The following is a 71,291-nucleotide window of genomic DNA, read 5'->3' on the forward strand; positions in this document are numbered from 1 at the left end:
TTTAAAATATGTATAAATTAATCCGGGCAGTGGTGGCGCACGTCTTTAATCCTAGCACTTGGAAGGCAGTGCCAGGCAGATCTTTGTGAGTTGGAGGCCAGCCTGGTCTATAGAGCGAGATCCAGGACAGGTACCAAAACTACACAGAGAAACCTTATCTTGAAAAAAAAAAAAAAAAAAATATATATATATATATATATATATATATATATATGTGTGTGTGTGTGTGTGTGTGTGTGTGTGTGTGTGTATGTTAATTACCTCAAATATTTTGTTAGAGTAACAGTGCTACACCAGCCCAGAACCACATTTGATTACAGAGAGCCTCCAAGAGAAGACTCATACATTCCATTTATTCCTTCAGGAGACAGTAAAGGAGTTTCTCTCTTAAAACTCCTTCCCATCCAGACAAGGATAAGACTTCCAACATATTCTAAAAGAAGTGAACTGCAGAGGCCTGGAAAATCTGCTTCCATGGAAATATTTTTTGTCTCTTTATACTACAGATTGTTTTATTTTATTGTTCTGGGCAAAGGTGGTTTATATTTATTGAAAGTCAGAGAAAAAGAAAAGTCCAAGAATTATCAAAGAGTAGCCAAAGTGATTTATGCATGATCTTTGAGTGCAACACATGTGTTTATGCATAATTGAAAACTCAGAAGGAAGCATGCTTATACAATTTGTGTGCAACTTTAAAATTTAATAACTCTGGATGAATACAGGATGGAAACAGCCCCTGGCACCTGAAACCATCATCTGAGACCTGACGCCCAGCCCAGCCTTCTGTCTGGACATCACAGTCATACTTCACACAGCCTGGCTTGGTTTGGATTTCTGTGTGATTGAGAAAGGCCTTCCGTTGTTGCTAAGCGACTTTGCAAATTTCATTTATAACCCTGGCCCTACAATTACCCAGTGTCCTTCCTATGAATTAATTACCACAAACTGCCCTCCAATTATTGACTTTCAGAGTTATTAAAGCAGATGGCAGAGGACAATGTCCATACCACTGGCCTCCACACTGCCGCTTCTAACCTCAGAGGGACAGACGTGCAAACTGGCCTGACCTTAGTTCCAAGCATGCCTCAAATGTGTAAAAAAATTAAAATAAAAGGATTTCACTGCCCTCCTTTTGGAAGTACTGTTGGTGGTACCGAGGCTGGTGTGGGGGTGAGTGAAAGAACACGAGGCTTGGAGAGAAACCCACTCAGACCCGCTCCCCGGCGGCGGTGGTGAGTGGAGTGAGTGTGGATGTAAAGGGCTTTGCTGACAGTGAGGTAGGAGGAACTGAAAGGGTGGAGGGATGAACGTGTGGGAGGCCACAAGAGCAACACAGCTCCTGTGCGGCCACTGCCTCGGGCCGCGGAAGGACCACGGGACAAAGGCAATGGCTACATTTTGCCAGGTCCATGTTTGCAGGGTTGCAGACACCCTCCTCCGTGTGTCCCCCAAAGCCATCATGGACAGACTTCACCTCTTTCCACCTTCTCCCTTCAGAGTCCAGTCCCTGAAGAACAAAGCCGAGTGTCTGGCAATGGTGCGGGGTGGCTCACGGCTACCCTCACCCACCCTGTCAGTCTTTCCCAGCCCCAGAGCAGCAGGGCAGCTGGAACAAACGTACTTACACTGCACCTCGTCAAGCCAGAGGAAAAGCTACTGGGAAGGAGCTGTGGAGAAGGCCTGGCCAGCCCCACACCTAGGGGACACTCCTGGGGAAATAAATTAGCCATTTCTATCGCACATCTACCAGCAGCTCAGCTCGGCCGGGGTCTAAATCTCCTCTTCACCCAATGACTCCGCAGGGCCAGGCTCCCCAAAGGCCATTTCCTGGGCCAGGCTCCGCTCCAGGTCCTCCAGCTCGTGGCGCACCTCCCCTAGGAAGCCATCTTCATACTCATCCGGGGCCCCCCTGGGCAGCAGACTCTCCTCATTTTGGTCATGGCTCTCAGCGAAGGCTGGCTTGCACACGTACACCAGACTGTGGCTGGGGAAGAGGGTTGAGATTTGGTCAACGTTCTCTCTGTTATCCTAGAGAGCAAAGCTAGGCTTGGAGCATGTCAGCTGCAGGGAAAGCCTTGGGCTGTACTCTCTGTGGGCCTCCTGGCGTCACTAACTCACTACTTCCTGTCAAGGTGCTTCCTGTTAACATCTTCCTGAAGAGTCAGCCCGGAGAATGTCCTCAAGGGGGAGTCACAGGCCTGCTCTTCTGGGACTAACTATTGGCTTGTCTGCCTAGGTGCAGACCCTCGTGATGGAGTTTGGGAAGTTCACTGCCACACCGAGTCCCCTCAACCCTCTGCCCGTTTGGGTTCCAAGAAGGAAGCACAATGTAACCCCACATCTGCTGCACACATTGTAACCCTGGGCCTCTGTAGGAGAGGGGGGGGGTGGAGTTCTGTCCGTCTTCCCTGTGACCCTGGATTCTGGTAGAACAGAAGGCTGAGTAGAGGGTGTGGGAAGGACAGAAGGATGTAGGAAACAGCCCTGTTAGGCCTGAAGCTTCAGTTTCCTGAGCCTCTAACACTACAGGCACTGTCCACATTGGTGGTTCACCCCTCTTTCCTGTCAGCATCTTCTCCCACTGTGACCGTGTGGTCTGGGCTCCTTCCCTCCACACCCTCCCCCTAGGGCACCTACTTGGGAAACTTCAGTCACCATCTAACAGAGCCCCAGTCTACGCATCTGATGCTGACTGGACCCCTCCTCCATCCTAGTGACCTGGGGACACCTCCAGTCACACCTACCCTATACTGAATCCACATCTATCTCCTCATTAGCCCAACTTGCTTCTCAGTCCCTCTGGATGACATTTGCCTCCTCTCAGCCCCCAGGACAGTCAGCAGAAGGGACCTCACCTGTGAGGCTGGCAGAGGAGTCCACTGGCACAGGGGCATCGGTCCAAGGCACCTTCAGGCTCTAGCTCCCAGGTGATGAGGTCCAGCAGCTGGCTGGCAGGGTCATGGCAGAGTTCCCCTTCCACAGGCAGGAATGTGCACACAGGGAACAGCAGGCCTGGAGCCGGCCGAGAGTCACCGTGAAGACAGGCACAGAAACAGGTGCCCGCTTGCTCTCCCCCCTCAGCCCCATGTGAGGTTAGACCAGAAGAATAGGAATAGTAGCCCATACTCGGATGAACCAAGTACTGAGAACTGGAGCCGTGACAGGGGTCTGCCTGAAGAGAGGAGCTGGGTTTGGGGGTGGGGGCAAACCACCAAGGGAAATGAAGAATGGAACCAAGGCCCTGAAGCAGGGGCAGTAAGGGCCTGGGGCAGTGTAGTGGGAAGAGCCCAGGGGGCAGTGATAAAGAGGACAGAGGATCTGGGTGGACAAGGCCTTCGAGGTGGGACATGACAGAAGCTAAGCAACCTCTAGAATGTTGTCCTCCAAGCAAATGATCGAAGTGGCAGGGACAGGGAGGAGCAGTGGGGTTGGGAAAGGGACCTGGGGAGGCAGCTGACAGTTTTCAGATACTCCTGGCAAATGAGCGAGCCTGCACAAGCCTTTGGGGAGAGTTGCTAGGAACTCAAAAGAGAATCCACACAAAGAACCCCCGGGCCAATGCGCCTTTGTGGGATGCGGCAGGGGCTTCTGGAATCCCACCCATCTAGGGATGCTCCTCCTGCCCTGTACTCATGCATCCTAAAAGAACTTAATTTGCATAGTCAATAACTGGGGAAAACCAAAGCAGGCACTTATCTCCCTACTCTAGGAAGAGGCTGTGTGGGGCTGGAACACAGTGAAAGCCTTAAAGACCCTGCTGCAGGGAGACAAGACCAGGAAAAGGGCATTTGGGGGCCCAGCAGACCCTCCTGAGAGATTGGGACAGATTTCCCCAGCAGCCATCAGGGAGCCCACACACCTCTTTGGAAGGCACAGCACAGGCCAGGCTGGCAATCCCTCTGGTTGTCACAGATGGTCCCATTGCTACCTTTGGTGGCCTTTCTGGTGCAGGAACCCCAGACACACAGCTGGTCTCCACAGCACTCACTGTCCCGGGTACACAGCTGCAGAGGAATGAGAAAAACACAAGGCCCAGAGGCTCACCAGCCTAGAAGCCTGGGCACCTGGCACGGTGCTCCAGCCTGCTCGGCCCAATCCAAGATGGCTCACATTGGTGGAAATTGAAGGAGGCAGCTTGAAAATGTGGCTATTGGCGCAAGAAGGGTCAAAACATGAGGAAAATGGCACCCGACAAGGAGAATGTCTAAGTCTGTTCTGCCCAGGTCAAAGATTTTACAAACAGAACCTGTGTATCTTTGGTGCCTCTGTCCCATAACTATCTTTCACTCTTTTGTTTGTTTGTTTGTTCTTTTTATTGTTTGTTTTTTGAGACAAGGTCTCTCTGGGTAGCCCTGGCTGTCCTGGAACTCACACTGTAGACCAGGCTGGCCTCGAACTCAGAGATCCGCCTATCTCTGTCTCCCAAATGCTGGGATTAAAGGCACACACCACCACTGCCCAGTTTATCTTTCACCCTCTTAACTAGGCCCAGTAGAAAGGAAGCTCAGGCCACAGGTGGAGGCAGCAGCATTCTAACAAACCACTAAGTCAATCAGAGCCGGGAAGACAGTCTGGGGAAGCATGGGGGGGGGCAGGGACCCAGAGACCCACAGGGAATGGTAATTAAAGGGCAACAGAGGGTCTCCAGGACTGTGCCCTGTGATGTGAGAGGCCTGGGAGGACAGCAGCAACAGCCTCACCATGATGGAGCTGAGCAAGGTCACAGGAACCCTTTATCTTCTAAACTTACTGTGCTTTTTTTTTTTTTTTCTGTCAAAATAAGGAAAAATGTCAAGAGTTCATGAGTCCATGGCTTTGTCCAAAAGGCCTGCTGGGTGGAACAGAGGGTTTCCTTTGCTTGGGCTCATGTTTCTCTCACAACCAGCACTGGGGAGAGTCCTCCAGCCTGCTCCCGGGCTCCTCCCTCTGCACATTTATTAAGCAGACTGGAAGCCCAGGGACTTAGGGAATAGCCCAGGAGGAAAGGGGTAGCCCTTCTCCTTGTCTGGGAACTACATGTGTGCACTGTGTCTGCGGCTGTTCACTACCCCAGAGGAAGGGACCAGTACAGGGCCTCCCATTCTCTCCTCCCACCCCATCTTGGCTACCCACGAGCCACACAATGTGACCAGAGATCATGGGGTGGAGTGGCTGCAGGTCTGCTAGACATCCTGATTCCTCCAGAAATCAGCCCCTCTGGGACTCCTCCCCATCACTAAAAGGCTCTTGCAAGCAACCACGCTGAGAACCCCTGGGACTTAGACTCGTCCCCTCCTGGCACAGCAATGGAGACTACTGGTGTCCTTACCATCTGCTGATCCCGGCATGGCTGGCAGGTGTACTTGAAGCTGGAGAACTGGCAGTACCTGGTGGGCCCACAGTCCTCATCAATGATACATTCCTGGGAGGGGGCAGGGAATGTTGTCAGTAAAATGCAGAGGTGTAGATCTGCAGTGCCCTGGAAGGGCAGACTCCAGGTTCATCCCTGTCTTGGGTGAAGCACAAGACCAGAAGTGTCTGCTGGCTCCAGCCACACCCAAGCCTGGCCCAGCTGGTGCTTGTCACCTATGCCTCACCCGCAGTCCACGTGGGGTCTATCTTCTCAAGACCCCAGGAGTCTTGAGCCTCCCACATCCATCACACAATCACCATCTGTGTTCAGCGTCCCCCACACCCAGGGCAGGGAGCATGGGGACTCAAAGTTGCTCATACACAGAACAGATGGTTTTAATAAAAGGTGCTAATGAGTTCCAGGCTCTGTGTGACTGTGCAGGAAGAGCTGGAGGCCAGGCCCAACACAGTCCTTACTGCCTAGGAAGATACCAGAGACCACCTCCCTTGGCACTGGCCCTAAGGCCACAGGCCTGCCCACAGAGGGCTCCTGGCTTCTAAGGAACAGTCAAGAAGCAAGACAAGCTTAAAAGTGGGAGTCAGATGGCTGGAACCCCCCCCCCCAGCCCAGGGGCTTTAGGGCTGCCAGCTCCACTTAGCTAGGAACATCTGTCCATCTGAGAGTCAGACCCACAGTGAATCTCAGCCATAGAAAAGGGGGACTGAGGAAGAAAAGGCAAGGACATCATTCATCACCCCCTTCCCTGGGACAGAACCTTCCCAGCACGTGGCAGCTGGAGGTTACTTCTTCTGTGTTGGGAAATGGTGGCACAGAGTGGTCATGGCATCCTGCAGGAGACGCTGCTAAGGCAGGGTAGAGGGATTGTTTCTACCACAGCCCTTGAGTGGAGGGGTTCAGAGCCCCAAATACAGTAATCAGAGGCGGGGAGCTCTTGAGCCCTGGCAAACATTCTAGAAAAACCTCTGTAAAGACTGGGACCTGCCTCACCCCATCTCAGGGCATCCTCCATCCTGAGACCCAGTGTGGAGCCTTATATGCCAAGGCCTGGGGGGTCAGGCGTGCGCAGTGCCTGGGATGGGCCTCAGCTCTACTCTGTGAGTTGAGGCAGCTGTACCAGTGGGTACAGAGGGTATCTGGGGGCCTGCGGCCCTGAACATGTGCAAGCTGGGTCTCAGAAGACGGGCCCTGGCTCTCTTAACTATTATTGAACGCTATTCCTGAGAAGTAGCTGTTGTCCTTGACCCAGGTCTGAATGTGTCCTGGCGAACCCTTCAGGTCTGAGGAGATAGGTGTTTGGTTCAGGGGAGCTACAGGCCTGGCACTAAGCTAAGGCCCCACCAGGGGGAGCTTGCACGGTGCTCTGCTCACCAATCAAGGCTCCCTGGCCAGGAACACAGAGTCACTACAACATCATCCCCCAGTCCTTTCTGAAGGGTGACAGAGGAGAGGCCTGAGTCAGGATACCTGTTTGACACAGACATGTCGCTCTCACACACCAAACAAGCTCTGGGCTCACCAGGGGCTCACACCAGAAAATCATCTACCGCAATTCCTCAACAAAACGCCAAAGGAGATCCCACCACCTGACACCCTGAAAACGACCTAACCTCACTCTCCTGCACATGGCCCAGGGATCCCGTTCATCTAGCTCAGAAGCTGCAGGTCCCTTCCCCTCACCCACCAGTGTGCTGGGCTCTGGAGGGAGCTGACAGGTCTCACCCAGAGCAGCAGGTCCGCACCTTTGTTCCCCTGACATGTTTGGCTCAGCACACCAGAAATATCAGAGGGGCCACCATTCTGACTTCTACCAGGAAGAAAACAGACTACCTTAAGTCAAGGGGCTGAACCTGCATCTGCTGGACCCAGGACCCTAAAGTGGCAAGAGAGGTCTATGAGGATGTGAGTTGACACTGTATCCCTAGGGGATTGCATCCGGCATGTTCCCTGCCCCCCCCCACACACACCCTCACAAGTATAGACTTCACAGATGCTCAAGTCCCTTACATAAAAGGACACAGAATTTGCATCTAACCCACACAATCCTACTTACATGCTTTATCATCTCTGGATGTAATGCCCAATGCAACGTGTACACTGTGGAATCATGCTTATGTTGTGCTGTCTAGGGGACAATAACAAAGGGGAGTGTATGTATGTTCAGTACAAATGCTATTTAAGATAGGTTGCCTTCCTGGCACCTCGTTACATCCTCCCAAACACAGGCTCCTGGGATGCTCCTGATATTTCTTCCAAGAGAACGGAGTGGGAGGGTGACATTTGGGAAGGAAGGAGGACCATCAGGCACCGAGGACAGAGATGACTGTGAGGAGGTCTCTGCCCTTCCTTATAAATTCATAATTCAACCAGCGGAGGGAACAAAGAAAAAGAAGGAAGGCCAAGCAGAGGTTCCCTCCGCAGCAGGTGCAGGTCTCGTATAAGGAAGAGGCCAGGTCCTCTAACCTGAGTGAACAGAGAAGGAAGGGCTGGAATGGCTGAGAAATCCTGCTTCTCTTTCCTGGGCTACACCTGAGCCCACTCCACAGGGTCCTGCGTACCCAGCTGCGCCCAGGCCACCAGAGGTGCTGAGCAGGGTGAGAGGTCAGGGTGCTAGAAGGGCCGGGTGGCTCAGCTGCTTCCGGGTCTATGGCTGGCTGTGACTCTCGGGGCAGTGCTTTGATTTCCAGGGGCTGCTGACCTCACGGGCCTCCTGTCTCTTAGACTCTAGACCTGAAGGCAGACTGCCACTCAAAACAGAGGCGGAAGACCAAGGTCAGAGTGAGGAGCCCTGGGCCTATCATGCTGCCCAGCAGGAGGATGAGATAAGAAGCTGTGCACCTACCCTGCAGGCTGTGGGGGTAGGGGGTGGCTCCAGAGCCATCTCGACACCACACAGGGCTCTGGCAGAGCAAGCAAGGCCCTAAGTGCTCACAGCATAGCACAGGCTACCTCTAATACCCTCAACATGGTTAAGACTCCTGTGAGCTGAAGTTCTCAGAGGAAAAAAAAGAAAACAAAAACGAAACAACCATACTGGTGATGGAGGTTCTTCTGGGTAGATTCTCTGACTAGACCCTAAGTGATTGTGGGGAGTCAGAATGTTAAGGGTACAGAGCCAAATTGTTCTGGGCTATTTTGGGTCCTGTAGCTATCTGTTCATTCCCACTACTGTATTTGACCCTCCCTATGGATTTTAGGCAAATCTTTTTGTAATATACTAAATGACCCTTAACCTCTATTAACCCACAAGCTAAGACTGTCATCAGATAATAACCGAGGCCTACAGCAGATAGTTCCCCAATCTGCTGTAACTCACCTATCTGCTGGACCTCCCAATGTATTTTTAAATTTGATTTATGACTGTTTTGTTTTGTTTTGTTTTTTTTGTTTTCTGCTACTGGAAAAAAAATAACCTTCATGAAACCGTTACCACATTAGAACACAGAATTTATAGCAATCTGAATCCATGATCCTGGGGCCATGGTCACTCATATGTGGCTCCCAAATAAACTTTTACTCTCTTTGAGGTGATAGCTGTTTTGTTGTTATTTGTTTGTTTTCTTTTTTGGTACCAACATTCCCATCTCAGTTTTAAGGCCTTGAAAGGTCGGCCCAGGGTCACCCAGCTTGCCATAAGTGTCTCCTCCGTTCTGTGTACATCTCAGCGTGGGCCTCCCTTCAGCCACACTGAGCCCAGCAGCATCTGCCTGCCCCAGGGCTGAGACAGAAAACCAACACCAGAGGCTCTGGGTGCCTGGATGACAGGGGCAGCATGAGGCTTCCGGGCTTCTGTGCAGCTGGAGCCATGCCTTGTCTGTCTGTCCTGCTCCTCCCTCAGCCTGACAGACATCCCAGAAGCTGGTCATGGGCTGCATCCATTCCAAGGAGGCCTTCTTTGCTATCGGGAGCTATATTTAGGAAACCAGGCTCGACATTGGAACTGAAAACAGTGTGGTCTGGGCCAGGATCACCTGGAAACTGTCCCAGTGCCTTGATGAAACCCTGGAAGAGTGGAAAGTGGCACAGGAATCACTCGGCATCTCTATAAGCTCCCAGTTTATCAGCAAAGAGGTCCTAGGAAGCAAAGGTCAAAGCCTGGGAGTAGGAGGGCAGCAATGGTTTCTTGCAGCTTCCACGGCAGCCGTTTGGAGCCAGGGGCAGACGCACACAGTTTGGGCTCCATTTTGCAGAGAGGAAAAGTGAGCCTCAGAGCCTCTGGTGGGAGGCAAAGATTTGAACACAAGTCCCTCAGACTCTCAGGGGATCACTCTGTCCGCTGCTCTTAATAGTTTCAAAATGCCCCATTTGAGGTTGGCAAGATGGTTCAGCCCGTCAAAGTGCTCACCCCACAAGGCTGGTGACCTAAAGCTCTATCCTCAGGCTCTGTGCAAAGGTGAAGGAGAAAAACGAACTCCACAAAGTTGTCCTCTGACCGACACACCCGTGCCATGACCACCCACACACTCTGCCCCCACAATAACTTAGCCACCGATTACTTCAGAACATGTCCTAGAGAGAAGGTCCTTGCAGCTCAACTAATTCAAATGAGGCTGTGCTGGACTCCCTGGGACAAGCCTCACCTGTGTTAAAGATCTACAAAGTTGACTGCTGAGAACCTCCAGGTTGTAGGTGTTGGTATGTTGTATCCCTAAAGCTAATTATCTCTGACTGTCTTCAGCTCCCTTTAGCAGTCACTGATGGTCCACCTCCGTGTCTAAGCTAACATCCTTGTGATTATCAGCCTATACTAACAGACCGTGGCCTCTCACCTCTGCCCTCATCTCCAGAGCCCACAAGGCCAGGAACACCCCTGAAGTGTCAGGAAGACTCCATGGCCTCTCACCTCTGCCCTCATCTCCAGAGCCCACAAGGCCAGGAGCACCCCTGAAGTGTCAGGAAGACTCCAGCAACCTGCCTCACCTCACTTTGGGCTGGTGGACCGCATTCTAGTAAGTGAGTACTTTTTCTCTTGAATGACTGACAGTGTGCAGCTTACACCAGGACTCTGCCTATCACCACCGCTCACCTCCGGGCTTCATCCCAGGGCCCTCTGTTAGCAGACAAGGACACCAGAGAAGACCACAGAGATGCAGAAAGGGCCCAAGACTGGTCGGCTGAGCAAAGACAACCAGCAGGCAACAGAGGGAAGAAACGGTGCCCCACGGTCACCTCCCACTCACTACCCTCACACCAGCTGTCAGGCAGTCACCTCCCACTCACCACCCTCACACCACCTTCTCTCCCACACCAAGCAGAGAAGCCCTTCCTTACATACAAGGAAACTGAGGCAGTGAGAGCCTCAGTCTCTTGTCAAGGTCACAGGTAAGTGGCAGGGCTGTACTAGGACTTTGGAAACGAGGGCAGATGGGGGGGAGGCAGGGGGCAGGAAGTGGCCGAGTGAGGCAATGAGTGTTCTAGGCTGGCCTTGGTTTGAGGTGCCCAGGAGAATGGTGGTGGCCTCCGTTCTTCAGCTGATTTCCACATCAGCAAATTCTAAGGGGTGTGTGTGTGTGTGTGTGTGTGTGTGTGTGTGTGTGTGTGTGTGTGTGTATAAGCATGTGTATGTGCTACGTGGTATGCAGAGGCCTCCAGGTCAGCAGTGGCCCCCACTGCTAAGAATCCTTTTTTGGCCTCAGAATGAAGCCAGTTGCAGGAGCCTATAACAAAAACCTGCACATCTGTCTCCAACACAGTGAGGTGCCTGTAGCCTTTCCCAGAGGTGGGGCTGCAAGCTGTCCGTCAGCTCACGGCTTTGGGGCAACCTCACCCAGGGCTCTGGCCTGGCCCCTGCTGTAGAGACAGCCCTGTGGAAAAATCTGGGCAGGAGTTGGGGGCCGATGCCAGCCCTTATTATCCTGAAGTGCTAGCATCTGCAAAAGTCTGGGTGGGTGGCCTGCCAATTCTCCATCCCCTACATTTTACAACCCAAGGAGGAGGAGAGTGACAATCTATCCCCACCCCAGTGAGACTCACCCACCAACTTGACTTGGCTTGGGCACCCTGAGGTAAGGAGTACACCTCAGCCTATGCCTGGACTTCTCTCACAGCCTCCTTTCCATCAGCCACAGATCCTTAGGTGGGGAGGGCATGTCCTACAGAACAGCTGACAACCCGCGTCAGGACCTGGTCCCACTGCCTGGCCATGATGCCCCACGCCCCATGCCCCCAGGGCTTCCCAGTACATTCTTTGAGCCTGAGTTCTCCAGTTCAGCACTTCCTCCGGAGAACCGGGCCAAGATTTGCTCTAAATGGAGCTTCTTTCTGGTCCTCAATCTAGTCAACTGACTGCTGGCCCCTTTCCCTTTCTTCCTCCTCCCTCCCTCCCTCCTTCCCTCCATCTCCCTCCTCTCCTCCCTTCCTGTTTTCCTCTGGCCTTGATGTGAGCAGCCCTGTGCTATCATATATGTGTTCCTTGCGTTTCTTCACAGTCCCCCAAAACAACTCACCAGGAGCCGAAACACACTTCTTTCTTTAGAAGTGAATTTTTACGGTGACAACCAACTGATACCCTGGGACAAAGGGACAAATGACTCCAAGGAGAACCCCTCACACCCCTGGCCTCTCATGTCAGCACTCCCCCCCCACCGCCCCCCCACCGCCCCCCCCCACCGCTGCAGCCATGCGCCCCCACCCACAGCAAGCCCCCTCATCCTCCCTTACACCAGTGGAGCAGAGGTGAGCTGGGCCAGGCCTTCTCAGGCCCTCTCCCAAGCTTCTGCCTCTGCTCAGGGCAGGCCTGGGATTCAGTGCTATGAATTCCAGCCTGCAACACCCAGCGAAGCTCAGACCATGTGATCAGGTAGGTCCAGAGACCACCGAGAGCCAACTTCTTGCCGGGTTCCCAGTAACTAAATCCAGACCTGGGTCCGCAGGGAAGGTGTTGAGTACCAGAGAGAAACAGGAAGGACAGGCTTCTGCTCACCTGACCCTCCCAAAGGGGCTCTTTTGGGGCCAGTTCCTTCCAGGGATGGGGTTGGGGGAAGGGCTCTGACTGGGGTTCTCAGACTCAGGCATAAAAGCGGGTTTCCACACATGTAGCAGAGGGATTCTTCTGAGGCAGGGACTCAGGTATCCTAAGCTGGCCTCAGACTCACTAGTTAGCCAAGAACGACCTTGAACTTCTGATCCTCCTGCCTCCACATCCTAAAGGCTGGAGTTACAGAACTGCACCACTGTTAGAGGTCTCCAGACATGAATGGGCCCTCAGACCTTAGCACAACTGACACTATGATAGACGTACCATTCAGGCCTGAGAAGCCGGCAGACAGGCAGCACCACCCACCCAAAGAAGCACAAAGACCTAATCCATCCAAGTCCACAGTTCTGAGTAAGTCTCTAAACACACTAACCTTGCTTTTTGGCTTCTGTAGTTCTGCTTCTGGCTAACTGTTCTTGTTAACTGAGGTATGTCAAGCCAGGATGTGCTTTTTGTCCTTAAAAGCTAACCCTGAGAAATGCTCGGGACTGAGCTCTGGTCCGGAACACCCAGTGCCATCGCCAGACAGCTGACCACCCAGTATAGTAGCTGGCCAGCTGGTAAAGACTTTCTACTGTCTTGAACCTGTGTCCGAGTGGTCGTCTCTGGTGGATACCTCCCAATGTCACCATGCTTAGTTTATATAGTGCTGGGATAGAACACAGGGTGAAGACTCTGGCACCTCCCCTCAACTGACCTCCAGCCACCAGCCACCCCCTTACCCACAACTCCCTCCTGGAGCTGAGTCATCCTCAAAAAACACAAACCTAATTGTGCATATCCCTGATCATAATTGTTCTGAAAGTCGAGGGCTGAGGGCCCTAGAGAAGGCTTAGCGTTGGGCTAATTCAATCAGCACATAATTGGAGAAGACAGCCGCCTTCCCGGCCTCAATAACAGCCTGCATCTGCAATGTTGTGTAAGAAATTGATGTGACAAGGGAGACTGAAGTGGAAAAAAAAAAAAAAAAAAAACAAAACAAAAAAAAAACAAAAACAAAAAAAAAAACAGCACTCCCCTCAGTGACCAGGAAGGGGAGAACTGTGATTCTAGAGCTGAGGATCGTCTACACTAATGACTCCAAGTCCTAAAACCCACAAAGTGTGGGTCAACCATTTGACCTCCTGTGCCTTTAATCCCAGCTCACCCAGCTACCTGCAGAGGGACAGCCTTGCATCCTTATGAGGAACACCAGATGGAACCTTCACATTCCTGTCACTTGAAAGAGGTGCTCCTCACCTCTGCAAATTAAAGACCTGGCTTTCTGGTTGCATGTAAGGTCCGCGGTTACTTAACAAAAGGACTAGGGATGTCCAGGCTCTGGGTCTACCCAGCTCAGGGAATCTGGGCTCTAGCAACGTTCATGAAGGCAGAGCCCCTGCAAAGTTCCATCCTGAGGCCACCATCTACCTTCCCCACCTACCGTGGCCTGGGATCCAAACTCTGCTCTTGACACAGGTCACAAGGTCAGTTCCCAACCCGCTGTCCTACCTGATTTTCTGACCTCCCCAGGATCTAGACTTCAGCTCACACATCTAGAATCCTTCACCTACCTGATCTGCAGTTACCCTCAAAGAACAAAGAACACAGGTGTGGTGACACATGTCTGTAATCCCAGTACTGGAGGGGCTGGTCACTGAGGCAGGAGGACCACTGAGAGTTCCATGCCAAAAGAGGCAGAGTGAAACTCAAACAAAACAATACAAAGAACTCACTCTGTAGACCAGGATGGCCTTGAACTCACAGAGATCCACCTGCCTCTGCCTCCCAAGTGCTGGGATTAAAGGCGTGAGCCACCACTGCCCGGTCCAATAAAGTTCTTAATGTCTATGATATCAGCTCTTTGGGGGCCAAGACAGGAGGATACCATAATTTTGAGGCTATCCTTGGCTACATAGCCTATCTCAAAAAAACCCAAAACATAAAAACAGAAGTCTTGACCTTTTTTGTGATGTGGGCTCTCTGACAGCTGGCTGGACCCTGGGGACCCTTCTCAGAACACTGCAGGTAGATTGATAAGGGAGCAGATGAGATTAGAAGCAAAAATGACCCCACCTAACTAGAATTCACGGAGTTGCAGTGTTCTATGGCTTATTTGTATCCCGGATAGTGAAGTCCAGTGGCAGCTCTTCCTTTTGAAGTAGGGTTGAGCACAAGTGCTGTTTGAAAGTGATAACAAGCCCTGGAGAGGGGGAGGTCAGAGGATTGGGAGTTTTAAAGATTATCCTTGCTTCATAACTAGTTCAAGGCCAGCCTATGAAAAGGGAGTTTCACGTAATAGCACTGAGAAAGGACAAGGTACGTGTGATGGCATTGGTACCTGATTATACGTGACTGGTGGTCTCCATTTAAGTCAGTCAAGATTGGAGAAATCATTCAAAAGTTAGAGAGGCTGGGGAGATGGCTCAGTGGGGAAAGCGCTTGCCATGTGCCAACACGAGAACCCAAGTTTGATCTCCAGCATCCACATATAAAACTGGGCGTGGTGGGGCATGCCTGTAATGTCAGTGCTGGAGAGGCTGAGTCAGACAGATCCCTGGATCCAACCAGCCAAGCAGAACTGGTAAGCTTCAGGTTCAGTGAGAAACCCTGTCTTAGAAACAAACGAACAAAAGACACTTAAGTAAAAAGTGGGTGGAAACAGAGAAACGTTCTTTTTCTGAGTAGGTTAGGAGGGTGATGCTGGCGGGTACCCATGATTAAGAACCTCCATTTCTCTGTCATCATCCTTTAAAAACATATCATGGGGGAATGGCTCTACAGGTTAAAGGTGCTTGCTGCCAAGCCTGCTGACCCGAGTTCAATCCCCAGGACCCACATGATGGACAGAGGGAACAAACTTCTGTAAATTGTCCTCTGATTACACACACACTCTGGCATGCACCACCACATATACACATGCATAGAAAAAGAAGTAAATGTTTAAAAAACACACCACAAAGAATTTCCGCAGCTCCCTCGAAAAGAAAAGCAGGAAAAGATGAATAAAATTCAAAGCTACTCAGAACAAAAACGAAGTTGCTTAGCTCTGTACAGAAGAAACCCACCTCAGGCCTCTTGAGAGCTTCAAGGCCCATCCAGCTGTCCTCTCCACAATTATTTTTCCTCTCTCTGCCTCTGCCCACAAAATTCTTCCACAGCAGGGTGCAAAGGGGGCTTCTGGAATTTCTAGACTTTTCAACTTAAGCCATGCATGTTAATGAGCCTGGAAAAAGTTTTAATATGCCTCTGTGGTGGAAAAACATGCTTGACTTCATTTTGCTCAGAAGCGGCTGAGTCTCGGCTTCACCCTCGGTGTGTATATGTGCACACACGCTCAGGGATGGTACAGAACATGGGCACTTGCCTCCAAGGGGAAAGCCTCGTGCAGGCAGCCCAGGTATACCAAGGGCCTGCCCAAGCCCCAAATGCTTGATTTCCTTTACCACTTGGGTGGTTGGCTGGAGTGAGGGAAAACAGCCTGACACATAGTAGGTGCCCAGGAAAATGAGTTCTCTTTGCTGTTACGTTCTAAACCCCAGCAAGGTATAGGAGGCAGAGAGACTGTCCTACACAGAAGGCGCTGAACTGACTGTGGCCTTGGGCTTGGCCCTTCTACAAGATTTGTGTCCTCCCTGGGGAAGGAGGTCTCCAGAGACAGGGTCCCTGGAAACAAGAGAAGAAGGGAAGGCTGCTGGGAGAGGACCTGAGCCTACATCCTTCTGCTCCCAGGCTGGGGAAGGACAGGGTCTCTACCCATCTTAGCCCCAGGGATCCCCGGTGTGGGGCACTAGTTTGCCTCTGCCTTTGGACTTGAATGTCCCTCCGTTCTGAGCAGGATTCTCTCTGCCTCATGAACCCGACTCCTCTTCTTAGAGCTCCTAACTGATGGAATTGGAAAATCCAGGCTAATCTCCTGTGACAGTCCTTTCCACATTCCATGGTCGCAATGTGGTCAGTGGCCAGTGTCTCCTGACCCTGTACACCACTCTCTTAAAGTGCCCTGCCTCGGTGGCTGAAACTGTCCCTCTGCAGCAAGAGGAAAAGAAAGACAAACAGTGGCCGAGTCAGGGAAGTACTTGTTCTACAGGTACATGGACCTGAGTTTGGATCCTCGAGCTGTTAGGGCCAGAGACCGAAAGATTCCTGGGCTTCACTGGCCAATCTGTGGGCTCCCAGTTCAGTGACAAACCTGTCTCTAAATAAATAAATAAATAAATAAATAAATAAATAAATAAATAAATAAATAAATAGGCAGTGACTGAGGAAAACACCCAGTATTGACTCTGGCCTCTACATGCATGTCTACACATGTAGGCATGTGTGTGCACACACAGGAATACATACACATACACAAAGAACAAGAGAGAGATGTGAGAGACCACAGTTTGTCTTCTCCTCTGATCCACAGGACTTTGCTGTCCCTGGCGAGCTCTTGGTCACTGTGCATCCTGTCTCTGGTTGTCCTTTGTGAATTTGTCTTCTATTTCCCGCAGAGGGAGTTGGTGCCAACCAGTGAAGCTTGGTCTACATGACACACATTGCAATCAGGTGGCAGATGGGTTGAGAAACTCTTCCAAAATTACAGCTGCAAGTGCCCATGACTTTTTATATCAGAAATACATATTTTTTATTGAAATGGTCAAAATTTAGGTTTTTTTTTATTCTGGTCTCACCATTTAATCCTCTATTGTAGCCTTCAATATTCAACTTCACCAAACTCCAGTGTCCTCTCCCTAAAACAATACTGATGCCACAGTGTTACAAGGATTGGAAACCAGAATATGTACAGCCTGCTGGGAAACCACTCAGCAAACAGTGGATACTTAGAACACAGAGGGATGAGTCAGGCTGGAAAAACAGTCACTCGGAGTGGACAGTTTTCTAGTCAATAAAAACTCATTCACAAAGCTGGAGAGATGCTTTGTGGGTAAAGCGCTCGCAGCACAAGCGTGGGGGACTGAGTGTGACCCCCCAGCACCAGTATAAAAGCCAGGAGTGGTGGTGTGCACCTATAGTCCCAGAGCTGGAGAGGCAGTGACAGGTGGATCCTGAGGCTCTCCGGTCAGCCGGTCTAGCTGAACAAGCAAATTCCGCGTTCAGTGAGAGACCCTGTCTCAAAAAGTGAGGTGGAAAATGATAGAGAAAAGACACCTGATGTCAGTCTCTGGCCTCCATGTACACACAGGCACATGTGCCCCCCTCCTCTACCAACACACACACACACACACACACACACACATACATGTACACACACTACTTCATACACTTGTCTCCTTCAGTGTATTCTGCTTATACTTCCTAATTCTCTATTACATGTGTTCATTCACTACGGGGTGCTCACTCGATTCCAAGCACAGACCCAGACGTGACACATAACAAATAGAGCCCCCTGACTTCCTGGGACTCAAAACCTTCCAGAAAATACTCTCATTTGTACTTACAAATTTCTGTGCATACCAGCCAGAACTCCCCAAAAGTCTCCCTACTCAGTCTTCAACATCCCCCTCATTATCAGTCACTCCACCTTCCTTGCCACTAATCCTCAGTGCTATGACACCCCTAGATCCGCCCTCTGTAGCAGGAAACTCCAGGCTTATCAAAAACGTGAACTTACCTGAAATGAGGTTCCAGGTATGATCACTTTGTATTCGAAGAAAACTCACAGCCCCCTCCCCCAGCTCTTTCCCTCATCTATAAGTGGGATGTTTGCCCCCCAAGTGGGAGAAGTAAGTAAGTTACAAATAGAGTTCAGCTCCCTGTCAGCAGCTGCTTGTAGTGTTATCTTAACTCAAGTATTGAACTATCTGGGCTCGTAGGGAAATTTCTCTGCAATATATTAGTAATGTCTGTCATTGGGCAGCGGAGGGGGGTATGACAGAGTTCTGTGCCAAGTGCTTCCATTACATCTTCCTCTGTTTGCTTTGTTTTGGGGCAGGGTCACAAATAGCACAGGCTGGCTTCAAATTCACTATGCAGCCAAGGATGCCTTGAATTCCTGATACACACACACACACACACACACACACACACACACACACACATACCTTCTGAGTGCTAGGATTGCAGGCATGCACCACCTCACCTGGTTCTTACAGGGCTGAGAACTGAACCCAGGGCTTTGTGCAGGCTTGGTAAGCAGTCTACCAACTCAGTCACATTCCCAGCCCCTCATTCCTTAAAGAACTTGAAGTGAGCCCAACAGGCCCTGCGAGTTCTGCAGTTTATACCTGCCAGACCCCATGAAATGCTCCATTTTCTTTGGCACGGGACCTGTTTGCACACATACAGTTTTTCATTGGTTTGGTCTGGCGCCTTGGCCACTGTCACCTCTTAGAAACTCATAAGGCACTACATTAAAGCAACCATGACCTTAGAGCAAAATAAATACCGTTCCTGATCTGTCACACATCCTCTGTAACCTACTGTTGCCTACCCCGAGAAATTAAGTCAAAAGAGAAAATTTACATTTATTCCACATCTTATTTTGGGGGATGGGGGGCTGTCTGCTATGTAGCCCAGGCTGTCCTCTAACTCCTGATCCTTCTGCCTCAGGCTCCCCAACTCCTGATCCTCATGCCTTAGGCTCCCCAGTACTAGGATTACAGGTGTGTGCCACTGGACCAGCTCACTGCTTCCTTCTTCAATGCTCTTCTCAGTCTGTCAGTACATGCTCTTCCCCACAGAGCAGGTTCCTGACACAGGAACCACGGCCACACAACAGCCTTCTGACCCACAGTAGTTCACGCTCCAAATTCCACAGTACTGTGCTACTCTGAAATGCACCTAAGGGTCTTGCTCCTTTTCCACGTGGTGTGGAGGTGAAAATGACAGTGACTATGGGTCTAGTGAGATCTGTGATTTGGTCTCCATCGATCATTTCCCTTCCTTTGCTGAGGAGGTGCCTGGAGAAGGAGCTTTCTGCCTGATGTGGGACACCAGCCAAGCTTGTCCAACTGTGGCACCACTGCCATTACTCAAGGGCATTAAATACGGCCTCTGTCCTGTCCACCCCACCCCAGCCATTCCCTTCCACTGACCCTGCATCCCACTCTGAAGGAAGAACAGACAGAACTGAGGCCTCCACTGGCTCTATTTGGGCTCATCTTCCAGGAAGCCACTGCCTATGGGAGTCAAAACATCATTGATATCACAAAACCTCCCTGGGAATCCAAAGCCCCTGGGGTCTGACATATCTAGCAGAGAAATGGGGTGGGGTTCTTTTAGAAGGCTGGAGAGGGGGTGTGTGCCTTATATGGAGAGGCTGGAGTTGTAGATTCCTGGAAAGCCACCAAAGCTGATCTTGTGATTCCAGAGCTCAAGCTATGGGCCTGGGTATAAGACCATGGGCAGTCTTGGACACATCAGCTAGAGGCCCCCGTGTGGGCTGAGGATGCAGGGCCAGCAGCACTGGATCTCCCTCTACTGAGGCTGCCATACTCGGAGGCAACTTTTGGAGTCAGAACTGGGGAAGTGCTGCCCCATTGAGGGCAAAAGAGACCAGGAGTTGTTGAGGTTTGGCTTTTATGTGTTGTTTTGTTTTGTTGTTACTGTTATTGTTGAGAAAGATTTCATTATGTATCCAAGATTGGCTTCAAACTTGCGATCCTCCTGACTCAGCCTCCAGAGTGTTGAGGTAACACCATAAACATCCAGATAATCTTTCAAATTAGTTCCAGGTGCATGTCTCCCAGTGCCTACAATCATGAGATTTGAGAAGGGCAAGATATGCTCATGGTGGTCAGGATGTGAAAGTCACTGTGGGAGGCAATATGGCAACTGTTCAACAAGCCCAAACCAAAAGCCCTGTGAGGGACCAAAGAGATGGCTCAGTGGTTAGAGCGCTGGCTGCTCTTTCAGAGGGCCCAAGTGAGATTCCCAGCATCCACATGGCAGCTTACAACCTTCTGTAACTCCAGTTCCAGGGGATCCAATGCCCTCTTCTCGGGCACCAGGCACGACAGTGGTACACAGACATACATGTAGACCAAACATCCATACTCATTTTAAAAAATAGAAGACCATGTAAACTGGGCATTCCACTGCTGAGTATATCCCCACAGGAATGGGAAGCTGGCTCTTTTTTTTTTTGAAGTGTGTATTATATGTGTGTGCATGTGGACATGACTATGCTCACTGGTGTGTGTGCATGTGGACATGACTATGCTCACTGGTGTGTGTGCATGTGGACATGACTATGCTCAATGCTGTGTGTGCATGTGAAGGCCAGAGATTGACATCAGATCTCTTTCTTCATCATTCTTCGCTTTATTTTTTGAGCAGTGTCTCTCAGGGAACCTGCCACTTACCATTTTAGCCAGACTGGCTGACCAGTGAGACCCTGAGATCTGCTTGTCTCCACCACTACACCGAGGACCAAAAGCTTCATGTCATCCTGAGCTATAGAGAAGACTGAAGCTGGCTTGGGATGCAAGAGATGGTGTCATTAAAAGACAGGAGCAAACCAACAACTCCACTAAAGGAAAAGATGTGTTTTAGGAATCTTTGAGTCAGTAAGAAAGACCTAAATGTTTACCCCTCTCGTTAGTACTGACTCTGCCACCTATGGGCTTGGATTGTTTCTCTGGGTCTCAGTTACTCCATCTGGGGTCAGCGAGTGTCCTGTGTGGATGGCCGTCACGCAGATGGCGGGAGGGGTGCGGGACCCTCACTAAGCACCTGGCACACAGCAGGCAGTGTTTGCTTTCATGACAGAGCACTCCCATTGCCATTACAATCACCAGTTAGTATGGAACACTTGCTGTGTTCCATCACAACAGCCAGTATTTACCCTGGCTCACTAACAGCTGGATTTGGGGAGGGGCTGCTTAATCTGATCATCTTCTGAGTCACAGTGACTAAATGAGGGACCATGGGGGAGCACACAGACCTCACTATTATCACATTTGTAATATTATTTTAAAAAACAAGCTGGGCTCACAAGCTTTGTGAGGTTCTCAGGACAACAAACACCATGAGCAAAGAAGGACAAAGGCAGAGCTGACGAACAGGATGCAAAGGCCCCTGAGCTGGTGCCTGGAAGAATCCCCAAGTTCCCAAGGCAGAAGACAGCCACACGCCTGCACCAGACAGTTTGGCCCCTACACGTCCCAAGAGCTCAGAACACAGCTTGTTTTACAGTTGATGGCATCGGGCTAACCAGATTTTAGGTGCGATCAGTGTGACTTATCTGGTCTGTGCTCCACTTCCAAGTAAAACGCTCCAGACTTCTAGGCCCCAAGCCAGGCTCTTGCGGGACACAGACTCTGCAGCCCGAAGGGACTTGGGTTTTAAGCTTCAGCAAAGCTGCATCCTCAGAGATGCCTCTGCCATCCAACGCTGGTCCTCCTGGCTCCCAGCTTTGGGGATCATGTGGTGGCCCACCGATGCAGTGCCGCGGGTGGTAAGGCCCTTCAGACACAGAATAGGCCTAACTCAGCATATCTGCTGACTCCTTGGCTGGGCTCTCCAAGTCTCCTGACCCAATCCCCACCCCTTCCCAGCTTCAGCTGCTGTTCCCACCATGCTCTGGCATTCTAAATAAGTGTTCTGTAGCTCTTATAGCTGCGTGTCTTCTTGACTTTGAAGAAGCAATACGTCAGGAAGAAATGTCCTTCCTCTCTGCAACTAGTTCTGAGACACCATTGCAAACACAACGTAACCATCACCTCTTCCAGGAAGCCCGTCAAGAATGCGAAGGGCCTGAGTCTCCTCTGCTTTCAAGGTGACAAGGGAGCCCTCCTGTTTCACACGAGACTCTGGGGTGGGAGACAAAGGATTTGATGTCGGCTGCACACAAGCAGCGTGAGCTTGATGTCTGTGCCAGTCCTCTGGCTCCCTAAGCTGCATGCACACATTAGGGAAACAGCACCTCCTGCATGAGCCTGTGCCACACCTGAGGAACTGGAAGCTTAGGGAATAAAACCTTTTATGTTGGAGCGCCTCGCCTTCTGCCCATGGAGGGAGATCAGTTCTTGTCTCCCAAGTCTACCCAATACCCTTAAAGAGACAGTCTAGAACGACTGGGCAGTTAGAGTCCCGACTTACAGAGCAATCAGAAACATAACAGACTATGCAGAATCCTACCCTCCCTCCCAACAAAGTCTTCTCTGGCTACCCTGCTTAGTTCAATGTCTGCTTTGGAAATTACATATCTGTGGTATACACCCATAACCCACAGCACTGGAGAGGCTGAGGCAGGAGTTTAAGACCAGACTTGGCTACGGCAGCCATAGCAAAAGCCTGTCTTACAAAGAAATGAATAAGGCTAGAGAGATGGCTCAGTGGTTAAGATCTCTTCCAGAAGATCTGAGTTCTATTCCCAGCACCCATCCGAAGGTAGCACACAACTGCCTGTAACTCCAGCACCAGGGGATCTGACGCCCTCTTCTGGCTTCCTTGGGCACTTCACACACATGAATGCAAACACACACACTGTTAAAAAAATAAAAAATAATTTCAAAGATATTTAAAAAGAAATAAACTATGCACTCACTGTAATTATTTATTTAGTTGATTGGTTAGGCCTGGGTTCCCTGTGATGTTAAAAACTCTTTTACACAAGCCTGCCAGTAACATAGTAGGTAGTCAAAAGAGCATGCTAGTGAATGAATAATGAATGAGTTGAGTGAATAATGCAGGGAATTATGATAGGCATGGATTGGAGGCAGTCAAAATATGATAACAGTAATTGGCCGATAATCCAGACACTATACACTGGTTTTAACATGGGCTATTTTAACTTTATGAATACAATATGTGGGACAAATTCATTTTGTCTGGTGTGTGTGTGTGTGTTTTGAAAAAGAAAAAGGGTCTCATGTAGCTCAGGTTAGTCTTAAACTTGCCATGTGGCCAAGAACAACCCCAAACTCATGATCTTCCTACCTCTACCTCCTGAATGCTGGTATTACTACTCCTGGCTGGAAGGAAATTTGATGAACTCATTTTTACCTATAGGGAAATTAAGGCACAAAGCAGTTAAGATAAAGGCACCCAGCTAATAAGTATCAAGGGTCATTTGAACTGACCTGGCCTTGGCCAGCCTTATTTGCTCACTGAAGAACTGCTAGCCGCATCTAAACACCTATGGGAGGGGATGGAGAGGGGCAGAGAGCAGAAGGAAGGCAGGGTTGCTGTTGTCAGGTTTTCAGAGGTGGAGGCAGTAGCCTCTAAGTGGTCATCGTCTCCTCCCCCATGTGACTCAGCTCATGAGCTCACACAGACTGAGCACACAGCTGGGTCTGGCAGGGACTTCCCACCTCCTTATCTGGCCCACATTGGGAGGGGAACAGGGGTGGATGGTGTTTGGTCTTGGGAACAGCCTGCAATGCAAATCTGACCTTTCTCTGACACAGAGGACTGGAGTGAGACCAACTTCAGAAGACTCTATATTTGCTTCACTTCACAGTCCCAACAGCCACCCCTTTGACCCTACTCAGGACCCTAAACACACCACAGACAAGCTCTTCCTTCTTGAGCCTTCTGGAGGACCACCCACTCAGCGTAGCCAAGGCTGCCCAGAAACAAGCCTCAGAAGTTGTTGAAATTGCAAGCACAACTCTCAGGTGGGAAATTTCTCTCACAGCTTTGCCTAAGTGGGCTGCCCTCCTGCTCACACAACAGAAATGCTTGTCTGCACTGAAATTATGACTAAACTACAAGGTCTTCAAAACTGTTTTTAAAGATGATTTTTATTTTATGTATATGACACATGTGATCAGATGCCCATAGAGGCCAGAAGAGGGTGTTGGAGCCTGTACTGGCTGGTTTTGTGTGTCAACTTGACACAAACTAGGGTCATCAGAGAGGAAGGAGCCCTAGTTGATGAAATGCCTCCATGAGATCTAGCTGTAAGGCATTTTCTCATTTAGTGATCAATGGTGGAGGGCCCAGCCCATGGTAGGTGGTGCCATCCCTGAGCTGGTGGTCCTGGGCTCTATAAGAAAGCAGGCCGAGCAAGCCAGGGGAAGCAAGCCAGTAAGCAGCTCCCCTCCATGGCCTCTGCATCAGCTCCTGCTTCCAGGATCCTGCCCTGTTTGAGTTACTATCCTGACTTCTTCAGTGATGAACAGCAATGCTGAAGTGTAAGCCAAAGAAACCCTTTCCTCCACAATTTGCGTTTTGGTCATGGTGCTTCATCACAGCAATAGAAACCCTAAGACAGAGCCCCTGGAGCTGGAGTTACAGACAGTTGTGAACCCTCGGCTGTGGGAGCTAGGAACTGAACTGGGGTCCTCTCACAAGAGCATCAAGCACTCTTATACTAAACCATCTGTCTATCCCATTAAAAATATTTTCAAAACAGTACTCTATAAAGAATAGTCCACATAAACTGAAATTCCTCCAGAGCTTTCTACTGTTGACAACTTAGTGTATATTTATCAAGCTTTTTATACATACTTTTTTCCTAAAAATGAGATGTTTTTATATCTTACACATGTATATCTTATGTACCTTATATATGTACTGGTCTGAAATTGATTTTCCTAACAATCTGTTGAAGGTATCCTTTTATCTTTTTATACCAATTTTCATTAAACCTAAATGAATCTTATCTACTTACTTTTTGTCCTATAAGACAGACTCTTATGTAGCCCAAACTGGCCTTGAACTCACTATGTAGTTGAGAATAACCTTGCATGTCTGCTCCCCCTGTCCCCATCTGAGTGCTAGGGTTTCAGGTGTACATCACCATACCACATTAAAGAGTGCTGGGGATGGAACCCAGGCCTTCATGAGTTCTTGTCAAGTACTCTACCAACTGAGCTACATTCCTGGCCTGAAACTCATTTATTAAGACCATAGTGTTTCAATTCAAGATGTAGAATCACTTACAGATGACAGATTCCTTTTTGAAGGACATTTTGGTTGAGGACATCCCATCCCTGTGAGCACTTCTCCCCCACACCAACTGTGTTTGGGGTTAATTAGCCATGTTACAGAGTGGTGGAGATCTTCAATTTTCCATGTAATTCTTTCCCTATGGTATTAAGACATAAGAGCCTTATGCTTGGCCTGATGTAAAAGCATCACACTCTATGTGGGTAGGGGTTGACCATGGCAGAGGACATCCACAGCAGCCCAAGACACCCCCTATAGAAGAATAGGTCTGTTTTCTTCTATAGAAGCAGCACACACCTGCCAGGGCCTACACCTACCCCTGCAGCACCTGTCCATCAGTTCCTCTCCTTGTCTGCTGCTCAGGATGGCCTCTTCTGTCTCCTGTGTGCATCAACCACACAGAACATGCACAGAGCAGCAAAAGAATGATCAGCTTGTGGACAACAGAATACTTAGCTTGTGGCTAGGATCTCCAGCAAAGCACTCAGAGACTGTAGAAGACACTGTCCCACAGCTGCCTCCTCAGACAGAGGCAGTGGAGGCCTCCCCGGCAGCCTCAGCGTCCTGTGTAGTCCTGTTCTTTTTCCCAGCAGGCTGCTGGGAAGGAGGGCAGTTGCGAAGCACAGCCCAGCTTTAATTTGCTTTTCCTTAATAATAAGCATGCCACAGAGCTCTTGTCAATCTTCTGCACGGATTCTCAGAAGGCAGAGGCTGCTGGAATGCCTGCCTCTGCCTACCTTGTGTAGACTTCTCCATTCTGCCCCAGGGCCAACTGAAGGAAAGAGCTACATTTCCTGGAGCTCAGTCCTCCAAGCTGGCCTAGCCCAGCAGGACTTCCCAGGAGGCAGAGTCTCTAGAAACTGCCTCAGAATTCTCAGGAGGCTTGTCCCCTCCCCATGGGTACATGCTCAGTCATGCAAGCATGAGGTCTTGAGTTCAATTCCCAGAACCTATCTTTAAAAAAAAAAAAAAAAAAAAAAGCCAGGCATAGTGTTATGCACCTTGTAATCCCAGCACTGGGAAGGCAGAAAGAGATGAATCCCTAGCTCACTAGCCAGCCAGCCTAGCTTACTTGGTGAGTTCCAGGCCAGCGAGAAACCCTGTCTCAAAACACACACAGTCCCCCGAATCTTGGCATCTCTAGCATGTCCATTAACTTAACAGGCAGACAGCAGCAGAAATCAGGGTATAGAGGGAACAAAGCCACGCCCATGCAAGCCTTTCCTCTGTGACATGTGACCAGGCTGGGGTAGGAGAGGCCTGAGCAGGATGCTCGGAACTGGTCACACTCTCCCCTCCCACTCAGTTCTGGTCTGTCTCTCAGGGATAGTATGCTTGTTGTCCTGTGGGAAAACGAAACGTCTGTCAAAGCTCTGTCAGGGTGTAACATTCCGCCTTCCCCAGCATCCAACAGGAGCAACAGGCAAGGTGACTTCAAACTGGGGAAGCCATTGGTTCCGCATGCTACCTTCACCCATTGCCTCCAGTCAAAAGGACGACATCAACACTGGATACTCTCTTGAACAAAGAGATTACTGAGGCATTCAGATTTCTACTTCCTGTATGGCTTTGGTGAAATGGTGAAATCCATCCACCCATGGCCTCAGACTATTGGCTAGTACCTTGGAGTTTACTAGCTAGCTTCAAACTGGGTGTGTTTGTGTGGAAAACAAACAGACTCGCTCTTATATCACCTAGGGAGGTGAGGCCTGGAATGTAGCCAATGCGGGCATGCTAAATCGTGTAGCTGCAGGATGTGTTTTAATCAGAGGACATAGCCTTTCAAAATGGTGGCTTAGTTAAGTAGGCCAGACTCCTCTATGAAGAAAAGCTTCCCAGTAATGCATAATAGCTTGTCTTTTCCAGCTCCCAACTGCCACTTCCCCCTAATCCCCTACCCAACAGAAGCACAATGGTCAGCCTGCTCACTGGCCCGCAGAGGGGCCTGGCCAAAGGCTCAACACAAAAGCCCCTTACAAAGATGTCTGGCTGAATCTGCATCAGCTGAGGCACTCAGGTGAAATTACATGCCTAGGGTATTCCCCCTCTCACATCTGAGTGTAAAAACAGACCAGTGTCTTACATAGACTGTGAAATTTCTAGACAGACATATAGTGTTACTGTCTGGAACTTTCCATGAACCTCCTCGGGTTACCATACATATTAATATGAACACCACATTTAAATAAAGGAAAATATGTTGTGCCTGGTGATTGCTTTTAAATGAATTCATCTGGGAATTTTAAATTCAAAATTTTAGCCCTGTTTATGGCATATGAAGGTTTGAACGGGTTGTGACTTTTGCTCTTTGGGATGGGGAATCCCTTCTAAGGACAGTTTCTGTAGTGTGAAGTGTTAAGTTAGAGTCACCTGTAAAAATCATTAAGTTGTGGAATTATGGGATGGGATGGTGTGACACTACATGTCTGCTGTGTTCCTTCAGAGACAATCTGGCATTCACAGCATTCTGTTCAGAAACTTCACAGTCCTATAAAGATAGCCAGCCCTTGAGGGTTGGAGAGATGGCTCAGAGGTTAAGAACACATTGTTCTTGCAGAGGGCTGAAGTTTGTTTCCCAGCATCTACATGGTGGCTCATAACTGTCTGTAATTCTAGTTCCAAGGGATCTGACACTCTCTTCTGGTGGGCAACATTCATGCATGTGGTGTATTTACACACATGCAGACAAAACTAAATTAAATTAAAAGGAAAGATACTGGTTGAGAGCCAGGTATGATGCACACCTATAATCCAAGCACTTGGGAGGTAGAGGCAGAAGGATCATTTCAAGTTCAAAGCCAGCCAGGGCTACATAGTGAAACCTTGTCTAAACAAAAATTATATATATATATATATATATATATATATATATATATATATATATATAGAGAGAGAGAGAGAGAGAGAGAGAGAGAGAGAGAGAGAGAGAGAGAGAAGTGGGGGGAGAGAGAGAGAGAAAGAAAGAAAGAGGAAAGACCTACAGGATGTCTCAGCAGGTAAAGGTGCTTGCTACCAATACTTAATGACCTGAGTTCAATCCCAGGACTTACATGATGGAAAGAGAACTGATTTGCACAAGTTCTTCTCTGACCTCCATGCACATGGGCACACACATTTGCATGTACACACACACACACACACACACACACACACACACACACACACACTAAATGAATAAATAAATGTAATCATGCACCAGAACCTGGCTTAATGTGTACCATGGTGAGCCAAGGTTGGGTGGGGTTGAATGAAAAGTGCTGTGGGCATTGGAAACTAGATGCCTTTTTCTTGACACTTGATAATGCCACTGTGACACTAGCCAGGCCCTACAGTGAAGTAGACACACTACCTCTGTCACATGCCATCCCTTCAAGGGAGCTTGTAAAGGTTCCAGTCTGTGTTCTAAAGCCCTGTGAGACTAATAGGGAGCAGGAAGAGGAGCCAGGCTCTGGCCAGTGGGGCACCCAACCTCAGATCTCCCTTCTGCCAATCAAAGTGACATCTATTCTCACAGAGAAACTCAGTTCCCTCACCTCCTAGGACCTAAGGGAAAAAATGTGATGAGCCCCCACCTCTGCCATGTCTATGTGGCTCCCCTCTAGTGTCCCGCCTCCTGGAGGCTGTCTACCATCCAAAGGGGTTCAGATTATGTACCACACAAGTGCCATGTTTATGTCCCCTGTCACCCGATAAACAAGTGCCATGTGGGCTTTTCAACTGAGGACCCAAGCTGGGCCATACACAGATACACAAGTCCAGACACACCCAAGAAAGCCAGCACAAGTCATAAATACCCAGCACAAGGATACAGGCAGCTGTCCTCTGGTCTAGGGAACACTCTTAGCAACTTTGAGGTCTTGTGTTTTACCCACCCATAGCTTTTAGAATCACTATCCCCTCAACAGTACTCAAGGGCTGGGAAGGATCAGCGGTGTTCAAGGCTCTATTTTGATTAGGGATGCCCCATGTAACATGTGTACATGGGCCTCTTATAGTCTGGGCATCATCCTGAGGGCATCCTGGAGTCACGAGGATCAGTGAGAAATAAGGCCTAAGGCCTTCTTTCTGATTGACAGCCCTGTGAATTCTGTTGCCCTGCCCTTTCTACTCAGGCAGCTTCCTTCCAGGCTCTGTCTCCTATGAGCCTCAAGCATAGCCTTCACTCAGGAATTGTCTAATGTTTTCCTTCTAGGAAGGTTGCCCATGGTGTGCCAAGACTGGCTGGTTTGAGCTCTCTGGCTGGTTTGAGTTCTCTCTCTCTCTCTCTCTCTCTCTCTCTCTCTCTCTCTCTCTCTCTCTCTGCACTTCTGCTTTAAAAGCTGGCCCTGGGCCCAGGACATGACTCAGGCAGTAAACCATTTGTCTTATATACATGAGGACCTGAGTTCTAAATGCTTGGTGTGATGGCCACATTTATAGTCCTAGCACCAGGAAGCCATGTAGAAATGGGAGGTTTGCTGTCCAACTAATCTAGCCCACTTGGTGAGCTCTAGGCCAGTGGGAGAGTGGGAGACCCTGCCTCACAGTAGGTGGACAGTGGGAGGCCCTGCCTCACAGTAGGTGGACAGTGGAAGACCCTGCCTCACAGTAGGTGGACAGCGGGAGACCCTGCCTCACAGTAGGTGGACAGCGGGAGACCCTGCCTCACAGTAGGTGGACAGTGGGAGGCCCTGCCTCACAGTAGGTGGACAGTGGGAGGCCCTGCCTCACAGTAGGTAGACAGTGAGAGACCCTACCTCACAGTAGGTGGACAGTGGAAGACCCTGCCTCACAGTAGGTAGACAGTGAGAGACCCTACCTCACAGTAGGTGGACAGTGGGAGGCCCTGCCTCACAGTAGGTGGACAGTGGGAGGCCCTGCCTCACAGTAGGTAGACAGTGAGAGACCCTACCTCACAGTAGGTGGACAGTGGGAGGACCTGCCTCACAGTAGGTGGACAGTGGGAGGACCTGCCTCACAGTAGGTGGACAAAGTTCATGAGGATGACTGACATCCAAGGTTGTCCTCCGCCTTCCACATACATATACACATGAATGTATTGAAAAGGAAGCAAAGCCGGCCTCCCTACCTTCCAGGCTTTAATAGCCCCACCTTTGTCTCACGGGCCCATTTCTCTGTCCCTTTAGAACCTAGAGAAGGTATGAAGCATGAGCTGATAAGTAGGAAACTGAGGTGTCCGATTCGTAGAGCAGAGATAAGCTCATGCTTTTGGCTCTGTAGCCAGGCCCCCTCCAGTTCACAGCAGAACCCATTCCATATCCGCCAGCCTCTCTTGAAAGGTAGTAACTACTGTCACACAGCCAAGCAGCTCCCCAGCCTGTGGTAAATGTCTACCGACTCTCCACATTTGAGCACTATGCCAAAACAAGCAGAAAAGAAACAAAAAGAAAGTTCTGACTCCAACCAAAACACCACCACCTTCCTGGTAATCCACCAGTTCAGCAGTGAGGTCAAGAGTGGGCACAAATCCTGGATGCCTTCGCCAGGGGTGTGGGAGGCATCTGGGCAAAGAGAATGCCCTGCTGTCCTCACAAGGAAGTGCATTGTCTCCAACAACCACATCCACGTGCAGGAAATTCTTCTCTGGCCCTGAGGTTGTTTGATCAGCAACTCCCACTGGGTTCTCCCTGACTTGAGTACACATCGTATCCCTGCCAACTTTAGGACTTCATAATCCTACAAAATCCAGCACACCTTTGGGCTAAGCCACAGGCAAACTATGAAGTTATGGGGACCAGAGCCTGACGCCAGGGATGACAGGCAGCCTTCTTTACCTTTAGGCTACTGACTCACAAACCACCTAGCCAGAGCTGGGGTTATATAAGGCATGGACTATCCCATGGGCTCTGGGTATTCTATCAGCTGGGACACAGGGTCCATTACCAAAGGATCTTATATATACCTCACACTTGTTCTCCTTTTGACTTAGAGGCACAAATCAAAGCTGGATTCAACAGCCCTTGTTTCTGACCCAGGTATCTGAAGGTGTAGCCTTCTCTCAGACTGCCTGGCCCTGTCAGAGATGGAACCCATTGGCAGTGAGAAGGCTGGAGATGAGTGGGGAGTCTGCCCCTGCCCCCCATGACCTGCAGCCTAGGTCTGCAGGCTGCACTATACAGAGGTGCATTACTTCAGGGCATGAAAGGAGAGAGACAGTGACTTACATGGTTCCTCTTGCCTTCTTCATCCCCTACAGATGTAATGACTGTCTCAGAAAAGACCATCTGTCCGGTCTGGTTATTGGTGATCTACAGACAAACACAGGTGTAATAAAAATGAAACAAGGAATTCTGGGAAAAAATCTACAGCCTTTGTTTGGTTTTCACTTTCTGGAATGGGAGTCAACAGGATGCCCACTCCCCCTTCTGAATTCTGATCACGGCACTGCCAGTGGACAGAGTTCCTGGGGCTATTCAGAATCCCCATCACCAGGTCACTGTGCAGAGGGAACAAGGTGATAGAGGACAGCCCAAAGGGTGGTGCCTGCCACCTAGGAAGCACTCAACACCAGCTATTTTTATCACTCTTGGGGCTCATCACTTGGCACTCAGTGTCGAGATTCTTTTGACAAAATTCCATTCTAACCAGCGTCATGGCAGAGGCCTATAATCACAGCACTTGGGCTGTGGAGGCAGAAGGATCAGGAGTTCAAGGTCATCCTTAGCTATACAACAAGTTGGGGGACAGACTGGGCTACAGGAGACTGTCTTAAAAAAAAAAAAAATCCAGTCTGTGCACCTAGCCAAACAAATGTCTCCGTAAGAGGTGAGAAGGCGAAGGCTCTGGCCACTCCCCCCAGCTCCTCATTCTATAGAACTACTCATCTCACGAGAGAGCCCTGAAGCACAAAGGAAGCCTGCCCCCACCCCCACCCCCACACCCCCCTCCGTGCCAGCTTGTGGCCTGCCCTGATTCTGTGCGGAGGGTAGGTACCGCAAGCCACACCCGGCAAGGAATCAGGGCCACTCCTGCCTCCTCCAAGGCTGGGACTAAAGATGGTTCTGGCCCAGGACCAGAAGAGCTGTGTTCTCAGAGCCTGGGCTCAGCAGCCGGCAACCGCCCAGTCGTTTCTCTTCCCTGATTCAGTGTTCTTATTTTGACATCTTTAGGGTCGGTGCCAGCTGTGCTATCTCAAGAGTCTGCAGCCAGAACCAAGAGGAATGTGGCCCACTCTGCAGACTGGGTCAGCATCTACTTCCCAGGCTGCAAGGGTCACTCTCCGCCATCCTGCTCTGCTTTGCTCCCCCAAGGCCCTCAAGTCGTCCACCTCGGTCACTCTATAGCCAAGGCCTTAAACTCCTGATGCTCCTGTCTTTGCCTCCCAAGTGCTGGCATGAAAGGTGTGCTCCACCACCCCCAGCCCAAGGGTTCCCTCCTTAAAGTGAGGTGTGTCACTAAAGAGTTGCTCCTACTGGGATAGTGAAGACCCGTCTACCATAAGGTCGCTTCTGCAAGCCTGACAGAGGCACACACGGAAACCTAAGAGGCGAGGTCCCCTTCCCACCTGTGAAGAAGCCTCAGCTTCCTACACTGCCTAATCAGCACAGAAGCAACTTGGTGCCTGATCCGCACCTCTCCTCTTGAACAGCGCCCTCCCTTCCGCTGGTTTATAACCTGCTTTCTACAGCTCTCACATCGGTGGCTTTGTATCACGCGTGTCAACAAGCCCCTCTCTCTCCAGTGGGACTGCCCTGTGGGAAGGAGACATGGCTGCATCCCTTACCTTGTGGATTTCTTCGTGCATATGGACGGTGTTATTCCCGACCCTGGTCTCCGTGTCGCTCTCGTTGTGATAGTTGGCAGGTAAACTTGACAGGTTCGCCGCAGAGGATGTTCTAGCAGCTGCTTCTTCGGCCTCCATCTATCAAATTGAATAAGTTTCCTTCAGTTGTAGCTGAGGGGGAACTAAAGGGCCTCCTTCTCTTTCCCTCTTCTGTAGGTACAAAGATTGGTGACAGGGACAGGCCACTGAGTAGCCAACTAGACATGAGTTCCCAATGTTTTCCATGGCCTTCGAATCTCACAACCTCCACGGGCAAACGTGCCTGTCAAGCAAGCCTAAAGACCTGAGTTTGATCCCTGGAAGCCATGTTGGATACAGTGACTCTAAACTGTCATCCCAGCACTGCTACAAGGCTGTGGGAGGCAGAGATGGGAGAATCAGCCAGGAGCCCACAGAGCAGCCTCGGAGAGAGACTCTGCCCCAGCAAGGTGGAAGGAGAGAAGTGATTTGTGAAAATGTGTTCTCTGACCCACCACACATTTACCACATTTACCACACATTTACACACACACACACACACACACACACACACACACACACACACACACACACATGCACCCATGCTCTCCCCTCAGACGGTCCCCTCACTTCTGGTTTTTAGTCTGCATTCTATTGGTCTTATTCACATTTGTGGCTTTGCATCACCCATGCTAATCTTTTTTTTTTCTTCTTTTAATATCACAACCTCCTAGGAGTTGTATGTTAATATCTCTATTTTTCTTTTTCTTTCTTTTTTTTTTTGTTTTGTTTTGTTTTGTTTTTCGAGACAGGGTTCCTCTGTGTAGCTTTGGCGCCTTTCCTGGAATTCACTCTGTAGCCCAGGTTGGCCTCGAACTCACAGAGATCCACCTACTTCTGTCTCCCAAGTGCTGGGACTAAAGGCGTAAGCCACCAATTGCCCAGCCCTATTTTTCAAATAGAGATACTGAGGCTCACAGAGTCTAGAGGAATTCCCAAGATGCCCAGTGTAGGCAGGAGTTGAAATTTGAGCATGTTACCTTCCCCAGGCCCTGGTGGCCTAACCCAGAGGTCACTTGAATTAAATTTCCATACAGACAGACAGGGGCACCTTGGTCTCTCTCTGGCCACAGAAATGTGCTCAGTCTTCAGAAGCCTCAAGTGTTAATGTCTTCAGTGAGTGCGTTAATGTCTTCAGTGAGGCTGGGAGAGAAGCATCCCAACTCTCCTACTTGTAAGACAAGTGTGTGGGCTCCAGCGGGATTGAACCCCAAGTGGCCAAGGCCCTTTCAGGGCCTCGCCTTTACTCTTTTCCTCCTCCTCCATCTCTAGCCCTGGTGAGTGGGCAGGTGACAGATGACCATCCACAGCTCCACAGACACAAGGCAGGCCAGGTCATGGACTATAGAGCCTATCGGATGCTGTCTCTAGGAATCTCAAATCCAGTGAAGGTCCTGGCTGAGGAGCTGGGAGATCAATCACCACTACAATCTGGGCTGTTTTGATTCTGGAAAACAAATCCTCAAAAAGTATTTTCCTATAGAAACAATCACGTTCTCTATCTCTACTCCTTTCTTCTTCCTCTCCCTATTCTTCCTTCCTTCCTTCCTTCCTTCCTTCCTTCCTTCCTTCCTTCCTTCCTTCCTTCCTTCCTTCCTTCCTTCCTTCCTTCCTCAAACCTACCATGTACCCGAGGCTGGCTTTGAACTCCCTGCCTCCACCTCCTGAGTGCTTCCATGAGCCACAACACCTGCTCTCATTCCCTCAAATACTATAGCACCCTTTTCTCACCGCCACCCCCAGCCAGAAGGCCAAGCTGGTGAGGACCAAGCACGCTGAACTAGAAGAGATCTGCTGTGCGCACACAGTTCATCCCGCGGTCTTCAGTGCCTGCCTCTGTCACACTGTCGTGCTGACACTCTGAAGGAGGAACGCTGCTGCCTTGTGGGGCTGTCACTGCTTCCTTGTAAAATCTTAGCCTTACTCATGTGTATGGCCACTACACCTGGCACTGTGCTCATTCCCAGCAACCCCTTTGGGGAAGGTATTCACTCTCCTGTCAGAGGCAAAGAAAACAAACCCAACAGAGGTCATCACACCAACTGGCAAATGGGAATGTTTGGATTCAAATTTAGGTCTTTCTGATTTTAGTGTGCCTTTCCTAAACAGTCCAAGATTCCTTCCTCCCCTGTGACTTACACATTTATGGAGAGAGTCTCACACAAACCAGTTTAAAGATGGCTGTGGCCCTTCTCATGTGGTGGTGTCTACCAGCAACTCAAGGGTCCAGAGAAGAAAGGAAGGAGGTTTCAGGAGAAGGAGGAGGAGGCAGGACTGGGCTGGTCCCAAAGGATGAGAGGATTTGGATAGAGAGGTTGAAAATGTTATAGAAGCAAAGCTGCAACACCCTGAACAAGCAAGCATGGCATGCTGGAGCAGAGGGACCCAGCTGGGCACAGGGGGAAACTGAGTAAGAGGTCAACAGACACATCTAAAGAGCATCTATAATACAGATGCTCACCTGTTCTTCAACCAGAGACACCGAGGTCATTCAAAATCTTAAATAAATAAATAAGCAAGCAAACAAACAAATAAATACTTAGGACCCTTCCTAGATGTGCCAAATTGTTGCAGGATTCTACATGTCAGCAAGTTTTTTGATAAATAGGAAGATTCTCTTCTCCTTCCCCTGCCCTCAGTTAAGAACCCCTGCCCCAGGCAACTGGGAGCTACAGCAGGTTCTAAACTAGTTAGAAAATAATGGGACCAGGGTAGTAAGAGACTGGAGTCAGGGAACTGGTGCCAGAATCAAGTCTGGAAGAAGGAGCCATCTGGGGGCAAAGGCTTCATGTCAAGTCTAGAGGGACCAAGATGAGCACTGAATCAGACAACCAGTCGTCCCCCCCCCCCCCCCCCCCGCCCCCGCATTGTCACAGAGCAGCGTGGGAGTACAGGCCAGTGTTTGGAGTCAGACAAGGTAAGATCAATCCCCAGCTTTACCCCACAAATAACCGCATCATCTTGGGCAAGACTCCAGGCCCGTCAAAAGCACAGCTTGGACACCTGTACCGTGAGGATGCTCTCCACTTTGTCCAGCGGGTATGAGAATTAAGGAACTCCCAGTCTGAGCATCGCTATGGCACCTGTTGCAGGGTTAATAGGCCAGGCGCCATGAGCCGCTCTCCTTGCAGCTTCCTGTAAGGAAGCGGTTGGTGAAGACGCCAGCTTGGAAGAAGTGGGAGGGGCAGGCAGCCAACCGTGAGCGTCTGAAAAGCTCCCATTATAACTAAGTGGAGAAGAAAGAAAAGAAACCAGGACTAGAGACAGGAGGGATGGGCAGGAAATGACATAGTTTTAAAGAGAGGGACCTGGCTTATTTAGCAAAGAGTAAGGTTTAGCTGGGAACAAGGAAAGCAAGGTACTGGAGAGGGTGTGTCCAGACAAAGACTGTCCTAATGTTTTCTAAATTCCACTGGAATTGGACTTGTACAGTTTGGCTTTTAGATAGCTGGCAGATCCCCAAATCTCCAGGCTACTGCTGGCCGAGCAGTCTCTCAAACCCTGGTCCCTCTCTGCCAGTGGCTGTATCGAGGCAATGAGCTAAGGACTGTTTAATGAAACCATAAACTAGAAGTACAGTTTACCACGGAATCTTTAACCACAGTGATTACCGCCACCAGCCAGAGAAACGGAAGCCTGAAGCAATAGTTGCTTCACAGCTGAAGAATGTGAACGTGGTTAAAAATGGCATTCACAGCCCATCAAATGCACGTCTATTAACAGAGCACAGTAGGAAAATGGAACAGATAAATCCAGGCTTGGTATTGGGGCTCTTCCTAGGACTCAGTGGCATGATAAGATCCCTCTAAAATATACGAGGTACAGGCTGGGGAGATGGCATGTGAGTAAAGGCACTTGCCACCACACCTGATGATCAGAGTTCAACCCCCAGGCCCCACATGGCAGAAAGAGAAAGTCAATTCCCTAAATTGTTTTCTGACTTTCACATATACACAGGGGATAGGCACTTATATACACACATAAAACAAATTAATCCATAGAATAAAACATCTCAAATATGGCAGTTACAGATGTGACAATGGGGGCGGGGGGGGGGGGGGCGGTGAAATGACTTTGTCCTTAACATACACTTTTTTTTTTTTTTTTTTTTTCTGAGACAGGGTTTCTCTGTGTAGCTTTGGTGCCTGTCCTAGAACTAGCTCTGTAGACCAGACTGGCCTTGAACTCACAGAGATCTGCCTGGCTCTGCCTCCCTAGTGCTGGGATTAAAGGCGTGCGCCACCACTGCCCAGTTAACATACACTGCTTAATGACACGGAGTAAGAATACAGGAACATCTTAGATTGAAGCCACAGGAGGATTTGCTTTTTTTAAATATAATCCTAGAAAATCAGCCACTTTGTCCCTCAAGGGGCATCAACAGCTTGAGGCAGCTGGAAAAAATAAAAAGCCAGGAAGTTACTTGAAAGCAGATTCATAATGCAACTATGTAAACATCAACTGCCTGTGGCTGGGTTCTCCCTCATCCTTTTGGGTAGCAGCTGCCCTGTGTTTATGACATTTAAGGGGCTTTCTGGAAGTTTCTTTAAAAAAAAAATTCTGGGCTGGTGAGATGCCTCAGAGGGCAAAGGTGCTTGCTCTGCCAGCCTGACACCCTAAGTTCAATCCCTGGAACCCACACAACCACACATGCACTGTGACACACAGGTGTGTGTACATGCGTGCACACACAATCATGCATACATAAACTAATAATAAATAAAAATAAAAGTTACTTTTAAAAAGCCAATAGCCACAATCTATTAAAAATCATACACTGCTTTAAGACTGATTTTAATACCTTACATTTTCCTTTTCTCTTCCTTCCCACCCCACTCCAGAGCTGGGGATCAAAATCAGAGCCTGGAGCATGCTAGGCTCTGCTGCTGAGCGACAGTGCCAGGCCCAGACATCTCAAAGCTGGGCTCCACTGAGAATCCATCAAATGTTGGTAAGTTTGCTGTTATTCATGCCACTACTGTTTGCTTTCTTTGTTCTTTTTGGGTTTTGTAACAGAGGGTCTCAGAGTGTAGCCCAGGTTGGCTTTGGTTTCACTATGTAGCCTAAGCTGGCCTCAAACCCGTGATCTTCCTGCCTCAGTCTCCCAAGGACTGGGACTGCTGGTGTGTACCACAAAGCCTGGTCACATTACCAGTTTTTCCATGACAAAAGAGATAGCCATTATTTCCTGAGTCCCAACAATCCCCCCTAATCCTCACAATGACCTCATGAGGAAGATACTTGGTTTATATTTACCTGGTTTCCTTACACCAATATTTGACCAGGTAATTTGCTTTCTAGAATCTTCTATTTGACCTAGAGGTGGGCATTTTCTCCACTTCAGACCTGGATCCTATCACTAATAAATAGCAGTGCTGGGAACTGAATGAGAGAAAGTTGGTCTCCACTATCTAGTATTCTGCCATGAGAGCATTCAAGTTCTTCTATCCTGTCTCCACAGCCCACAAGGACACTCTAGGAAGACCACTGACTTGGGTTGATGTGATGATCAGGGTCTTGGGTTTTACAATCAATCTGCACAACTCAAGCAGAGATATGTCAGGAAGGGAGAGAGTGGAGCCATGATAAAAAGCCTGTTTTGAACCTTCTGAACTGTGGTGGGCATTTCCCAGTGAGTTAAAACATGGAAGTAACCTGGTCTGTGTTCCTGGGAATCTGTGCAGAAGGAAGAAGTGTGCAGAGTCCTACAGCCCAGGGAAGGACTCTGCTTTGAGCCAGAGTGGTCAGGAGCTCTGTGCAATCTGTGGTTACAGAGTTGGGGGATGCTGGAGTCCAGCTGACTCCCTCACCCTTTGGTCACTTTTTATGCCAACTGTCTCATCAGCTCAGAAAGGCCCCAGGTCTTGGGACCCAGGCCTGTCCATGTCACTGCCTCCCAATCCAGCATTCCCTGCAAGGCCCATCAGAAGGGGGAAATATACCCAAACTACACAAGGTTGAAGCGACAGCAACCTATCCCAGCAGACAAGGGCCAGTATTTAAGACTGCTCAAGGGGTTACCATGATAGAGACAGTGGAGAGCCCCAACCCACTCGTTTGGTTCACTGAAATGGCTGGTTCCACTCCAATCCAGCCTGTCCCCAAGTGTCAAGGGCAGTTAGCCACACACTGACCAAGAAGGTCCAGGAAGCTTTCGACACGGTTGGGGCCCATTTTAGAGGACAGAGCAGGGTGCCATCCTAAGTGTTGGCACCTGAAGATGAGAAACCAAAGTCTGCCCTTCATCTGTCAGGTGAGAGGCATTGTATCTAATTCTCACAGGAAACTGAGGTTCAGGATGCTAAATGACCATCCACCTATTGTTGAGGAGCAGAGAATCGGAAATTTGGGCTTCGAAACAGACTAGGTGTAGGTGAAGTGGGGTCGTCCCCTAGCATCCTCATCCCCTACCTTCTGACCGTCACTGCGCATGGACTTAGGACTTTCTTCAGCCCTCCTTTTCCGCCCCTTAGCAGACTGCCAGCAGAGCTCAACACTCTTTTTTCCCTCGACTGGCATTCTGACTGTATCTTGGGGAAGATGGTACAGCCTTGACACCCAAGGGACATGTTAGAACTTGGAGCTCCCTGCAGCTGCCTCAGCCTCTGCAAAGCCACTGAGCTGGGACACCAGAGTGGCTCCTACCTCAGCTCAGCTCCACCGGGGGAAGAAAGCCAGCTACATACTCAAAGACATCTGCAACACGGTGGCCCCAGCTCCCCGGGAAGGATTCAGCTAAGACTCCCTCCATGAACAGGGTTGGATCCAGACCTTTTTAGCAGGCAGGTAGAACCAGCTGAAAGTCAAGATCGCCCAGCGCTGCACTCGGGGGGCACTCCACGTCCCTTTCCAGCTCTACACAAAGCCAGGTCTTTGGCCAGTGCTGCGACCATCGCTGGAGACGCTGCCTCCCCCAGGGCCCACTCCCTACTTATCCTGCTACTTTCCGAGCCAGGAGCCCTCGGGGTACACCCACCTCCTCCACGGCGCTGCGCAGTTTGTGCTGCGTGTCTTCCATCAGCTCCTCCACCTCTCGGAACATCTCATTGAGCGTAGCTTCCTCCTGCGGGTAGCTGAGAGCCGGGCTCGGCTCCCCTGGAGCCCAAGTCGCCGTCGGGGCCGGAGCCGGGGCGGTGGGGACAGCCGCCGCCAGCAGTAGACACAGCAAAATGCCCCTGAGTCGCTGCATGTTTGCTCCGCGCTGGCCGCCGCCTGTGTGTCCCGGAACGCTATCAGAGACTGCAGGACCACCCCTCTTGCCCGCCCCGCCCCGCCGCTCAGTCCGCCCCCAGATGGAGTGAGACCCAGCCTCCTCCCAGCCGCAGCCCCTGCGGAGGACAGTGGCGCTCGCAATCTGCTCCAGCCTGGATGCCCTCTTGCACCCCTCCAATTCTAGTACCTAGGGGAAGCTCTGATTGCCACGATGATGGTTCCTCCTGAATCAAGGAACCAAGGTCTCCTATGCTAACAGCAGACCCTCTCCCCCGACCCCAACCCCCCACCCCAGAGCAGGATCACCCTAGCTGGGCTACGGGTTCGAGTCCAGTCCCTTCCTTTACTAGTTCACAGTGGAACTCTACTGCTGAGAGTCCTTGGTCCCCGACTCAGGCCCCAGCCTCTCCCAGCCCCCAGGAGCTCGGCAGAGTCCAGATCATCCTCTTCTCCTCGTGATCCAAATGCATGAAGCCCCCATCTCTACCTAGGGGAGACCTAGCTGGGCTATCCCCACAACAATGACTACCGAGCACCCACCTCGAAAGGACAAAGCTGGATCTGCTCACACCTGGCCGCGGGCTGCCACAGAGCAGCGGGAGAAGAATTAGTACAGCTCGGGGCTGGGATGCAGCGCCGGTACCCAGTGAGCCTGCAGCCTGCTCACCTCCCACCCCAACCCACTACGCCTCTGCCCCGCGGGAGGGGCGGTCGCACAGCCAATCGCTCTCTCTGCCGCTCGCAACCTCAAGCGAGCCTCTCAAGTCCTGGGAGGCCCACTCTGCGGGGATCCATCCTCTTCCAAGAAGCCCCCGCCTCCACGATAACCCAGGCTTCTGCTATCTCTGACAATCTTCCTGAATTTTACCTTGTTGGCTCTCAGCCCGCTTCTGCGGTGGTTGCGTTCCTAAAGGATGGACTCCCAGGCCCTCAGCCATCACAGGCTGGTCTAGACGGTCTCCAGCCAGGAAAATCCACTTTTGGCCCTGAGAATGGGTCAACAGAATGTCAGCAAGCCCCTAGAGGGCGACATAGCAGACTGGCTAGGACCAACACCGCCAGCCCAAGTCTGGCCAAACTAGCGTGATTCAGTGTAGACTATAGCTGTATGTGCGTGTTCTACTTAATACGCACGAGGCACGAAGAGGGGTCGGGGCGCAGAAATAGGCTGTGTCACTATCTCAATGAGATTTCAACCTTGTCTATTGGCAGCTCTCTCCTCCGTGCCTAGAAAAGGAGGGACTTAAAAGATGCGTTTTCAAAAACTTCCCCCACTTCTTTGATTATCTAGTCCTGATTCTACCCCTTTGCTCTTCCCCTCTCTCGAGGCTCCTCCTGACCCTCCCCCTTTCTTCCCTGTGCTGGCTAGTTTTTGTCGAGTTGACACAAACTAGAGTCACCCAGGAAAACGGAACCCCAGTTGAGAAATTGCCTCATTGGATTGGCCTGTGGGTATATCTACGCGGCATTTTCTCAATTGCTAATTGATGTGGGAGGTCCCAGGCACTGTGGGTGATGCCAAGCCTGGGCAGGTGGACCTAGGCTGTATAAGAAAAGTGACTGGGCAAGCCAGAGGAGAAAAAGCCAGCAAACTGACTTCCTCTAGCTCTGCTTCAGTTCTTGACTCCAGATTCGGGCCTTTAGCTCCTGCCCTGGCTTCCAGTGATGATGGGGTATAAACCCTTTCCTCCCAAAGTTGCTTTCAGTCATGATCTTTATCACAGCAATAGAGAGCCAAAGAGAACACGCCCCATTTCTCCTCTGGGGTGGCTAGCTCCTTCTGCTCCCAGGTCACTGACTGGCTGGAATCTCTTCGCCAGTCCCTCCCCCATCGACCCACCAGGAACCAGGAGCTCCTTTGTACCTGCAGGGCCTCAGGCCCTACACACTTGGTCCCTGGAAAATGAAGGGGCGGGTGGTTATATCAATAGCTGCTGATACACCAGTACAGTGGTGTGGTCAGTGAGCAAGCATTATGTTCCGAATGCAGGAATTTACTCACTGAATACTCAGCAGCCTTTTGAAGTTGGTGCTGCTAATTTTGGTCATTAAAAGCCGAAGGGCTGTGCTTTCTCATAAGGGGGGTCTCAATTTTGTGACCATCATTCTTTGCAGAACTCTTTTGTAGATATAGAGTTGTCATTAAACAAAACTATCACAAAAGGAAAAGGGACTATACACAACTTAATTATAAGTTCTCAACCTGCTTCCCTCTGAGCCAGTCTAGCAAACAGCCCCAGGCTGGCCACAAGGCACTGACAAGCTGTAGTGATGGACACCACCCCTGTCCAGACGTGGTCTTGGCTCTGGAAAGTTTGGATGAAGGCAAAGAAAGTCCAGTGACTCTGGAGACTGGTAGAAGAGTCCCTAACTAGGTGGGTTTTTTTTTGTTTTGTTTTGTGAGATGGGGGGCCGAGTTAGGGGCTGGAGCAGAGAGGGGTAGATCTGCACAGACCATGTTCGGAGGAAGGCACTTGCTAAACCTCACAATTCCAATTGTATCTTTGGCCAAGATCCATCTCCACTAGGGCCACCAGGGGGCGGAGGAGGGGTTAGTTATTTGCTGCTGGGATGAAAAAAACAAAACAAAACACTAAGGCCCAAGGCACCTTTAGGAAGGGAGAGTTTATTCTGGCTTAAGTTCCAAGGGGATAGGGTCCGTGCTGGCAGAGTGGAGGCGGCAGGGATGGCAGCAGGAATAGGAAGCTGAGACTTCATATCTTTAATATAAGCATGAAGCAGGGAGAGCAAACAGGAAGACGGCGGGTATATGTAATCTGAAAGCCCGCCTCCAGTGACCTACTTCCTCCTACAAGTCTGCCTCATCTAAACCATAGTGCCACCACTGGGAACCAAGTGTTCAAATCCCCACCAAGCCTATGGGGGGCATCTCTCATTCAAACCGCCACAGGGGGTGTTGTTTTGTTTGTCTGCATTCAGAGTATTGGGAACACTTTCTGGGATAATTAGGTGACACTCTCAGTTCTCACATTTCCTCTGTGAGAACCAATTGTGACATAAACATCTCATTTCATGGATGAAGACGTGGCCCCAGCTGGTTGTCACTCACAAGAAATTTCCTAGAGAGTTAGACGCTACACGGCAGTTTTGCATCTCGCCATCCACCCACTGGAAACACATGCCCATGGAGGTCTGTATCTGCTGCTCATCAAGGCTCTGTGTGTGCTGACGAGCACACAGAGGCCACTTATCAGCACTTTTCAGGAAGAGAGTGGATAAAGTGGGTTTCTTATGCACAGTACAAAGCTGTGTGGCAATAAAAATAATGAGTGACATTTATAGGCAGCAATATTACTAAGTCTCAAAAGCATTATGCAGAGTGGAAGAAGTAGTTTGCAAAATGAAATTCACAGAATACTGTATGTGCATATTTTTAAAACACAAAATAATAGCAGATGTTATGTATGGATCCTTGCATATAGTAACAAATGTAAGTATAATACAGGCATATACAGCCTGCTTCTGAGTGGGAGGCAGGAGAAAACACACAGAGGGGTTTTTGTTTATATCTTTTTTTAAAAATTTTTTAGTATAGTGATACATCTAAGCCCAGGCTGGCCTCACTATGCGGTTAAGATGCTTTAATTCCTAATTCTCCTGCCTCCACTTTCCAAATAAAAGGAATATGGGCATGCCCCACCACACTTGGCTCTCTCTCCATCTTGAATAGATTATGATGAATACACATTGGAACAAAATGGGTAGAGTTGTAGGTAATGGAAACGTCTTTGTCAGCTGTTTTCATAGCTCAAATGAAAGCCAAGTGAGATGACACAAAACACATGTCCCTGCAGCCACCTTCAATCCATCCCAGAGTGGCCACTGGGACATGTCAAATAAGCACAAGCCTGTGACGCCACAGGGCAATGAAGAACAGGTAGACAGACAAGGCGAGGGTGGGGGACAAGGAGATGCTGAGCACCAAAGGGAGGCGGGTGAAGCAGTGGTCAAAGCGAAGTCTTCCTAAGTACCTGAAGGGCCGCCATCCCTGCTTCACCTCACAGTGACAGCGGTGGAGATCGGGTTGTAATGGCACTGGTGACCACCTCATTTGACTAAACCGAGGATAGGCGGCTCAACTAAACTGAACCCGTCTCTTTCTCTCTCGGACTTGAGGCTGAAGAAAACATCCAAGTGAGGAAGAAGGAACCTCAAGCGAAGGTCAGGAGCCTGAGGGAGAAGAGGGGGAAAGAGGGGGTGAGATGCCACCCTAACCCTTGGCTCTGGTTTCTTATGAATCTTTCTGAGATACGGCGAAATCTGTCCTAAGATTCTTTAGGTCCTTTGGTGACTGTTCCAGTATCCCTACAGATACTCAACCCATTTAAAAAAAAAATATGTTATTTGCATATAACCTGTTCAGTTTAATGTATACTTTATTCTCCTTCCTTTCTTCCATTTCATTTATTTGCTTATCTGAGCCTTGGTCTCATTGTAACCAGGCTTCCAGTTCACTAAGTGGCAAACGGTAGTCTGAACTCCTTAATTATCCTGGCTCCACCTCCCAAGTGCCTGGCTTACGAGTGTGAGCCACTGTACCTGGCTTGCATTCTTTTGTTTTAATGAGACAATTCTCTTCAAGGTAGTCTAACTTCACAGGAGTTTACTGTCCCCCCTTGAGATTCCTAAGCAGAGACAAGTCACCAGGAGTGATTTGCATCCCCTTTGTTAGCTGGCCTCTGCTTGGCAATGCCAGCCACACAGTTCCACGGAGCCTTCCTAGATCCTGCCTGTAACATACAATTGTTCAGAAGAAATTGGTGCCAAGATTTTTCTGAATGGAAACTCCATCTGCCCTTGGAAAGAGTGTCCACGTGGACTCAGGATTTCCATGAGCAACAGCCACTGAATATCCAAAATATATGTTTCTTTTGCCAAGTTTCCATGGGCGGGTGCAAAAGAGACCCAGAGGACCATATTCCTGGCCATCACCCTCGGAGCACAGCACAGGAGGGAGAGCCGTGAGGCTGTTCGCCTTGTTTCTTTGGCTAGCAGGTGGATCAGTGTGCTCTGTGTATTCTTGCATGTGTCCAAAATGGAGAATGACTCACAGCAGGAGTAGTATTTTGGTAGAACTAGTTCACAAAAAGAAATGTAGTGGAGTGTGATGGCAAATACTTAGATTATTATAGGATGCAGTCCTGCGAGCAAAGCAGCCTGCTTTTGAAAGACCATAGGGTGCAGGCCCGTTGAGTCCCCTTTGAGAAGCGGGAGGTTGGGAGAGGAGATGGATGCTTCTTTGTGAGTCCAGCCACACCCTCCTGCCCTTCCCAGACAGTTGTAGGCAATTCTACCCTAATTGCTCAGGATCTTAGAGGTGAGGTGCTAGCCCACAGACTATGGAGGAAGGTGCTTTCCCACAGAGACTATGGGGGAGCCATTGTCCATGCTGGGTGAAGACTTACTGGTGTGGCCACTTAGAGATCCCCACACTGCTGCAAGTAGCCTCCCCCCACGCTCTGTAAAAAACACCCAGTGATCTCACTGGTTCCTCCAGGGTGAACTTAGGTGAAATCCCACTTTAGTTTGTCACCAGGGCCTTACAAGGAGAGGGTAGACATTATTCATATCTCCAGGGGAAGGAATATCTGAAGCACCTCTCATCCCAGCACTTAGGAGATGGAGGCAAGCGAACGGGGAGTTCAAATTTATCTTGGAGCTGTTAGGTAACTATAGAGGAAGAAAGTTTAAAAATGTGTTCAACCAGCCCCCTCCACTCCATTGGGGTCCGAATGATGTGTTTAGTTCTTCTCTAGGACAGTTTGTCTGTTTTGTTTGTTTGTTTAAATGCTGGATGAACTTAAACATTTAATTTAAACAATGACTAGGAGCCATGTCACTTAAATAGAAGTTTGCTGAAAAATCCAGGTGCCTGGTTGCTGTGTTTAGAGTTGCTGATTCAGCATGTGTAACATAGGGTTCCCTTCATGTTGTGGTCCAATCTGGCGCTGCAGACTATAAGGAAGCAACCCTGAAAAGCATCCTATTACCTTAGGTCTCACCACAAAGCTCTCCACTCCTCCCACCAGCTTCTCCTCTGGCTTCTGGAATAGCTTGTCCATACCCAGCAGGGCTACCCTTCCTTCTTATGTGCATGGGAACTCCGGGAGAAGTGGGAGGGGGACGGACTGAGAGCTTGACAGTACTGGGTTCAGATTCTCCAAGGACTGAACCCTCCCAGGGGCTCTCTGGCAGATGGGCAGGTAAGTACCCAACTCCCGGGGTCCTAGCCCTACCAGCTATCACTCTCATCGCCAAGGAGGCCTCCAGCAAATGCTTGTGCAGCTAAGAATCAATCTTGTTGAAACCCTGAGTCCACGTGGACACTCTTTCCAAGGGCAGATGGAGTTTCCATTCAGAAAAATCTTGGCACCGGTTTCTTCTGAACAATTGTATGTTACAGGCAGGATCTAGGAAGGCTCTGTGGAACTGTGTGGCTGGCATTGCCAAGCAGAGGCCAGCTAACAAAGGGGATGCAAATCACTCCTGGTGACTTGTCTCTGTTGGTCTGCTTAGGAATCTCAAGGGGGCACAGTAAACTCCTGTGAAGTTAGACTACCTTGAAGAGAATTGTCTCATTAAAACAAAAGAATGCAAGCCAGGCACATTGGCTCATACTTGTAAGCCAGGATGGTGGGACCTTCCTGAAGATACTGAGGCAGGACCCACCAGCCACTGCTCACCTGGTGGATGTTTCCAGAAAAGTAAAGATGGCTCCTCCTCTGTGTTTTGTGACCTCCAGATCCTTGCCACTCAGAAGTTAAAAGGTACAAACTCTTACACTGTCCACATGACAATGTGGACACATCTCAGGTACATTATAGTAAGAGAAAAAAGCTGCAGTTGAATGTTCTAGAAAAGTCAAACTATTAGGCCTGCACACAGATCCCCTGTTGTCGGGGCTGGGGTGAGGAGGACTTGAAGATAAAACTGGAACACTGGAAGATGCTGTGCCTTGATCTTGAGGGTAGACATGTGGCTTTGGAACCTACATACTGAACGTCATAGCACTGGACATTAAGAGAGGAATTTTATGGATGTGAGTTTGTGATAGTTTTAATTGTCGAGTTGACACAACCTGGGATTGCCTGGGAGGCAGGTCCCTGACTAGGTCACAGCATGGGGGGTGGGGGAGTGGGGGTTGGGGGGCCCTCTTAATTTCATTAATCCAGTCAGGAAGACCTGCCTACTGCGGTAGCACCTTTCCACAGCAAGGGTCCTGGACTGAACGAAACAGAGAAAGTGAGCTGAACACGAACATGCATGTGTGAATTCATAACTCCCTGCTCTGAACTGTGGCTGTAATGTGACTAGCCAGTTAAGGTTCTCGCCGCTTTGAATTCCCGGTGATGGTGGACCATCTCCTGGAACTGTGAACCAAATAAACCCTTTCTCTTGAAATTTGCGTTTGTCGGGGTATTTTGTCACCAACAGACAACAAAGCAGAGACAAAGTGTGTGTGTGTGTGTGTGTGTGTGTGTGTGTGTGTGAGAGAGAGAGAGAGAGAGAGAGAGAGAGAGAGAGAGAGCACACCAAATGTGTTTCTTTCCCAAATAACTTCATGCGCATACAATGCCGTAGATAATTAATAATAGGGTAAAGGTCATCCAGCACCGCAGGAGGCCTTCTTAGAAAAGGGCTTGGTAGCTAGGCCTCATGTGGTATTCTGCAAACTTTTCTGGAATCATAATCTTGGATAAGCTGGTATGTATAATCCTAAAATTTTCTTACTTTTAAAAACATGATTTCACCTTTGTTACAAAGAGTAACACAAACCAGCCGGGCAATGGTGGCGCACACCTTTAATCCCAGCACTCGGGAGGCAGAGGCAGGTGGATCTCTGTGAGTTCGAGGCCAGCCTGGTTTACAGAGTGAGTTCCAGGAAAGGCACAAAGCTACACAGAGAAACCTTGTCTTGAAAAACCAAAAAACAAAAAACCAAAAATAAAACAAAAAACCAAAGAGTAACACAACCCTACCTTAAAAAGAAGAAACTTGTCAGGAGGCACTACATTTGGGGGATGGGGGTGAGCATGCTGTGTGGACGTGTGGTGCTTTGGGCATGTGGATGAGGAAGTAAGAGGACCACCTCGGGTTCACTCCTCTGGAGCAACCCCCCTTGGGGTTTGAGACCAAAGTCTCTCATTGGCCTGGAGCGCCATGATTAGACTAAACTGGCTGACTATAGAGCCCTGACTTACAGGTGTGCATAACCATGCTTGACCACCTTCTTTTTCCTCCTCCTCCTCCTCCTCCTCCTCCTCCTCCTCCTCCTCCTCCTCCTTTTTTAACACCGGTGCCGGGGATCAAACTCAGGTCCTTGTACTTGCAAAGCGTCCCCCACTGAGCCAATTCCCCAGCCCTAACACTGCAACTCAATTACAGAAGCCCGGCCCAAGGCAATGCTCCTTCCCATTCTCCCCCATTCTTCCCAGGTGACAGGGCAGGTTTTCTCCCTTCTTTGAGCTCTGTGGGCCTCCTCTATAAAAGCAGGGCAGGAACTCAATCTCCCTCCTGGGTCTGTTGTAAGAAACAGCTCCTCCAAGTGCCTAGCTAAGCTGCTGGCTTTTAGGAAGCCCTGGGGAGCACCGGCTATGATTATACAGCCATCAGCAACATCATTACCAGGCCTGGTTGGCAGGGCGTTCGGCCTTTTATCACAAATGGACATGGGCAGGAACAGAGCCCTTTTGTGTGGGCCCAGCCAAGCTCTAGGGAAGGCCAGCAAGGGAGTGCCCAAAGCAAATGTCCTAGGGCCACAAAGGGTCCCCGCCACCTCTGACAGCCCTTTCTGTTTATGCAGGCAAACCTTTTATCTGCCTCCCAGCCCAGAGCTGCCAGGATAGCCGGGTCAGGAGTTCACAGAATAAACAACGTTTGCGTCCAGAACATGCTCCCATCCAGTCCTGGGTGCTGTGGCTGGGGCTCTCACAAGTTTAAGGCTGCTGTTCTTGAACCAGGTGTGGTGATACGTGACTGTAGTCCCGGTATTTAGGAGGTGAAGACAGGATCAAGAGATCAAGGTCATCACCCATTACATAGTGAGTTCAAGGTCAGTTTGAGCTATGTGAGTTTCTGTCTCCAAAACCCAAAAAATCTGGCCAGGGATGTGGCTTCATAAGTAGAGTGCTTGCCTAACATTCCTGAAGCCCTGGGTCTAAATTCTAACATAAAACCTGACCAGAGGATTCTAGCCTGTGATGTCAGGGACTCAGCAAAGTGAAGGCAGGAGGATCAGGAGTTCAAAGTCATCCTTTATGTTCAAGCATAGCGTTGGCTACATGAGACTCTGTCTCAAAAAATGTTTTTAATTAAGTTGCTTTTTTTTTTCTTTTTTAGCAGATTAGGACCTCAGCATCCTTTCTTGCAGCAGGATGCCCAGTCAGCTCTCTGATGAAAACTAAGTAGAATTCAAATGAAGAGATTTGTCCAAAGTCCTTCTGTGAATGAGGAAAGGACTTCCTACCGTTAGGATGATTCGGCTAGACATGGCTTGGCTCCACCTTCTCATTTTGAGTCCTCTGTCAGGATCTTGCTCTGCTGGTTGAAGTGGTCCTATGTGCTTCCCATCTCTGAAACACCACAGCCCTTGGCCTGTTTGGTGGAGTACCTCTGGAGATTCACCATTGGCCTTGAGCTGGCCAGTGCTGCCGGGAGAATATGCCAGCATCCGGCATCTTCCAGGCTGGTGGTTCCCAGACCTTAGCAAGCATCAGGAGCACCTGGAGAGGCAGCATTGGCATTCAACACAGGCTTTCAACACAGTCCTGGACCAGGCAGTGCCAACCTCCCGAGTGATGAACTCTTGTTCTTAACTCTTGGGGCCATTGCAAGCTTCACCGGGTGGAGGGGAGGGAGGGATTGGGTTCAAGTGCCAGGACCAAGGGAGGAAGGAGTAAAGAATGGACTGGGAAGGACCAGTACGGAGAGACCCTGGAAACTGGTGGACAGAGACTCATGTTTACAGAGCACAACCGACACCAGAAAGCAGAGCTGGACAAACCATGTGAGTGTCACGTCTGAGGTAAGGTGAGGGCAGCGGCAAGGAGGGTGGCTTCTGGTCAGCCTGGAATGAGCAGTTGAGGCCCAGTTATGCAAAAGGCCTGTCAGGTGGAGGAGAGCGGCCTGCTATCATGAGCTGCAGCCTTGGTGAACCCTAGAGTGAGCGGCTAGTGGTGAATGGGATCCTGTAGGACTGACTAGCTCTCAAAACTTACCCATTAAGCTGGGCATTGTGGCACAAGAATGGGATCTCAACACTTGGGAGATGAGCACAGAGAGTGATGGAGGCACAAGGACCCGAGTTCCAGTCCCAAAACCAGGGTGAAAACACTGGGCAAGGTGGCACGTGTTCTGATTTCAGCCTTGGGGAGACAGAGACAGGCGCGCCCCTGGGGCTCACTGGCCAGCCGGTCCAGCCTAATGGGTGAGCTTCAGGTCAAAGAGGGATCATGTGTCAAAAATAAGGTTTATAAGGCTGGGCGTGGTAGTGCATGCCTTAGTCTTAGCACTCAGGAGGCAGAGACAGAGGCAGGGGATCTCTGTGAGTTTGAAGCCAGCCTGGTCTACATAGCAAGTTCCAGGCCAACAGAGCTACACAGTGAGACTCTGTCCACAAGTGATGATGATGTTCATGAAGAAAGACACCCAGGGTTGCTTTTTGCCTACCCCCACCCCCACCACACACACAAATAATAATAAAAATCAAAGTTGAATGTAGAGTCAAAGTTGGGCTAAAACCCAGCTCTGCCCTAAGCTTCCTGTCAAGCTCGTGATCTCGTGCTTCTTCACTTCTCTTGATGACTGGTAGCATATCTGTGATTTGTGATTAATACCCGGGCCTGTTCTCTAGGCTGTCAAGCCCTCTAATAAGATGACCTATGTGACAGTACCCAGGACTCAGGGAAAGGTGAGCAGCCAGTTTCTAATCACAACCATGACAACTCTCTCTCCAACTCTTCGGATATTGGGTGGCCTACAGTCAAGTTTAATTCTAATAGGGGTTACCTGGGTTGGTGCAACACAACCCCCACCCCACCCCTAATCAGGTCAGTCCCTTAAGACCAGCTTTACTCAGGGTGACAGATGAAAGTCTCAGGTTGTCTCCTGGGCTTCTGACTACTTGTAGTTAGAGGTTCTGGCAACTTATTCTCAGAATCTGCCAGAACATTTCACAGAAAGGCACTTTCCTTATTACCTGTTGGTTGCACTTAGTACCGGAAGAGTGATTTACTTCCTGTTATCAGTTAATTAGGAAGGATAAAATTCAGACCCCGGAGCAAGGCATAGGTCCCGGCAAGGCAAGGAATGGGGTGGCTGTTGTGTTTTGTTGCTCTGACAAAATACCCGAGGAGAAGAGGGTTCATTTTAGCCCACACCTTCCGAGGGTTGGGCTCACAGTCCTCGATTCTCTTGAATCTCTGGTGGTGGCAGATGGCAGAGGCTACTCACCTCACAGTAGAGAGGAACGAGGTACAACCTTCAAAGCCAAGGCCGTCATCACCTATTTCTTCCAGCCAGCCCTCCTCCCCAAGGTTTCCAGAACCCCCCAAAATAGTGCCAGCAGCTGAGGACATGAACCCTTAAAGGGATATATCATATCAAAACCATAAGGAAGTATATGGAGTGTCTCTGCTCTCTCTGGGTATACCACCTTCCCAGAACCTCAGTGGGTCCACCAATTGCCATGGTTTGGATCTTAAATGTTCCTTTAAAACGCACATGCTGATCTGGGGGTGGGGCATGGATCAGCTGCACAAGCATGAAGACCTGGGTTCGAATCCCTAACATTCAAGTTAAAAAGTTGGTCTGGTCTCACAGGCCTGTAACCTCGGCACTATGGGGATGGTGACAGGAGGCTCACTGTGGCTTTCTAGCTGCCAAACTAGTCCCAGGTTCACCGAGAGATCCTGTCTCAGGGAATAAGGTGGAGTATGAGAGTAAAGATTACCTGATGACCCCACATTCACACACACATGTGCATATACCACACATAGACTCACACACAAAACAACAACAAATGTGTTGAAGGCTTCCCAGCCAGTGGTGCTACCAGGAGCTTCCAGAGCCTAGTGGATACATGGATTAAGGTTGCTGCAAGCTTGGTTAAGAAGCCCATAGTCTGAGATTATTGGGCTGGTACCTCACAGGAAAGTGGGTCCACACCAAGCCATGGGCTACAGCCCTAAGCCCAGCACTGACCACAGAAACCTGGGTCATGATCCCCTAGGAGTCACTCTGGTGGCAAGCTGTCCTTCCTCGGAATCCAGACCAGAGAAGCTAGGAGAAAAATCTCCAGCCAGCTATTTCAAGAAGGCTCCTAGAAGTTGTCAAAAAATTAGAAATGTTCCTGGCACAGTGGCCACACGCCTTTAATCCCAGTATGTAGGAGGCAGAGGCAGGCAGATCTCTAAGAGTTTGAGGCCAGTCTGGTCTACTCAGCAAGTTCAAAGCCAGCTAAGCTACATAAAGAAAAGAATTAATAAGGGAATTTTTGTGTGGCTTGTCTATGCTGCTCATGAGTATCTACTCAAAGGACTGATATCAGTTTACTACAAAATAACTACATACCATGTTTATCATAGCAGCATTCACTATACCCAGCTTAGTGCCCACCAGTCGATTTAAAAGCAAAGAAATCATAGTATTTAACACACAGAGAGTTATTCAGGCATAAAAAAAAACAAAGAAATTATCTATTTTCAGGAAAAAGTATGATGCTAGAGATTATCCCAGTAATGAAATAAGCCAGATGCCCAAAGCCAAGTATCCATGTTCTCTCTCATGGGCAGTGCCAAGAGACCCCTTAATGCAATTCCTCATGTTTCTGTGATCCTCAACCATAGAATTATTTCATTGCTACTTCACAACTATAATTTTGCTGCTTTTATGACCCATAATGCAAATATTTGATACACAAGATATCTGATGCACAACTCCTGTGAGGGTCATGACACACAGGTTGAGAACTACTACCCTAGAGGAAGAGAGTGCAAAGGAATTCACAAGCCTGGCTTACACAAGCTGAGTCATCCAACAATGGCCATCTTCACGTGGGAGATGCTCAGAACCCAACCAGATAGTTGCTCAGCCCACCAGCTGGGTGGGTGCTCCAGCAGTTCCATTTGGTGCCGAAGGCCTGGAGGATTCTTCGGGAACCATAGGTCTTCCGTCCATGTTGGAAGGCCAGAGAGGCTGGAGTCTGGTGGCCACAAAGGATGGTGGCAGTCACAGCAATCAAACACAATAGACACTCTCACCAGCAAAAATCACAGGCAGGCAAGCAGCTTGGTTTTTCCCTCAGGCCTCTTTTATTTTATTATTATTATTATTTGAGACAAGGTCTCACTATGTAGCCCACCTGGAACTAGCTATGTAGACCAGGCTGGCCTTGAACTCACGGAGATCCACCTGCCTCTGCTTTACAAGTACTAGGACTAAAAGCATGTGTTACTACACCTAGCAAGCAGCCTCTTACATATTCTCTCTCTCTCTCTCTCTCTCTCTCTCTCTCTCTCTCTCTCTTTCTTCCTTCCTCTCTTCCCCTCCTTCCCCCTCCCTCTTTCCCCTCCTCCCCTCCCTCCATTCCTTCTTTCCTTCCTTCATATATTGAGTTAGTTAGTTTTTTCCAGACAGGGTTTCTCTGTGTAGCCTTGGCTGTCCTGGAACTCTCTCTGTAGTTCTGCAAATTAAAGGCGTGGACCACTACCAGCCAGTCAATGCTGCATGTTCTTAACAAGGATAAACAAGCGCTCTGAGAGTTGGGATGGGCCAAGGGATGCCTCCCGGTAGTGGAGGTGGGATTCCATTGATTCTAAATGGAGGGCAGCCTGGGCTAGCTACACAGAGAGACATTGTTTCAAATCAAACAAACAAAGAAGCCAATCCAAGCTGAAATGAAGTGGGGGCCTGGGGGATGGCCGACACTGTAAGCAAGCAATTTAAAAATAAGGAGTGGGCAGGACACAAAGGCTTGCTTCTTTTCATGACAGCTTTCTAAGACTCTCCAGGAGCTTAATTTCTTTTTTCCTGATACCTTCTTTGGCTCTCCCTGGCCTCCCTGTCATTCTGGTTTGGGAGCCCCTGGGTGCCCTCACTCAGCGACTAGACTTGATACATGTCACCTTCTTCCAGTTATTTCCTAACCCTGTCTTTGTCTGGGTGCCTGCAGACATCCAGAGCATCGTCTGGTGAGTCTCCTGGGTGCTGGCATTTAGCAGGAACTGGCACACAGCACTGCCCAGGAACCATGGAATAAATGAATAAATATGGTTCTGGGCTCCATCACTCCACATCAGAGCTCAGGCAAAACAACCCAGCCTGTCTCAGTCACGTGTCCTTCCTGCCCACACTGTTCTCGCCTCTGCAGTCACAGAGCAGGAGTCTTAGACACTCTGCCAAGGGGTGACTTGGGTGGAGGCAGTGAAAGTGAGACATTCTCCACCCTTCCCCCAAGCAGGTGATGTCTGAGCCTCAAGGTCTAAGTTGATTAGCAAATGTGGTAGATGGCTTTAGCCAGACTCCTTCCTTGTCCCTGCATGTTTCTTCTTAGCTTGTCTGGTCTATTGGCTGGCTGGTGGAGACAAGAGCTCACAATGCAGTCCAGGGTTGCGGTTTGAATGTGAACCGCTGCCATGCCACCACCCCTTCGTAGGCTTGAGCACTTTGTCCCCGGCTGGTGGTGCTGTTCTGAACATTTAGGAGGTGGCACCTTGCTGGAGGAAGGGGGTCACTGTGGTAAACATGTGTGTAAACAGAGGTCAGCTTCAGGGGTCTTCCTTGATAGCTCTCCACCTTATTTCCTTGAGAGAGCATCTCCCATTGAACCTGGAGCTCACTGTCGGGTGAGCTCTAAGGACACCCCCCTCCACTCCCCACCCCCCAACTCCCGCCATCCCCAGACTGGGTTAAAGCTTACCCTGCCTTGCTCTCCCCGTCCCCCGTTACTTTTTATTTTATGTATATGAACATTTTGCCTGCTTGTTTGTATGTATGTTTACCACTTGTGTGCCTGGTTCCTGAGGAAGCCAGAGAGGGCATTGGATCCCGTGGAACTAGAGTTACAGATGGTTGTAAGCCACCATGGAAATAGAGACGGAGCCCTCTGTAGGAGCAGCCAATGCTCTAAACCAGTGAATCATCTCCCCAGCCCTCCTTGCTCAGCTTTTTATGTGGGTGATGGGAATTCAAACTCAGGTCCTTATGTTTTTGCACACGCAGGATCACATGCATGTGTGCACTACAAGTACTTTACCAGATGAGCTGTCTTCCCAGCTCTGCTGTCTCTTTGAACTTGTTGGGGTTCTAGATTCCTTTCTGTCCACCTGTCAAGAAGCCCCACTCAGAGACCACAGACCAGTGTGTGGCTGGAGTCTCCTTGCAGCCCATGCCTTGTCTGTCTCCTGATAGACACACTAAGGCTTGACAAAGGAAGCCACTCCTGTTCCCACAGAAGGTGGAGATACAGTCCAGCCAAGTGTAGCACAGATGGATTTCAGAGTCCACGGGACTGGGATCACATGCTGGAGCAGGAGACCAACAAACTGCCAGGAAGACAGAGCATAAGAGGAGACGATGACTTAACCTCTCACTGGCTCCTGCCTTGCAATAGGCAAACCAGGCACGGTGGGTTTTAATCGTCCTCTAGGTCAAAGTCACAGACCAGAAATAAACATTAGACATGCTAATTCCAAGAAAAGAATATTGGTGGCTGGGTTTTGTTTTCCTCAGGAAAGAAATAAAAGGCCATTTAGATTTTCCAGTCTTCACTCTAGAATCATGGATGCAGAAGAAACTCACTTTTTTCCCATATGTTCTTACAGAAGTCTGTGTGTGTGCATGTGTGTATGTTCGTGAATGCCTGCTGTACACATTGTGTATGCATGAATGTGCAGCTATATGTACCCATGCATACACAGGTTGGTGTTGTGAAATATTTCTTTACACTGTGTGAAGATGTGTCACTGTGATTGGTTTAATAAAGAGCTGAATGGCCAATAGCTAGGCAGGAAGAGGTTAAGTGGAACTTCTGGACACAGAGAGGTCTCAGGGAAAAAGAAAGGCAGAGTCACCAGCCAGATGCAGAGGAAGCTAGGAGGAGAGGTAAAACCCATGAGCCATGTGACAGCATGTAGATTAATAGAAATGGGTTAATTCAAGTTATAAGAATTAGATAGAAACAAGCCTAAGCTATAGGCCGAGCTTTCATAATAATAATAAGTTTCCATGTTATTTTTGTGAGCTGGTGGCCCAAAGAAAGATCCACCTACAGGTTGGAGACCAAATGTTGACCTTGAGTGTCTTCCTTTATCCCTCTTCACCTTATTCTTTGAGACATGGCCTCTCACTGAAGCTGGAGCTTGGTATTTTAGCTAGATTCACTACTGTTGTAGAGGACCCGACTTTGGTTCCCAGCACTCATGTTGGGATATTACAATCATTTGTAACTCTAACTCCAGAGGATCCAAAGCACTCTTCTGCCTTCCTAAGACACCTGCATGCACATGTGTGCACACACACATACACGTACTCACACATGCACTCATGTACGCACACACATAATAAATTTTAAAAGACATCTGAACAGAAATATTCATTTGTAGTTTTGCTGCTGCTGCTTCTGCTGGAGGCATCAGGGGCCCTGAAGCCATACTGCAAGTTTGGGTCCTGGCTCAATCACGTTAGTGTTAGCATAACCTTGAGCAGATTATTAACCTTTTATCCCCTAGTTCCTTATTAGTAATAGAGCTGAAGTAATTAAAAAAAAAAAGGCCCTGAAACTGTGGGTTGTTTACAAAGATCCAATGAAATAATCCACATAAAATTCTTCTTGTTAGCCAGGTGTGGTGGTACATGCTTTTAATCTCAGAACTTGGGAGGCAGAAGCAATGGGATTTCTGTGAGTTCAAGGCCATCCTGTTTGACAAAGCAAGTTCCAGGACAGCCAGGGCTATTACACAGAGAAATTCTGTTTTTGAAAATTAAAAAAAAAAAATTATTCTCATTGTCATTGGCTTTTACAGCAGAGGCTCAATAAATATAACCATCATTGGGCTGGAGAGACGGCTCAGAGATTAAGATCACTGGCTGTTCTTCCAGAGGTCCTGAGTCCAATTTCCAGCAACTACATGGTAGCTGACAACCATCTATAATGAGATCTGGTGCCCTCTTATGGTGTTCAGACATACATGCAGGCAGAACACTGTATACATAATAAACAAATAAATCTTAAAAAAAACTGTCAAAAATATGACTGTCACTATCTCCACCAATATAAAGAGTTCCAACCAAGATTCATAGTAGAAGAAAATGACTTCTTATGGTGCACTCATATTGTGCTACCTAAGAGCAGGGAGCAGGGATGTGTCTTATCCCTCAATACAGGGCACTAGCCTTACATCTGGGCTAGGGGACACAGCCAGGATGAACGACATTAAAGGTCTTTAGAGTGAATGAATGAAGCTATTTGCAATGAGCAAGGATCTGTGGGAAATGTGTGTAACACAATTCTATTTGTGTAGGCAGGGAAGATGTACTATGCCTCCAGACAATGCACTTGATTATCCAACCACAGTTAAAATGTGGAAGCATCCCAAACTGCTAATGGCTGGATGCTTAAGCTTGCACTATTTCATTGTAAGCTGCCTTGAGCTATGGCTGTTTACATGGTAGTCCTGGCACTCATCTGTCAAGCTCCATTGCCTTGTCTTACTCTCCCCTGCTTCTCTACTGTTCTGGTATATTTTCACTATAGCTGAGGCTGGACACTTTATAAACTAGAGGTTTGTTTGACTGACAATCTGGGTGGTGAAGAGGGTCCAAAGCATGACGCTGATGTGTTGGCAAGGATTCATTGGCTGTGTGTTGCATGATGAAGGAGAAATGGACATAGATGCTTCAAAAGGGATCAACTACACCAGAAAACCCCGCTTTATAATGAGCCATCCCTCTGAGACTTAACTCACCCACAAAACTCAAATTAGTCCCCTCCAAGGAGCCCTCCACCTTGACCTCAGCCCCACCTCTTAAGGGATCCTCCCCTGGATGCTGCCACACTGGAGCTCAGGCCTCAGCACACACACTGTTGAGGAAGACACCTGAATTGTCCCCAAACCACAGCAGACATCTACCAGCTCCTGTTCCGGGATGTGATAGGGTCGAGTATATATATTGTCATAATATTGAATTATGAATCACCCCCCCCCCCCCCCCCCCCGCCCTCCGCCGCCACTCCATGACCACTTAACTTCAACTAGCATCCATTTGGCCTCAACTCACAATTTTTCTTGGCTCAGCCTCTAGTGTGCAGATTGCAGACATATTCTGTCTCCACCCTGAGCTAACTGCTCTCTCACTTTTTAAAGATTATTTTAATTAATTAATTAAGCTGTGTGTGTGTATGTATGCGTGTATGCGTGTATGTGTGTGTGTGTGTGTGTGTGTGTGTGTGTGTGAATGTATGCATGCCTGTGGACACTAGAAGGGGTGTCAAGTCCCTTGAAACTTGAGTTCCAGGTGGTTACCAGCCACCAAACAGGGTGCTGGGAAATGAACTTGAGTCTTCTGGAAGAGCAGCAGACACTCTCAACTACGAAGTCATCTCTCTAGCTCCTAAACATTTTCATTCTATCAGTTACTTTTCTGTTGCTGTGATAAAACACCATGGCCTAGGCAACTTACGGAACACAGATTCAGAAGGAGAAGAGTCCATCCTCACGGGGAGACATGGCAAGCAAGTGGCAGACAGGAGGCATGAGGGGGAAGCTAGGACATTCAACCACAAACCCGATACAGAGAGAGTGACCTAGACATGGGGTGAGACCACAAACTCTCAGAGCCCACACCCAGTGACACTTCCTCCAGCAAGGCCACCCCTCCTAAGCCTCCCCAAACAGCACCACCACAGAGACCAAGTGTCCACATGCCTGAGCCTGTGGGGGACATTTCTCATTCAACCACCACAAAGTTTTGATGTGGAAATAGCACACGATTGTACACCCCATCTGAACCATCTGCTCTATATTTTTCAGGTCTCAGGCTTAGCCATCCTGGGGAGAAGATACTGAATGAAAGAGCAAAACAGTAGCCATGCTGCAGAAACAGCACTGTTCAAAGCCTGCCTTCGCCTGGAGGCTGCTGTTCTCAGGACCATGAGACAAAAAGCCACAGTTTCCCGGCTTGGAAGCCTTCTCTCCTCCAGGCTTCAGGGAAAGCATTTGTCTGTGTAGGCAATGAAAACGGCAGTGACTCAGGCAGAATTTTAACTTTGTGTCTTAAGGACCAGCAGCATTTACTTATGGGTCTATGTCATATTGTCCAGTCACTGGGTGACCAGTGAGCCGTCATACTTGGCCCTGGAGACATAAAAACCAGGAGGGTGGAGGTCCTGATCTCAGCAGGGAGACACTCTGGTCTCACTTCTTTTTCCTTATTGTGTGCCGGCTTCCTTTGGAATTTTCTACCTACTTGTTTTTACTTTTTAAGTGTTATGTTTTAAATTTACCTTTAACATTTATTTCTCTAGTGCACATACATGTGTACATGCATGCTATTAGCATACTTGCTGAGCTGAGAGGACAACATTCAGTAGTCAATCTTCTTCCACCATGTAGGTCTCAGGGATAGAACTTGGGTCATCGGCCTTGGTGGCAAGTGCCTTTACCTGCTGAGCCCTTTTGCTGGCCCCCTGCTTTAGTTTTTATTATTTGACAGTTTCGTACATGTTTATAATTAATTTTACTCCTTCTCACTTGTATTACCCTAATTACCCTATTACTCTTTCTGCCCCACCCGTTTCCTGACGGAACCCTTATTTACAAGTCTCCTCTTTTTGTGCATGCATTACCCACTGAGTTTAAATAGGCATACCTGTGTGAGCATGGGTGGGCAGCCATTTACTGGAGCAATGTATCAGTGGCTACACCACTGAATAAAGTGACAACCTTCCCAGGGCCACCTTCAACTGTCACCTTACTTATTGTTTTGAGACTGGGTCTCTTGTAGCTCAGACTATCTTCAAACTTACTATGTAACTGAGGATGATCTTGAACTTCCAATACTCTTGTCTCCAGGTCCTGAGTGCTGGGGTCACAGGTGTGTGCCACCAATGAGCTGTGATGTTAGTCCCTTCTTAGTGACTGCTAATGTTTTCCATGAAGTGGAGCTTAAATACAACTCTATATCATTGCATAGAATTGCTACAGGAGTCCCCCATGCTAGTGTTTGGGGTGTGTGTGTGTGTGTGTGTGTGTGTGTGTGTGTGTGTGTGGTGTGGGGAACATGTGTGTAGTTGTCTGTGTGACTACGCATTGGGGGGTAATCTATGCATGTGTATGCATGGGGAGGTTTTGTGGTAAACCTGGAGCTCACTGAGTAGGCTACACGGGCTGGCGAATAAGCTTCGGGTTCCCATCTTTCTCTGCTGCCCCTCCCCAGTGCTGAGGTTACAGACCACAGGGCCCCACTTTTCATATGGGTTCTGGGGATCCAAACTCGGGGGTCCCCGCCCTTGTAGGGCAAGCACTTTTCCAACTGAGCCATTGCCCCAGCTCAAGGCACCTTTTGTCTTATTTTATCTTGTTTTATGTTGTTGAGACAGTCTTACTGTATAGCCTGGGTCTCGAACTCCCAGCTCTCTGGCATCAGCCCCCTGAGTTCTGGGACTACAGGTGCCAGCCGCTGTACTTGGCTGTAGCAGGAATCTTAAAAGTTCTTATTAATAAAATCAAACCCGAGGCCAGTTATTGGGGTCAATGCTTGTAGATCAGAGAGACAGAACAAGCCACAGCTATCTCACCTGGTCAACTTCTCAGCTGGTCCTGTTTCCTCAGACTGGAAGCCTCTGTGTCCTCATCCCAATGAATCTCAGCTGAACTGTGTTGCTCCAAAGCCTGAAAGCTTAACCAGCCAAATGCCTCTAGTTTCTGGTCCTCACGCCTTATATATCTTTCTGCCTTCTACCACCACTCCCTGGGATTAAAGGCTGGCTTTCTGGGATTAAAGGCGTGTGTCACCATGCTTGGCTATTTCCAATGTGGCCTTGAACTCACAGAGATCCAGAGGGATTTCTATCTCTGGAATGCTAGGATTAAAGGTGTGAGTGCCACCATTTTCTAGCCTTTGTATCCAGTGGCTGTCTGTTCTCTGACCCCAGATAAATTTATTAGAGTACACAATATTTTGGGGAACACAATACCACCACACTTGGCTTAACTTTTCTTTTTAGTGACATACCGTGTGCTCTAAAGGGAGTCTACTTGTGCCTCTGTGCTTTGGCTCTCCTTCCCTGACACACTCTCAGGGTCCTGGAGTATAACAGTGCTGAAGGGGTAAGGCGGGCAGACACAGTGGGAGCATCAGATGTCACTGCTGGGCAGAACAATCTCAGGACACTCGGAACATAGTCAGGGAAAATGTAAAACTATTAAACTCAAAGTTGAAATACTTGATTTACAGACTGACTTAAAAATGAAGCCACTGTAGAGTAGTAGACAGCTATAAACAAGCCCCGGCTCCTTACTCTGAGTCTCACCTTGTTCTCCTATAAGGCCTGGGCTGTAGTTCTAAAGCCATGTCCCTCAAGAGGCTGCAGAGGGAAGAGACCCTTTTACCCCCTCTCCCCATCCCCACCACTCAACTATAAATAAAAGCAGTGGTTATTTGTTGTTGTTGTTGTTGTTTTTAATCTCACCCTCTGTTTTTACATTTTTGATGTAAGATTTAAGCATTTCAAAATAAAAAATACCCTATAGCTAAGAGGGGTGTAGGGTGCATGCCTAGGCATTTGGGAGGCTGAGACTGGAAGATTGTGAGTTCAAGGCCAGCCTGGATTATGTGATAAAATCTTTTTTTTTTTTTTTTTTTTTTTTTTTTTTTTTTTTTTGGTTTTTTCGAGACAGGGTTTCTCTGTGTAGCTTTGCGCCTTTCCTGGATCTCGCTCTGTAGCCCAGGCTGGCCTTGAACTCACAGAGATCCGCCTGCCTCTGCCTCCCGAGTGCTGGGATTAAAGGCGTGCGCCACCACCGCCCGGCTTGATAAAATCTTATTTCAAACGAACCAACCAACCAGCATCCTTCCGTAAGGAAAACACGGTATTGAATAAGCTGTGGCGGCCATCATCCATCCACGCTCTGTCCTCGGTGGTTTCAGCTGTGAGCACCCACAGGCTGTTTATCTGTGTGGGCGTTCCTCTCAGGAGCATTAGGCATGCCTCTGGGTACAGATTTTCTTCCAAGTAGGATTTGGTCCTGGGTCTATAACCTGCTTAACATTTAAGTGTGAACTCAGAGAACCATTTTTCATAGCACGGTTCTGAAATTTGAACAACCTTTGGCAGCTGAAGGCTGGGGGAAAAATTCCACAACCTTCTCCGGAAGCTTCAGGGCTTAGGTTGGGTGCAGGTAATGGCGAGGGCGGGGATGGCGAGGGGTGCAGGGCCGTGGGCACAGCGCCACCGTGTGGTCTATCATTACATTTGCAAGTGAGATGGATGAGGTGCCAGCTCCCACCAGGCTGGGGCTGCAATTTTGAACAAGCGGCTTCGATTCTGGGATTGAGAAGGAGCCTGGAGACATCTACACTAGAAGCTAGCTCCAGAAAGCCCAGTTGCCTGACTCAGAGACTTCCCTGAAAGCCGCCATACACTTGAGCACCATAAAGACTACTAGGGCCCAGCTACATGCTTGTTGGAAGAAGAAGGGCGTGTGGCTGGCACCCACGGGACCCTGTTTGGATCTGGAAGGAAGGCAGAGCCTGGAAGACTAGATGATTTTACAAGAGGTATGACCAAGCTCAAGCTGGGAAGCTGGGGAACCAGGCCATATGCAGTGGGAAGGCAGATGGGGGACCACTTCTTACCTTCGCCCTGTCCTGGGCTGTCACTCGGCCTCTCCCCTTGCAGCCACAGCCCCCCACCCCCACCCCCAACACAGGACACCAAGAAGGTAAAATAAGATGGCGGTTTCCTAGAACTTGAAAGTTCCCAGAGGCACCCGGGTCTGTCTCTTTCCTCTACTTCTTACTGGACACTCACAAACACAACACAGCTCTGTCTGAGACAAAGGTGACACCCACCGCAGGCAGGGGACACTTAAGTCATATGTACTTTTTTTTCTAACAGCTACATCAAAATAAATAAAAGAAGCAGATAGAATTAATTTGGATAATATATTTGATTTCATCCAACAGATCCAATGTCTTGTCATTTTAATATGCTATTAAAATAGAATTCAGAGCCAGGCATAGTGGTACACAACTGTAATTGCAGTGTTTGAGAGACAGAGGCATTAGGATTGTGAATTTGAGGCTAGCCTGCTTTAAAATAAACAATAGAGTAATGAAATATTTAAACCTACCCCCATCCCTGTTCTAAGGCTTTAGGATTCTGCATGTCTTTTACATGTACAATACACTTCAGCTTGGATGCATCTGAAGTGCTCAGTAGACAGGACACCACACACACACACACACACACACACACACACACACACACCACAAACAGTTAGTTCCATAAATGGCACAGCATTCTTTGGTAGAAGAGACCAACTTGAACTGGTAAAGTCATGGGAGGCTTCCTCGAGAGAGGACAATTCATACTGGGTGTGGTGGTTTGAAAGAAAAATGGCTCCCACAGGGAGTGGCACTATCGGGAGGTGTGGCCTTGTTGGAGTGGGTGTGGCTTTGTTGGAGGAAGTGTGTCACTATGGGGGTGGGCTTTGAGGTCTCCTGTGCTCAAGCCACACCCAGTGTGGCACACAGTTGCTTCTGCTGGCTGCGGATCAAGACCACAGCTCCTCCTCCAGCACCGTGTCTGTCTGCATGCTGCCATGTCCTGCCATGACAATAATGGACTGACCCTCTGAACCACAAGCCAGCCCCAGTTAAATGTTTTCCTGCATAAGAGTTGCTGTGGTCATGGTGTCTCCTCACAGCAATAGAAAGCCTAGGACATGGGGCCATGGTGGCTGTGTGGGATTTGAAAATGGTGATGCGGGGACTATGTTTGGTCTGAGGAAGACAGCCCATCCACTCCCCCGTTCTACTGGAGCCTGTGTGAACGGTTTGTCCTTCTCCCGCTCATCACTTCCTTTTCCAAATCTCACACAGCCACCATGGCCCAGCATGCATTTTAAACCAGGCTAGCCTCCAATTCACAATCCTAATGCCTCAGTCTCTCAAACACTGCCAACTTCCCTCTCCTCCAGGAAGCCTCCCATGACTTTGCCAGTTCAAGTTGATCTCTTCTATCAAAGAATGTTGTACCCTTTATGGCACTAACTACCAGTGACGTGTGTGTGTGTGTGTGTGTGTGTGTGTGTGTGTGTGTGTGTGTGTGTGCAAGCGCACAAGTATGCACACACAGGTATGGAGGCCATACCAAACATAATCTGGCTTTTTAAAAATTATTCTTGCTACAAACAGGGGTTCTGGGGCTCCCAGTCAGGCCCTCAACACTCAAGCCAGCAGTTCACTGACTGGGCCACTCCCCTGGCTCTTTTAAGGGTTGAAAATATCAACAGCAGAACCTCTCTGGGTACTGTAGGAAAATGTTCGGGCCTGACATCTGGCCCAGTGACCCTCATCCTGTAAGCCTCTGGGATCCAGCTCCATAGCACGCCTCCCCTGGGGCCCTCCACCTGCCAGTTTCTCCTGAGAACCTCAGAGCCACTTAGATAAAGTTGCCCACTTAGCAAGCATGTGTCAGGGACATGCCCTCACCCACACACCTCTGGTTACAGACATTCTCCAAACCATATGCAAGTCCACGCCACACTTTATTTTTATTTATTTATTTATTTATTTATTTATTTATTTATTTATTTATTTATTTATTTTATGTGCACTGGTGTTTTGCCTGTATGTATGTCTGTGTGAGGGTGTCAGATCCTCTGGAACTGCAGTTACAGACAGTTGTGAGCTGCCCTGGGTCCTCTGGTAGAACAGCCAGGGCTCTTAATTGCTGAGCCATCTCTCCAGCCCCGTCTTTCAGTTCTTTTTACAATTACATTTTATGTATTTATTCTGAGTTGGTGAAACAGGCCACAGCTTACATGTGGAGGTGAGGGCAGCTTGTGGAGGTCGCTTCTCTCCTTATCACATGGGTGCTGGGGTTAGAAGCTAGCTTGTCAGGCTTGGCAGGAAGTACTTCTAGCCATGAGCCATTTTTCTAGCCATCTTTAGTTCTTTAGGGCCAGAATGATTACGCCAGAGTTCAGAGAGACCGCAATTCTACACTTTCCTGTTTTGTTTTCTTGAGACAGGGTTTCTCTGTAGCTTTTGGCTGTCCTGGAACTTGCTCTATAAACTCGGTTGGCCCCAAACTCAGAGATCCACCTGCCTCTGCCTCCTGAGTGCTGGGATTAAAGGCGGGTACCACCACTGCCTGGCAATTCTACACTTTTTTTTTAATGGGGAAACTGAGGCCCACCAAGAGAAGGAATGTTGCTAGGTCATGAAACAAGATTCTCGTCTGAGGTAAGTGAGACGCCTCAGAGGGTAAGATAACTTGCCATGCAAGCATGAGGGTCTGAGGTCTGTCCCCGGAGCTCACAGTAGAAGGAGAGTATCAACTCCTGAAAGTTGCCCTCTGACTTGCACACGCCCACCATGGCACATGTGTACCCACACTCTCTCACACACATCATATCCACAGCGCACATAATCATCTCATGGTCATCATTTGATCATCTCTCCTCTTGGGTCTCTCCCCTCCTGTACCCGACAAACACTGTGGCCTGTGGCATCTGCTGTCTGGATAAAAGCAGCCAAACTCTTTTATTTTATTCATTGATAGATAACAATTTATTAATTACTTAATAATCACCTCTGGGGTGGCTGGACAGGTGGAGGCCAGTGGACACCACTCCACATGGTCTCCACTTTCTGGCCACCCCAAGCTCATCACTCCTCCCTGCTCACACCCAGGGTTTATCCTCAAGGAGGACGCTCCAGCACATGCCACAGTGGTCACACTGCTAACTCTCAGGACCACATGAGAAGCATACCTTTCATCTGTTCTCACAACCCCTGCAGGTTCAGAAACATGTCGGGCTTCTCCATGTAAATATAGCCTGGAAGTTTATGTAACAGGAGCTATCAGGAGCCCAAAAGCCTGGGTTCTGGAATGTTCCCATTCTAAACTCACACAGTGACAGAGCTGCAGTGCCCACCCACCTACCCCCGCCCCCTCCCCCTCCCCTACCAACCCCACCTCCATACTGCCCTACGCAGAGGAGAGGCTGACTCTGCTGAGGCTCCTCCACGTGCACTCTGCAGGATTCCCAGTAGGTGGCGCCAAACTGCTGCCCACAACATAGCCTGTGGGCAGCTCAACCACTGTGTATGTGAAGGAGGGTATTGGAGAGCGTGCTGCCTTCCCCTTACCCAAAGTGAAGACCAAGAAGGCTCCGCTCATTACTGCTGTCCAGTGCTCAGTGCGGCCTGGGCTCTAGGTCTCCCTCAGCCCAGGCACTTGTTTGGGGGGGTGGGACAAAGTTCTCTGCACCCCAACTCTGATTCTGAAAGAACGTGTTGAGTTTGGTGTTCTAGGCCCGGAGCAGGTGGGAAAGTTGGCCCCCATTGAAAACTGATGTGCCTGGGAAGCCAGGTGGGCTCAGGGAGCGATAGCTCCTTGGACAGCTGTGGGCAACCTGCCACCTCATTATTCTGCAGTGGCTATTAACATAAACGTGGTTGGGATGTGGGCCCAATATGGAAGCAGGTGCTAGATGCACACAGCTATCTGCATTAATTAATAAAATAAAAATTCTTTGAGATAGGGTATCACATATTTCAGGCTGGCCTTGAACTTGCTAGGTATCAGAGAATGATCTTAAACTTCTCACCTCCTGCCTCCACCTCCCGAGTGCTGGGATTACAAATGTGTGCAGGAATACCTGGTGTAGGTAGCGCTGGGCACAGAACCCAGGGTACATGCTAAGTGAGCACTCTCCCAAAGAAGCTGCATCTCCAGCCCTAAGATGAAACAAAATTTAAAATCCTGTTCCTGCCTGCTGTGTTGGCCCATGTCTGTAATCTCAGCATTCAGGAAACTGAGGCAGGAGAATTACTGTGAGTTTGAAGCCAGCCTGGGATACATAGCAATACCCCGATCAACCACAACAACAGTATTGAAGTGGGAAATCCAGTTTCTTAGTTCCATTAGCCACATTTCAGACACACGTGGCTAGTGGCTTACCACTGGGCCGGCATAGAAGTGAGTATGTCAATCACTGGAAGTTCTATTGGCCAACATGAATCCGGAGCCCACTAGGTCTCCCACTGGCAGGGTTTCGTGTGCACGTCAGTGTGTACTGGACCCTTTACACACTGCCTCCCATGGATGTGGTTCTGAGAGGTGGCATCAGGCAGACCCAGTCCAAATCCTTGAACCTGCCACTTCCTATGACTGACACTTTGGCCAAGCCACTTAGTCTCACTCCAGCTGTGTTCACATCTATGGGGCAGAGATAATACTGTCCAGTTGTCGCAGTTATTATTAAATAGTAACAGGTGAGCCCCCAGCTCAGGCCTGCAGCTGGAGCACTCTCATGCTGGTTTGTCACCACGGAGACTTGTGTCTGGCTCACAGGAAGCTCAAGGCTTGATTCTTGTCCAGAAAGAGATGGCCGTCTAGGCGGAAGGTAAGGTACAGGACATGACCAGCCCGAGACCGTTCTCCTAGGTCCCCTCTAGGGTTGGATGTGGTCCTATGGCACAGGACCCCAGGAAGGGGGTCGTGCTTATGAGGTTTATGTGAGAGTGCCTGTGTGGGTTTTGGACCAACAGACATAATGGAGGAAAGCAACCTCACGGCGTGGTGTTGGGCAGGCGAACAACCTAAGGATGGAGAGAGACTCAGAGGTTAGGAGGGAGGGCCTGAGCTGACGCAGTGTAGAGCGGCCCAGTCAGGGAGGGAGAAACTGAGAGGAAGACTATCAGAAACTAGGCTGCGTGGCTGCGGCTAGGTAAGGCAGGTGGTGGGGGTGGGGGGCTGGCACCGGAAAAGGCAAAGCCCAGGGGCCAATTGTGCTGGCTGCAGAAGGGGGAACGCTGTGGGTGGGTGTGGACTGTGCAGCCAAGGTGACCTCTCCTCCCTCTAGCCAGCACGTCCGAGGCTCCAGAGCTGAGGCTGACACCAGGCTGGCAGCAGTCAAGCCGGGAAAATTCTCGTCCGTTTCTAGCGGACGCTTCTCCAGACCTTGCCTGTAAACACTATTTATTTTGGAAAGCAACTGCTCTGTTTTCACATAAAACGTTGGGACATGCAGGATTGGATTTCCCTGATCTGACATTGACCTAGAAAAATGTGCTGGCAGGAACAGAAAATGTGATGCCCCACTGTGCTGGCAGGCCCAAGTGTGTCTGCTCTTGGCTGTGATCGGAAAGGTTAAGAGGCAGGAAAGAGGGTGGAGCCTTCTCCCTGCTGGAAGCAGACTCTTGTCCCCAAAGAGGGGGACAGCTGAGGTCCAGGTGACAGAGTGGCTTCTCATAGCCTGTGTGTGCATGGTCTCAAGGAGCAGGAAGAGAGGTAACCAGTGATGATAGGGGCTGGGCAGGTACCCAGACCAAGAGCAGCCATTGGATGTGCTGAAGGCGGACAGGGCCCAGTTCTCAGGAAAATGGCCAGTGTGACTGGAGCCCTTGAGGAGGTCTGGAGTTCATTCCTGTCTCCCAAAGGACAGGCTTCTAAGGGAAAGAGTGGGCGTACCCAGCTTCAGGGGGAGGTCATGGCCTGTCACGGCAGGAGACTTCCGTAAAGGTGGGGTGGGACTGGGGAGCCAAGTTCACTACCGGAGCCCTGTGTCCTAGTGGGAACACAGACATCTGGGCTCATTTGAGGCACAGGGTCCTGATCTCATTAACAAAGGAGACCCAGAGAGCCGTAGGAACCTCCACCGAGAACAGAATCCCCCTGGCCCAGCCAGGCACCTTCTTCTGTGTATATTTCACAGTTTATACTGAATCCCCTTCATCAACCCCCCGCCATGGGAGGAACTGAGATCAGAGGTATACAGTGCCCGGCTGGGAGCTGGGCACAATAAAGGCTCCATAGAGCAGCCTCACCACTCAGCAGCAGGGTATGACTTCATTTCTTCATTTGTAGACTACAAATAATAACCAAATGTGCCTCACAGAACTGTTGGGGAGGGCCAGAGATACAGCCCGGTTGGTAGAGCACTTGTCTAAGTTAGGATAGACGGCTTCATGCTTAGCACCATATGCACCGTGCGTGTGGTGGCCCACGAGTGTGAAACCAGCCCTAGAGAGATGGAGGCGGGAGTTAAAGGTCATCCTCTGCCACAGAGTTTAAGGCCAGCTTGGCCTACATGAGACCCTATCTCAAAAAAGAAAATAGGAACTGTAGTGATTAAATGAGCACAAAACCATCCAAATGGTGCCTGTGCGGAATAACCACCGCTGTTTGCCACATTAAATATTATGCTCACCCACCTCATCAGGTTTTCCTTTATTTCCTCATTTAGTGTGTTGTTCTGGAGAGTCTGCAGTATGTCAAGTACTGGGGATGCCCCAGGGAGCAAGAAGAGTCCAGCAGCAGGTAGTGTGGCAGTCCAATCGGTGAATCCCCTGACAGGAGCAACCTCAGCTCACGGTTTCATGAGAGTGCAGTCCATGGTGGTAGAGAAGGCAGGGAGGGTAAGAGGGTGGCTCCCTCTGTATCTGCAGAGACATGGGGCAGTTGTTTCACATGTGGAGGTTAGATCAGGAAGCCGCGGACGGGTTCTGAAGCAGGGCCAGGCCCTGTAGCCCACAAAGTCTGCCCCCCAACTGTGCTTCACCTCGGCCAGCCAGGCTTCTGGTCCCAAAGGTTCCACAACTTCCTAAAACAGTGCCAGCACCTGGGGGGGGGGGGCAAGTGTTCAAACACCTGAGTCTGCACTCAAACCACAACAGTCCCCGGACCCCCCATGCCCGGGTCCCCATCCCTGGATGTGGTGAATGTACCGGGTCAGATGGCTGAGGAACTAAGGTTGCAGGGGAAAGCGAGGCTAGCCTGGGGTTACCAGGGCGTGTCCACCTCATCACGAAGCCCTTAGAAGGAGGATCGGATTGCAGGCCAGCCAGAGCGCAGGTGGAAGACCTGATCGCAGAGGAGGCAAAGATCTGAGTGAGCTGACTGCGGCTTTGGGGATAAATGGGGGCCTGAGCCTAGGTATGTGGAAGCCATGGGACCAAGAAAGGGAGGGAGATGGGAAGGGACAGGCCTGCCCTTCACGTTAGCTTGATGAGACTGGACCTTCCAGAACTAAATAAATTCACATGGCTTTAAGCCACTCACTTTGGGGAGTTATAGCAACCAAGGGAAACGAACACAAACCCTTTGCACGGAGCTTGCATCCTTTTAAGGAGAGACAAACACTAAGGAAACAGAAGGCGGGGTGTACTGAGCACTGGGGTTGAAGCTGGGAGCAAGGGTCAGACCGTCTGACAGGCCGTCCCTCGGTCCCTCCGGCTCAGCCTCCCCAGCCTCACACCCCTGCTCTGGCTGCCTGCAGTGTTCAGAGCTGCCCGGCTCTGGCTGGATGTGGAAGCCCATAGAAGAGGAGGCTGTCAGGTTCCTGGGCTAGAGAGCAGCCAGCAGGTGTGGAGTTTCCGAACCAGGAGTGGGTGGGACCTGTGACCAAAGTCTAGGGTAATTAGCCTGTCCCCAGGTCCCTGGGTGGGGAGATGAGGAACTGTGATTTGTCAAAGCCTGCCAGCGGAGAAGGGCAAAGCTGGCAGGCAGCCCCAGTGTCTCCCAGGTCTCTGTGATTACACGCTCTCATCGCTGTAATAAAGAGCACCTAGATCCCTCCGCCCCCCATTTGGAGGCCGCCAAACACCGCTTGGGCTTGGCTTTCATCTCGCCTGGCTGCGGGCTGCTTCCCGAAGCCTTCCTCTTTCATCTCTCTGGCCTTTAATTGGCAGGTCTGAGCCCAGGGAGCCACTTCAGGAGCACGCCAAGGCCTGACTCTAGTCAACCTCCCTGGCCTCTCCCTGATCACGTCACCACACAGGTCCCTGCTCCACCCTGGAGCAGACAGCTGAGCAAGGCCTGAGCTGGACAGAGAGGTACCCAAGAGCTTAACCCACCAGAGGGCCTGTGAGTAGGT

General features: G+C 49.5%; 1 protein-coding gene across 2 annotated transcripts; it reads right to left on the reverse strand.

The window, feature by feature from the left end:
- Nucleotides 1–494: 494 nt before the first annotated feature.
- Nucleotides 495–41,148, reverse strand: Dkk3 (dickkopf Wnt signaling pathway inhibitor 3). Of its 2 annotated transcripts, none has more exons than XM_015997312.3 (8): nucleotides 40,702–41,148; nucleotides 39,926–40,161; nucleotides 32,872–33,009; nucleotides 31,313–31,396; nucleotides 5,309–5,401; nucleotides 3,860–4,004; nucleotides 2,856–3,012; nucleotides 495–1,984 (listed from the first exon to the last, which is right to left on the reverse strand). In XM_015997312.3, exons 2-8 carry the CDS (start codon nucleotides 40,136–40,138, stop codon nucleotides 1,771–1,773), a joined length of 1,044 nt encoding a protein of 347 aa, XP_015852798.1. In that variant the 5' UTR covers nucleotides 40,139–40,161; nucleotides 40,702–41,148; the 3' UTR covers nucleotides 495–1,770. The 2 variants fall into 2 exon arrangements, with proteins under 2 accessions (XP_015852798.1, XP_006978658.2); XM_006978596.4 differs by having other exon boundaries at nucleotides 582–1,984; nucleotides 41,030–41,143.
- Between the last annotated feature and the right edge of the window lie 30,143 nt (nucleotides 41,149–71,291).

This window comes from Peromyscus maniculatus, chromosome 1, assembly GCF_049852395.1.
Source record: "Peromyscus maniculatus bairdii isolate BWxNUB_F1_BW_parent chromosome 1, HU_Pman_BW_mat_3.1, whole genome shotgun sequence".
Lineage (NCBI taxonomy): Eukaryota > Metazoa > Chordata > Mammalia > Rodentia > Cricetidae > Peromyscus > Peromyscus maniculatus.

Bases quoted from the DNA above. Each gene is read 5' to 3' on its own strand.
- Dkk3 (XM_006978596.4), bottom strand. From the start codon at position 41,099: ATGGCTGAGGGCCTGGGAGTCCATCCTTTAGGAACGCAACCACCGCAG. The intron at 31,397-32,871 runs GTAAGGGATGCA...GTTTGTCTGTAG, and splicing joins TGCACGAAGAAATCCACAAG to ATCACCAATAACCAGACCGG. The intron at 3,013-3,859 runs GTGTGTGGGCTC...GGCCGGCTCCAG, and splicing joins GTGCTGTGCCTTCCAAAGAG to GCCTGCTGTTCCCTGTGTGC.